The following is a 72,089-nucleotide window of genomic DNA, read 5'->3' as shown; positions in this document are numbered from 1 at the left end:
TCAATCTAATTATTGCAAACTATAGAACAGACTGTTTTCACTTAAACTAATCTTTGAAAGTTTCTCCTTAATAGACATGACATATTAGTTGAAAACACAATGTTTTGCCCTGAAACAGTGTTTAAAGCGAATGCAATGCCTTCAAACGCTGTTAAACAGCGAATTAAAGGAAAGCGAAGAGTTGCAATGTACATATAGCAAATGATAGAACAGATTGTTTTCACTTAAACTAATCTTTGAAAGTTTCTCCTTAATAGACATGACATATTAGTTGAAAACACAATGTCTTGCACTGAAACACTGTTTAAGGCAATTACAATGCTTTGAAACGCTTTTTCAATGTTTGTAAAACAAAGAACACAGTTTCAATCTACTTATTGCAAACTATAGAACAGACTGTTTTCACTTAAACTAATCTTTGAAAGTTTCTCCTTAATAGACATGACATATTAGTTGAAAACACAATGTCTTGCACTGAAACACTGTTTAAGGCAATTACAATGCTTTGAAACGCTTTTTCAATGTTTGTAAAACATAAAGAACACAGTTTCAATCTAATTATTGCAAACTATAGAACAGACTGTTTTCACTTAAACTAATCTTTGAAAGTTTCTCCTTAATAGACATGACATATTAGTTGAAAACACAATGTCTTGCACTGAAACACTGTTTAAGGCAATTACAATGCTTTGAAACACTTTTTCAATGTTTGTAAAACATAAAGAACACAGTTTCAATCTACTTATTGCAAACTATAGAACAGACTGTTTTCACTTAAACTAATCTTTGAAAGTTTCTCCTTAATAGACATGACATATTAGTTGAAAACACAATGTCTTGCACTGAAACACTGTTTAAGGCAATTACAATGCTTTGAAACGCTTTTTCAATGTTTGTAAAACAAAGAACACAGTTTCAATCTACTTATTGCAAACTATAGAACAGACTGTTTTCACTTAAACTAATCTTTGAAAGTTTCTCCTTAATAGATATGACATATTAGTTTTAGACACAATGCCTTGCCCTGAAACACTGTTTAAGGCACTTACAATGCTTTGAAACGCTGTTTCAATATATGTAAAACATAAAGAACACAGTTTCAATCTACTTATTGCAAAGTATAGAACAGTCTGTTTTCACATAAACTAATCTTTGAAAGTTTCTCCTTAATAGACATGACATATTAGTTGAAAACACAATGTCTTGCCCTGAAACAGTGTTTAAAGCGAATGCAATGCCTTCAAACGCTGTTAAACAGCGAATTAAAGGAAAGCGAAGAGTTGCAATGTACATATAGCAAATGATAGAACAGATTGTTTTCACTTAAACTAATCTTTGAAAGTTTCTCCTTAATAGACATGACATATTAGTTGAAAACACAATGTCTTGCACTGAAACACTGTTTAAGGCAATTACAATGCTTTGAAACGCTTTTTCAATGTTTGTAAAACATAAAGAACACAGTTTCAATCTACTTATTGCAAACTATAGAACAGACTGTTTTCACTTAAACTAATCTTTGAAAGTTTCTACTTAATAGACATGACATATTATTTTTAAACACAATGCCTTGCCCTGAAATACTGTTTAAGGCAATTACAATGCTTTGAAACGCTGTTTCAATGTATGTAGAACATAAAGAACACAGTTTCAATCTAATTATTGCAAACTATAGAACAGACTGTTTTCACTTAAACTAATCTTTGAAAGTTTCTCCTTAATAGACATGACATATTAGTTGAAAACACAATGTCTTGCCCTGAAACAGTGTTTAAAGCGAATGCAATGCCTTCAAACGCTGTTAAACAGCGAATTAAAGGAAAGCGAAGAGTTGCAATGTACATATAGCAAATGATAGAACAGATTGTTTTCACTTAAACTAATCTTTGAAAGTTTCTCCTTAATAGACATGACATATTAGTTGAAAACACAATGTCTTGCACTGAAACACTGTTTAAGGCAATTACAATGCTTTGAAACGCTTTTTCAATGTTTGTAAAACATAAAGAACACAGTTTCAATCTACTTATTGCAAAGTATAGAACAGACTGTTTTCACTTAAACTAATCTTTGAAAGTTTCTCCTTAATAGACATGACATATTAGTTGAAAACACAATGTCTTGCCCTGAAACACTGTTTAAGGCAATTACAATGCTTTGAAACGCTTTTTCAATGTTTGTAAAACATAAAGAACACAGTTTCAATCTACTTATTGCAAACTATAGAACAGACTGTTTTCACTTAAACTAATCTTTGAAAGTTTCTCCTTAATAGACATGACATATTAGTTGAAAACACAATGTCTTGCACTGAAACACTGTTTAAGGCAATTACAATGCTTTGAAACACTTTTTCAATGTTTGTAAAACATAAAGAACACAGTTTCAATCTACTTATTGCAAACTATAGAACAGACTGTTTTCACTTAAACTAATCTTTGAAAGTTTCTCCTTAATAGACATGACATATTAGTTGAAAACACAATGTCTTGCACTGAAACACTGTTTAAGGCAATTACAATGCTTTGAAACGCTTTTTCAATGTTTGTAAAACAAAGAACACAGTTTCAATCTACTTATTGCAAACTATAGAACAGACTGTTTTCACTTAAACTAATCTTTGAAAGTTTCTCCTTAATAGACATGACATATTAGTTTTAGACACAATACTTTGTCCTGAAACACTGTTTAAGGCAATTACAATGCTTTGAAACGCTCTTTCAATGTATGTAGAACATAAAGAACACAGTTTCAATCTAATTATTGCAAACTATAGAACAGACTGTTTTCACGTAAACTAATCTTTGAAAGTTTCTCCTTAATAGACATGAAATATTAGTTTTAAACACAATGACTTGCCCTGAAACACTGTTTAAGGCAATTACAATGCTTTGAAACGCTGTTTCAATGTATGTAGAACATAAAGAAAACAGTTTCAATCTAATTATTGCAAACTATAGAACAGACTGTTTTCACTTAAACTAATCTTTGAAAGTTTCTCCTTAATAGACATGACATATTAGTTTTAGACACAATGCCTTGCCCTGAAACACTGTTTAAGGCAATTACAATGCTTTGAAACGCTGTTTCAATGTATGTAGAACATAAAGAACACAGTTTCAATCTAATTATTGCAAACTATAGAACAGACTGTTTTCACTTAAACTAATCTTTGAAAGTTTCTCCTTAATAGACATGACATATTAGTTGAAAACACAATGTCTTGCACTGAAACACTGTTTAAGGCAATTACAATGCTTTGAAACGCTTTTTCAATGTTTGTAAAACATAAAGAACACAGTTTCAATCTACTTATTGCAAACTATAGAACAGACTGTTTTCACTTAAACTAATCTTTGAAAGTTTCTACTTAATAGACATGACATATTATTTTTAAACACAATGCCTTGCCCTGAAACACTGTTTAAGGCAATTACAATGCTTTGAAACGCTGTTTCAATGTATGTAGAACATAAAGAACACAGTTTCAATCTAATTATTGCAAACTATAGAACAGACTGTTTTCACTTAAACTAATCTTTGAAAGTTTCTCCTTAATAGACATGACATATTAGTTGAAAACACAATGTCTTGCCCTGAAACACTGTTTAAGGCACTTACAATGCTTTGAAACGCTGTTTCAATATATGTAAAACATAAAGAACACAGTTTCAATCTACTTATTGCAAAGTATAGAACAGTCTGTTTTCACATAAACTAATCTTTGAAAGTTTCTCCTTAATAGACATGACATATTAGTTGAAAACACAATGTCTTGCCCTGAAACAGTGTTTAAAGCGAATGCAATGCCTTCAAACGCTGTTAAACAGCGAATTAAAGGAAAGCGAAGAGTTGCAATGTACATATAGCAAATGATAGAACAGATTTTTTTCACTTAAACTAATCTTTGAAAGTTTCTCCTTAATAGACATGACATATTAGTTGAAAACACAATGTCTTGCACTGAAACACTGTTTAAGGCAATTACAATGCTTTGAAACGCTTTTTCAATGTTTGTAAAACATAAAGAACACAGTTTCAATCTACTTATTGCAAACTATAGAACAGACTGTTTTCACTTAAACTAATCTTTGAAAGTTTCTCCTTAATAGACATGACATATTAGTTGAAAACACAATGTCTTGCACTGAAACACTGTTTAAGGCAATTACAATGCTTTGAAACGCTTTTTCAATGTTTGTAAAACAAAGAACACAGTTTCAATCTACTTATTGCAAACTATAGAACAGACTGTTTTCACTTAAACTAATCTTTGAAAGTTTCTCCTTAATAGACATGACATATTATTTTTAAACACAATACCTTGCCCTGAAACACTGTTTAAGGCAATTACAATGCTTTGAAACGCTGTTTCAATGTATGTAGAACATAAAGAACACAGTTTCAATCTAATTATTGCAAACTATAGAACAGACTGTTGTCACTTAAACTAATCTTTGAAAGTTTCTCCTTAATAGATATGACATATTAGTTTTAGACACAATGCCTTGCCCTGAAACACTGTTTAAGGCAATTACAATGCTTTGAAACGCTGTTTCAATGTATGTAGAACATAAAGAAAACAGTTTCAATCTACTTATTGCAAACTATAGAACAGACTCTTTTCACTTAAACTAATCTTTGAAAGTTTCTCCTTAATAGACATGACATATTAGTTTTATACACAATGCCTTGCCCTGAAACACTGTTTAAGGCAATTACAATGCTTTGAAACGCTGTTTCAATGTATGTAGAACATAAAGAACACAGTTTCAATCTAATTATTGCAAACTATAGAACAGACTGTTTTCACTTAAACTAATCTTTGAAAGTTTCTCCTTAATAGACATGGCATATTAGTTGAAAACACAATGTCTTGCACTGAAACACTGTTTAAGGCAATTACAATGCTTTGAAACGCTTTTTCAATGTTTGTAAAACATAAAGAACACAGTTTCAATCTACTTATTGCAAACTATAGAACAGACTGTTTTCACTTAAACTAATCTTTGAAAGTTTCTACTTAATAGACATGACATATTAGTTGAAAACACAATGTCTTGCACTGAAACACTGTTTAAGGCAATTACAATGCTTTGAAACGCTTTTTCAATGTTTGTAAAACATAAAGAACACAGTTTCAATCTACTTATTGCAAACTATAGAACAGACTGTTTTCACTTAAACTAATCTTTGAAAGTTTCTCCTTAATAGACATGACATATTAGTTGAAAACACAATGTCTTGCACTGAAACACTGTTTAAGGCAATTACAATGCTTTGAAACGCTTTTTCAATGTTTGTAAAACATAAAGAACACAGTTTCAATCTACTTATTGCAAACTATAGAACAGTCTGTTTTCACTTAAACTAATCTTTGAAAGTTTCTCCTTAATAGACATGACATATTAGTTTTATACACAATGCCTTGCCCTGAAACACTGTTTAAGGCAATTACAATGCTTTGAAACGCTGTTTCAATGTATGTAGAACATAAAGAACACAGTTTCAATCTAATTATTGCAAACTATAGAACAGACTGTTTTCACTTAAACTAATCTTTGAAAGTTTCTCCTTAATAGACATGACATATTAGTTGAAAACACAATGTCTTGCCCTGAAACAGTGTTTAAAGTGAATGCAATGCCTTCAAACGCTGTTAAACAGCGAATTAAAGGAAAGCGAAGAGTTGCAATGTACATATAGCAAATGATAGAACAGACTGTTTTCACTTAAACTAATCTTTGAAAGTTTCTCCTTAATAGACATGACATATTAGTTGAAAACACAATGTCTTGCACTGAAACACTGTTTAAGGCAATTACAATGCTTTGAAACGCTTTTTCAATGTTTGTAAAACAAAGAACACAGTTTCAATCTACTTATTGCAAACTATAGAACAGACTGTTTTCACTTAAAATAATCTTTGAAAGTTTCTACTTAATAGACATGAAATATTAGTTTTAAACACAATGACTTGCCCTGAAACACTATTTAAGGCAATTACAATGCTTTGAAACGCTGTTTCAATGTATGTAGAACATAAAGAAAACAGTTTCAATCTAATTAGTGCAAACTATAGAACAGACTGTTTTCACTTAAACTAATCTTTGAAAGTTTCTCCTTAATAGACATGACATATTAGTTTTATACACAATGCCTTGCCCTGAAACACTGTTCAAGGCACTTACAATGCTTTGAAACGCTGTTTCAATATATGTAAAACATAAAGAACACAGTTTCAATCTACTTATTGCAAATATAGAACAGTCTGTTTTCACATAAACTAATCTTTGAAAGTTTCTCCTTAATAGACATGACATATTAGTTGAAAACACAATGTCTTGCCCTGAAACAGTGTTTAAAGCGAATGCAATGCCTTCAAACGCTGTTAAACAGCGAATTAAAGGAAAGCGAAGAGTTGCAATGTACATATAGCAAATGATAGAACAGATTGTTTTCACTTAAACTAATCTTTGAAAGTTTCTCCTTAATAGACATGACATATTAGTTGAAAACACAATGTCTTGCACTGAAACACTGTTTAAGGCAATTACAATGCTTTGAAACGCTTTTTCAATGTTTGTAAAACAAAGAACACAGTTTCAATCTACTTATTGCAAACTATAGAACAGACTGTTTTCACTTAAACTAATCTTTGAAAGTTTCTCCTTAATAGACATGACATATTAGTTGAAAACACAATGTCTTGCACTGAAACACTGTTTAAGGCAATTACAATGCTTTGAAACGCTTTTTCAATGTTTGTAAAACATAAAGAACACAGTTTCAATCTACTTATTGCAAACTATAGAACAGACTGTTTTCACTTAAACTAATCTTTGAAAGTTTCTACTTAATAGACATGACATATTAGTTGAAAACACAATGTCTTGCACTGAAACACTGTTTAAGGCAATTACAATGCTTTGAAACGCTTTTTCAATCTTTGTAAAACATAAAGAACACAGTTTCAATCTACTTATTGCAAACTATAGAACAGACTGTTTTCACTTAAACTAATCTTTGAAAGTTTCTCCTTAATAGACATGACATATTAGTTGAAAACACAATGTCTTGCCCTGAAACAGTGTTTAAAGCGAATGCAATGCCTTCAAACGCTGTTAAACAGCGAATTAAAGGAAAGCGAAGAGTTGCAATGTACATATAGCAAATGATAGAACAGATTGTTTTCACTTAAACTAATCTTTGAAAGTTTCTCCTTAATAGACATGACATATTAGTTGAAAACACAATGTCTTGCACTGAAACACTGTTTAAGGCAATTACAATGCTTTGAAACGCTTTTTCAATGTTTGTAAAACATAAAGAACACAGTTTCAATCTACTTATTGCAAACTATAGAACAGACTGTTTTCACTTAAACTAATCTTTGAAAGTTTCTCCTTAATAGACATGACATATTAGTTGAAAACACAATGTCTTGCACTGAAACACTGTTTAAGGCAATTACAATGCTTTGAAACGCTTTTTCAATGTTTGTAAAACATAAAGAACACAGTTTCAATCTACTTATTGGAAACTATAGAACAGACTGTTTTCACTTAAACTAATCTTTGAAAGTTTCTACTTAATAGACATGACATATTAGTTGAAAACACAATGTCTTGCACTGAAACACTGTTTAAGGCAATTACAATGCTTTGAAACGCTTTTTCAATGTTTGTAAAACATAAAGAACACAGTTTCAATCTACTTATTGCAAACTATAGAACAGACTGTTTTCACTTAAACTAATCTTTGAAAGTTTCTACTTAATAGACATGACATATTATTTTTAAACACAATACCTTGCCCTGAAACACTGTTTAAGGCAATTACAATGCTTTGAAACGCTGTTTCAATGTATGTAGAATATAAAGAACACAGTTTCAATCTAATTATTGCAAACTATAGAACAGACTGTTGTCACTTAAACTAATCTTTGAAAGTTTCTCCTTAATAGATATGACATATTAGTTTTAGACACAATGCCTTGCCCTGAAACACTGTTTAAGGCAATTACAATGCTTTGAAACGCTGTTTCAATGTATGTAGAACATAAAGAAAACAGTTTCAATCTACTTATTGCAAACTATAGAACAGACTGTTTTCACTTAAACTAATCTTTGAAAGTTTCTCCTTAATAGACATGACATATTAGTTTTATACACAATGCCTTGCCCTGAAACACTGTTTAAGGCAATTACAATGCTTTGAAACGCTGTTTCAATGTATGTAGAACATAAAGAACACAGTTTCAATCTAATTATTGCAAACTATAGAACAGACTGTTTTCACTTAAACTAATCTTTGAAAGTTTCTCCTTAATAGACATGACATATTAGTTGAAAACACAATGTCTTGCACTGAAACACTGTTTAAGGCAATTACAATGCTTTGAAACGCTTTTTCAATCTTTGTAAAACATAAAGAACACAGTTTCAATCTACTTATTGCAAACTATAGAACAGACTGTTTTCACTTAAACTAATCTTTGAAAGTTTCTCCTTAATAGACATGACATATTAGTTGAAAACACAATGTCTTGCCCTGAAACAGTGTTTAAGTCACTTACAATGCTTTGAAACACTGATTCAGTGTGGGTAAAATATAAAGAACACAGTTGCAATGAACTTATTGCAAACGATAGAACAGATTGTTTTCATTTAAACTAATCTTTCAATGTTTCTTCTTATCATGCATATTTTAGTCGAAAACAAAATGTCTTGCCCTGAAACAGTGTTTAAGGCACTTACAATGTTTCGAAACGCAGATTCAATTTGTATAAAAGCTAAAGAACACATTTTCAATGTACTTATTGTAAGCAATAGAACAGATTGTTTTCAATTAAAATACATTTTAGAAAGATTCTTCTTCACATGCATGACATTTTAGTCGAAATCAAAATGTGATGCAGCATAAGAAAACATATTTCAAGTGAAAACATTCAGGGGATGTAAAATAAATCTGTTTTAATACGTTTTGCAATGTTTACGTTCAAAATAATTGCAAGTCAGTTCATTTTACTTCTCCCGAAAATGAAACAGCGTTTCCAAGCATTGTAATCAACTAATATCCTGTTTCAGTGCAATACACACTGTTCTTAAACAAAAGGTAATGCAGAAGAAGAAAACGTATTGCAAGTGAAAACACTGCGGGCATGTCTGTTTTAAGACGTTTGCAAAATGCATATTCTAAGCATTTGCAAGTCAGTTCTTTTACTTCTGCCGTATAAGAAACAGCATTTCCAATCATTGTAATCAATTTATATCCTGAGTCAGTGCAATAAATACTGTTTTAAACAAAATGTAATGCAGCATAAGAAAAGGTATGCAAGTGAAAACAAGCTGTTCTAACCCGTATGCAATATGCACACTGTATTTGCAAGTCTGTTATTTTACTTCTGCCACCTATGAAACATTGATTCCAAGCATTGTCATCAACCACTACACTCCTTCAATTAAGACATGCTGTTTTTAATGAAAATCTAATCCATTACAAGAAAACACAATTTCAGTTGAAAATAGTTTATGCAAGTGAAGACAAGCTGTTTTAACCCATATGCAATATGCACATTGTAAGTATTTGCAAGTCAGTTCTTTTACTTCTGCCTATTAAGAAACAGCATTTCCAAGCATTGTAATCGACTAATAGCCTGTTTCAGTGGAATACCCACTGTTTTTAATCAAAATGTAATGCAGGATAAGAAAATGTACATCAGGTGAAAACATTTAGGGCATGTAAAATGTATCTGTTTTAAGACCTTTGCAATATTCACATTCAAAGTAATTCCAAGTCAGTTCTTTTACTTTTGCCAATTAAGAAACAGCATTTCCAAGCATTGTAATTGATTTATACACTGTTTCAGAGCAAGACTTACTGTATTTGATCAAAATGTAATGCAGGATAAGAAAACGTAGTTGAAGTGAAAACCTTTAGGCCATGTGAAATATATCTGTTTTAAGACCTTTGCCATGTTCACATTCAAAGTAATTGCAAGTCAGTTCTTTTACTTCTGCCCTTTAAGAAACAGCGTTTCCAAGCATCGTAATCGACTAATATCCTGTTTTAGTGCAAAGCATACTGTTTTAACAACAATGTAATGCAGGATAAATAAATAAATAAATAAATAAAACATATGTCAACTGAAAATAGTTTATGCAAGTGAAAACAAACTGTTTTAATCCATTTGCAATATGAACATTGTAATTGCCGGTCTGTTCTTTTACTTCTGCCCATTAAGAAACAGCGTTTCCAAGCATTGTAATTGAATTATACCCTGTTTCAGATCAAGACATACTTATTTTAACCAAAATGTTGTAACAACGATGTAATGCAGAATAAGGAAACACTGAAAAACGTATGTCAACTGAAAATAGTTTATGCAAGTGAAAACAAGCTGTTTTAACCAGTTTGCAGTATGCACATTGCAAGTAATTACAGCTTTGTTCTTTCTCTTTATATAGCATTTCCAAGCATTGTAATCCATTTTTATACCCAGTTTCAGAGCAAGACAAGTTTTTAATGAAAATGTAATGCGTTATAAGAAATCACTTTGTAACAAATTAAATTGAAAATGTTTAAGTATGTGAAAACAAGTTGTTATAACACATTTGCAAAATGCACATTGCAAGTAGTTTTCTTTCACATCTGCCAGCAACAAAACCTCATTTCCAAGTAATATAATTAACTAATACACTCAGTGTAAGACACTGCTTTCAATGAAAATGTAATGAATGATAAGAAAACAGTTTGACATTTTTCAAGTGAAAATAGTTTTTGCAAGTGAAATCTGTTTTAAAACATTTGCATTGTGAACATTGCACATAATTACAACTCTGTTCTTTCACATCTGCCCACTATGAAACAACAATAACTATTTTTATCAATTTTTATACGGTTTCATTGCAAGACATAGTGTTTTTAACCAAACTGTAATGCATTATACCAAAACACTTTATAATTTATTTCAAGTGAAAACATTTAGGGCACGTGAAATCTATCTGTTTTAAGGCATTTGCATTGTTCACATTCTAATTAAATGCAGGTCAGCTCTTTCACTTCTGGCTACTACAAAACTGGAATTCCAAGCATTGTAATTGACTTATAAACTGTGTCAGAAGAAACATACTGTTGTTATCCTAAATGTAATGCATTATAAGAAAACACACTGTATCACAATTTCATGTGAAAATGTTTATGTATATGAAAACAAGCTGTTTTAGCATGTATGCCATATGCACATTGCAAGTAATTGCAAGTCTGCTGTTTCACTTCTGCCTACTACAATACAGCGGTTCCAAGTATTGTAATCCACTTATACCCAGTTTCAGAACAAGACGTACTATTTTTAATGAAACTGTAATTCGTTTACAAAGAAAACACTTTGTAAATGAAAATATTAAAGTATCTGAAAACAAGTTGTTATAACACGTTTGCAAAATGCACATTGCAAGTAATTGCAACTCTGTTCTTTCACATCTGTCAGTTACAAAACCTCATTTCCAAGCAATATAATTGACTAATACAGTCTTTTAGTGCAAGACACTGCTTTCAACGAAAATGTAATGCATGATAAGAAAACATTCCCAATTGCAGAAATACACTCGGTCAGAATGTTCAAATTTTGCCCCCTTTTTTTTTTTTCTACCCTACCAACCAGACCTGTATAAGAGGTTTCTTTAATTGAGAAATATTATCATAATTAAAGAAAATTTAAGTTTTCAGTCTCATACTACACCAGTTTTTCTCCACTTTCTCTGTCTGTTCAGTATCCTCTCTGAAACATACTCTGAAGTCAGGGGTCATTGACACGAAAAAGGCTTACTTGTATTTAGCTATTTATTTAGCTAATGGTTTAAATACTTTATCATAAGTTGTATGATTTAACTCATTGGGGCCTAATGTAGTTATTAAATGCATGTCTAGATAAAATCTACAAGGCCTGTGCTTGTCAGGATCTGAAAATTATTAATCGTATTAGAAAATGAATACGTTGGTCAGTCCATAGCTAAACTAGGGGGAAAATAGTAATGTTCTTTCACCAAGGTATTTTATGAATTAGTTGATGGGATACCTCTACTGGTTGCGTAAATTTATTTTATTTTATCGAACAATCATTACATATTTTGTACAAGCTCTCATAACTATTATTTTTGCGAGCTAGCTAGGAAAAGGATATTGTCTTTATTCTGCTGATTTTTGATCATTATGTAGTATGACCATTGTGTTTTAGAGTACATGAAGCATTTTGATCGACTGAAACTCTTTTGATCGACGGCTATTCTTTTTCTCATAGCTAGCTATATATAAAAGCTTTAACTTCGAAGTAGGTAATTCTATTTACTTAAATTAAGCATTAAATGACATAACATCTAGTTGTTTTGCTATAAAGGATACCATCATACTGTCATCCATTATTCATTGAGCCCTCCTGCAGAGCTCACAATTTTTTCAGGGGACCTCATACAATCGGCAACATCTATAGAAACGTATGCAGAGGTCGCCGTGGCTTATAACATACGTCTAAATAATTCTAGGCCTATTTAAGCTGTTCAACCACTAACCTGTAGGCCACTATCATCGTGTAAGTATAATTTTAAAGCATGATTATTAATCACATTTATACTAGAATAATTGAATCAATTTTTTTCTAAGACAGTGTGGAGGAAAAATCAATAGGACTCGAGCCAGATGTGCAGATGAGTGTGACGATTGGCCAACCTCTTAGCGTGTTTTATTATTTCTCTCTGTCTTATCTTTGTTCTTCATTTACTTCCTTGTTCCGCTCCTTGGTTTCATTTTCTCTGCCCCTCGTCTGTTCCTCCAGTCCAGTCCGTGTCTTAGTTCTCCCTGTTATGTTCACCTGCATCTGATTCTTGTTGATTGTCTTGGTTATTTTAGCTGTGTTTTGTCTTCTAGTTTGTTGATTATTGTGGTAAGTTATGTCTTCCTGTCAGGTTTGTCTTATGCTCGTTTTACTGTTGTCGTCATTGCTTTTCTGTTTACTCCAGTCACGTTATTTTACCTTCAGTGTTACCCCTTTGCTTCTGTTTGTTTTACCATTCCTGTTTCTTCATTTAATAAATCGCCTCCTGCATTGTGTTCTACCTCTTGCCTGTTTCTGGTGGGATTGTGACAATGAGCGAGCTTTATTGGTTCTGTCCCTTATGCATCGAGGGAGAGGAGCCTCAAACTTCTCTCACATGAGTTCATATACCCCCACCATTCCCCGTTGTTCTCTTATGCGCTAATCTCGTGACTCCAGGTGCCAGGCATCTCAACTGTCCTTGAACATTCTTTCCTGCTAAAAACAAGTTGTTACTCCCTGCTGCTGCACCCCTGCCCAGCAACAGCTAAGCAATAACGGTCATACAACATCACTTCTCTAGTTGCTTTTCTTGCAGACTAGTCAAGACAAGGGCAAAGGTCACTTAAAGGTCACATATTTCTTATTTCCTCCTTTAAGCAAGCATTAAGCATTTTCCCTCACATTCCCCCCTTGATAATATTACACATTATCACTAACTAACATGATTTCGCAAATAAGCTTATTCAACTCATTTGAAGCTAATCCTCAAACGGGTAACATGCATAATCATAAAGTTCATGAATACATTTCTAAACATCGGGATCCATCATCCAGTCGGGAAGAGGGTTTAAGTCTGGTTCCTCGTCAAGGTCGCAGTCATCCTACAGCTCCAGGGCATCTACCTTCCCGTTATTGTAGGGAAATGACAACAGTTGTGGAGTGACACACAAAAGCAGTAGCATCACACAGATAATGGGGATGAAAATTTGATGTAACAGCTGGCCCCATGGGCGCCACTGCTGCTAAAGTTGAGAGTCTACTTCTAGAGGGGGAGGTATACCTTCCCTCAAGTTGTGGTGAGCATCTGGAATGTAAAAACAACAGTCAGTGCCCAACACCTTGCACACTCCCCCTTCCTTTGCTAAAATCATGTTGAGAACAAACCTGTGTTGAAGGACAGCAGTGCGAATGGTGGACAACCCCCTGTCTATTGTTCCTAAAGCCACTTCAGTTTTGTTTGCTAAAAGTTGTGTCTGCCATGCCATGTCCATTTAATTTTGGCAAGGTAGCAGCAGTGCTGCTGCCAGATAGTAGGGCCCAACCCATTGTTGCCCCCAGGGTCGTTCAGGGGTTCCACAGATGAGATCCACTAGTCTGTGGTCCCATCAGGGCCAATAACAGAAGGATCAGCATCCTGTCGAGGTACGTGAGGGTTGACCAGTCTTGATACCTTAGGGACAAGAGGGTGGCCTTTTCCTCCCTACTCCCACCTTAAGTCAGTCACCTTATCACCTATCTGTATCAGGAGCTCTCTTACAATGTGATGCATGCATCCAAGTTTTCCTTCCTTGGACCTTAACAGCGGTGTGAGTGGTCAGGAGAACCTGTGCTGGTCCCAGGTCCTTAATCACTATCCAGTTCCCAGGCTTCAGGTCATGGAGTCGTCTGTCTGCTTCTGTCGGAAGATTTGCCTTTACATAGAGCCGGACCTGAGAAAGAGATTCATGCAGTCTAGCACAATAACAAAGCATGATGTCAGATATGGCTCCTTCCAGCTGGTTAATTGCTCCCATTCCTCCGAATTCTGCATTTGGTGGGTGTCCGAACAGAATCTTATACAGGCTAAGACCGTGTTTTTCCTTTAGCACCATCCTCATGCTCATGAGCACCAGTGGGAGAGCCTTAGTCCACACCAGGCCCATCTCCTGACATATTTTTGCCAATTTGAATTTGAGTGTGCCATTTTCCCTTTCCACTGTTCTGCCACTAGTGGGGTGGTAGGCACAATGCTGGTGCATGTCTATGCCATAGTATTTGCTTAGCATGTCTAATGCCTGATTCAGGAATGGGGTACCATTATCGCTGGAGATTCTATTCCCCACCTGGGAATAATTACGGTTAACAAAGCTTTTGCCACCACCTCAGAGTCCTGCTTTCCTGTAGGAAACACTTCCACCCATTTAAAAAACATACACACAATAACAAGGCAGTATTTTTTTCCTTCACTCAGTGTTAATTCTATGAAGCCCATTTGTAGGTATTGGAATGGTTCTCGTGGTGTAGGGTGTGCCGCCTGAGGCACTGACTGTCCTCGTCGTACATTGTTCTGTGCACATATAATACAGCGACTACAAAATTTTTTTAGAGTAAGCTGTAAACACCTTCGTATACCAATGTTTCATTATTTGTTGTGTCATCCCCCCTGTGCTCATGGGCGTTCGCCCGTGAGCAATGGTAGCCATATAAGGAAACATGTAGCGTGGTAGGCAAGGTTTGCTGTCGGGTCCACACCATATGTTATCACTGAGAGTGCATCCAGCCCTTTTCCAGGTGGCCTTTTATTTTGCTAAGGCACTTTGCTGCATTTGGGATATTTCGAGAGTGGGAGTAATGGGAACTGACACGGCTTGCAGTGCCACTGGAAGCCTGGTGGCTCTTTTTGCTGCCAAGTCAGTGTGGTGATTCCCTTTTGACACTTTGTCTGTGGCTTTAGTATGAGCTGTGCACTTACACACAGCTATAGCAGTTGGTAAGGTGATCACATCTAGCAGGGCCGCAACAAGGTGATGGTGCTGGATATGTTGCCCTGAACTAGTGAGGAATTTTTGCTGTTTCCAAATCATGCCAAAATCATGCACTACACCAAAGGTGTAGAGACTGTCTGTATAAATGGTGTTGGTTTTATCTTTAGCAATTTTACACGCCTCTGTTAGTGCAATCAGTTCAGCTGCCTGGGCTGAATAATGTAAGGGGAGTGGTTCTCTCTTAACAGTACTATGTGCATGACTACTGCATCCCTGACCTGCAACTTCCCTGTCTCTGGGTCTCTGGATGCACTCCCATCTACCCACAGCACTAAATCTGGATTCTCGAGGGGCTCGTCCTGAAGGTCAACCCTAGGGGAACAGAGATGATTTGTTAGTGTCAGACAATCATGCGGCTCCCCATCCTCCGGCATAGGCAGGAGGGATGCTGGGTTCAGCGTTGTACATTGCTGAATGGTTACATTAGGCATTTCTAGCAATGCAGTTTGATATTTTAGCCATCGCTGCGCAGTGAGGTGTGATGTCTTGTGGTTGTTAAGAAGTGTATGCACCGCGTGTGGAACCAGCAGGGTTAGTGGGGTGTACCCCACTATGTCTCGTGATGTGGCCAAGGCCTTTTCAGTCACCACTACTGCCCTTAGGCACAGTGGCAGACCCGTGGCCACCGGGTCTAGTTTGCAGGAATAGTAAGCAACTGGCCTATTTCTGTCTCCATGCTTCTGCAGGAGAACTGACATCATACACCCATTTAGTTTGTCAACTGTCTGGGTGAATGGTTTGTCTGGATTTGGTATACCTAAGGTGGGTGTGGTTTGGAGGGACTGTTTAACCCCACTAACACTTCCTCTGCCTCTGGGGTCCATTCCACCTTGGTTTGAGATCCCCCTGTTGGGACAATGGCTCTCAATGGGGCTTCCAATTGTGTGTAATTAGAAACGAAGATGCGGGAGTATGAGCACGTTCCTAGGAATGAAAGCAGCTGGCGTTTGGTGGTGGGCCTTAGAATTCGAGCGATGGCTGATGAACGGTCAGTGATTGGCCACTGACCGTTCATCAGCCATCACCTTCTCTCCTCCAGAAACCATGTGCCCCAAGAATTTTACTACTGGCTATACTAATTGTAACTTCAACCTACAGGCTCAGTGGCCAGTCTCGGCCAAGTGCATGAGTTAGCGCAAGGAATCTGTTTCACACTGTTCTTGAGTGGGTGTGGCCAGAAGTAAATCGTCAACATACTGCAATAGCACACTGCCTTCTGATAACTGGAGTGGTGAAAAAAAAAAAGGTGGCAAAATTATAACTTTCTGGCCTAGTTCTGACCCTGGGAGGAATATGGTTTTAGGGGGAAGGACACCTTATATCAATTTTGTCAGAAGGTTTTTTCCTGCATGGGAAAACTTGGGAGGAGGTGTGACTTAGAGAATCAGCCAATGGGAGGGGAGTGGGATGGATGAGTGAGTGGGTGAGTGAAAGAGAGAGAGAGAGAGAGATAGACACAACTGAGACCCATACACATGTTTGAGTATCAGTACATGACCGGCAGCGGAGCAGAGCGGACATTAAAAACTGGGTGGTATGTATTCTTTTAAGACTCATAACTTTTATTTACTTTAATCACTTGATTATTTCTCAATTAAATATAAATATAAATGTATAAATTGTTTCAGAGCCAGACAGACTGTTTTTAATGAAAATGTAATGCAGGCTAAGAAAACACTTTGTAAAACGTATTTCAAGTGAACATAGTTTATGCACATGAAAACAAGCTCTTTTAAAATGTTTGCAATAAGCACATTAAAAGTCATTGCAACTCGGTTCTTTCATGACTGCCATCTACAAAACATCATTACCAAGCACTGTAATCCACTTATAAATGTTTTCAGTGCAAAACATACTTTATAATGTATGTCAACTGAAAACATTTAGGGCATTTGAAATCTATCTGTTTTAACATTTGCAATGTTCACATTTTAATTGCAAGTCAGTTCTTTCACTTGTGCCCACTACAAAACAGCATTTCCAAACATTGAGTTATACACTTTTCCAGTGAAAGACATCCTATTTCTAAAGAAAATATAATGTGTTATAAGTAGACACTTTGTAACATAATTTCATTTAAAAATTATTCATACAAATGAAAACAAGCTGTTATGCAATGTGCACATTACAAGTAATTGTAAGTCTGTTCTTTCACTTCTACTCAATAAGAAACAGCAGTTCCAAATATTGTAATTGATAAATACACAGTTTCATTACAAGTAATTGCAAGTCAGTTCTTTCACTTCTGCCCACTACAATATAACGTTTCCAAGCACTGTAATCCACTTATACACTGTTTCAGTTCAATACATACTGTTTTTAACCAAAATGTAATGCAGGATAAGAAAACACTTTGTAAAACATATTTCAAGTGAAAATAGTTTATGTGAAGTTTATGTGAAAACAAGCTGTTTTAAAACATTTGCAGTGTGCTCATTGCAAGTCTGTTCTTTCACTTCTGCCCATTAAGAAACATGGTTTCCAAGCATTGTAATCAACTTATAAACTGTTTCAGAGCAAGACATACTGTTTTTAACCAAATGTAATGTATTATAAGAAAACACTGTTACCCAATTTCATGTGAAAATTTTATGTATGTATAGCGTATGTATAGCGCTTTTTACAACAGATGTTGTGACAAATTCCAAGCCCCCAGTGAGCAAGCCAAGGGGGACAGTGGTAAAAAAATACTCCCTAGACCATGAGGAAGAAACCTTGAGAGGAACCAAGATTCAAAGCGGGGCATCCTCCTTTGGCTGACATTGGTCACAATAGTAGAAATTTTAGCAGAAAATGAATAAATAAGCAATTAATGTTTAGCCTGGTTTTCTAGAGGTCCTAGTCTTGTCCTGATGGTGTGCATGTGTCTGAAACCCATCCCGTAAGAGAACAGAGAAGTAGTTGTCTGTGGTGGTCTGGTACAAAGGCCCTAGATCCTTGTGCGACACTATAGCTAACATTGTTTTATGCTGAGAAATCTCCATTTATGTTTAAATCTGGTAGCGACCGGCTAGATAAGATTTAAACCAGGAAAGGGCTATTCCCCTAATCCCAACAACATTTCTGAGTCTATATAGTAAAATGATGTGATCTATAGTGTCAAACGCTGCACTCACTTATGTATCTGATTCTGATTCAAGTTTAGCTGCTGAGCTATAGCTTTTTCTAGGATCTTGGAAATCAATGGTTTGAGATCTGCCTGTAGTTTGACAGCTCACATGGGTTGAGGTTAGATTTTTTGATAAGTGGTAGAATTACTGATAATTTGTATGATTTAGGAATGTAGCCAGTGTTCAAGAAGGAGTTTATTAAATTTAGTAAAGGTTCAACTACTTCAGGTAGGAATTCCTTAAGAAAGTGTGCAGGCAGAGAATCTAGTAAGGAAGTGGTGGATTTTGAGTGTGAGATTAGAAAAGTAAGTTCTGACTCTTGGATATGTGTAAAGGAATTGTTTTTGGCATGGTTGTTCTGATCTCTAGTTAGCTGTTCGTTCTCATGTTAATACTCTTAATGCTATCTCTGATGTGCTTAATTTTCTTCTTGAAACTCATTACTACTGTGTAATGTTCTGAACATTGGTGTCAGTTTTATTAGTTAGATGTGCAATTGTACTCAAAAGAAATCTAGGATTATTGTTGTTATTTTCTAATAGGGACAAGAGAGAAGGTGTTCGAGCAGTAATAAGTGCTTTCCTATACTTGATAAGGCTCTCCTTCCATGCAAGCTGGAAAACTACAAACTTAGTGTGGCATTATATTTGAGTGTTTTGTTTTAAATTGGGAATGTGATTATTATACCAGAGTACTAATTTTTTGGCCCTAATTTCTTTTACTCTTAAGTGGAGCAACAGCAAAACTGACCTAAGATCAGTGGAACAAGGATGCTGGTTATTTGGCATGTTGTTTATTAATTTGTCCATTAGAGGGGGTGTAATACTGTAGATGTTTTAAAGGGCCAGAGTACAAAACAGTGATATATAAAAATCAGAAACTACCTGTGTATATTAACAGCTAATATTTAAAAGGGTTAAACATAAGGTTTTTTTTTTTTTGTCTGAAGCCAACATTTTAAAGTTTAGTAGGAGGGGTTTGGTGTGTGAAATAAAGCAGTAATGAAGACAATAAAGTCCATGTGTTATGTTCCTGTGAATATTAACGAGTTTGTAGATCACTTATGAGCATTTGTAGATTGTGCTGGATTTTAGGCAGGGTTTGGCTTGTCTGTATTTTATCATCCCAGATTAATAATATGTGGCATCATATTAATTTCATATTGTCACACTATCGCCCCCAATTCATAATTACAACTCCCGGCTTCCCTGGCACAACCTCACCAGATCCTCTTCGCCTTATTAATGAGATTATTAATGTCACCTGTTTCTAACCATGGCAATCCTATTTATTCTCTCCTGTTTTAAACTTACTCTAATTTATTTCACAACTGTTATTAAAATCCATGGTTTGGTCTGTCTCTATTTTATTACCAAGTCCATTATCACAGATTAATATCATGTTATTACATTAATTTAATATGAGAAAGATATTTTTGCTTCAAGATACATTGCTGAATATGTTTATCAAATATCTAATTTTTGTAAAGAAATTCCTCTTTATGATTTACACTTATTGTGATTAATATCACAGAGAAAAGCATACACCTTGTGTCAAAATGATATGTTTTTGATTGATTGACATTTGTCAATCATCCCCCCACCCACTTTCCCTCAGGAATCACTTTAATTTAATTTCCAGCTAACATGTTCACATGAGAAGTGCAGTGATTAATTTAAAAAAACTCTGTTAGGTTGGTCAGTGAGCTCATTTGCTATGAATAGGAAATCTGACGACGTTTAAAGGTTTATGGCCGCACCAACTTGTGTGGCTAGTCTTCTCTTCTCTTAGAAACTAAGCAGGTTAGGGCATGTTTAATAGGTGGATGGAAGACTGCCTGAGAATACCATCTGCTGTAAGCCTTTCATGTGTCACTTTAATTTAATTTCCTGCTCACATGTGAAGTGCAGTAATTAATTTAAAAATCTTGATACTTTGGTCAGTGATCTCATTTGCTATGTATAGGCAATCTGACTATACATCAAATGCTTAAGGCCGCACCAGCCTGAGAATGCCAGCTCTCCTTGGACCTCAGATGCCAAGCAGCTTTGGGCCTTGTTAGTACCTGGAAAGGAGATTGCCTGTGAATACCATGTGCTGTAAGCTTTTCATGCTTCACTTTAATTTAATTTCCAGCTAACATGTTCACATGTGAAGTGCAGTGATTAATAAAAAAACAAAAACAACTATCTGTTAGTTTGGACAGTGATCTCATTTGTTAGGCATAGGAAACCTGACTATAATTTTAAGGGTTGCAGCCACACCAGTCTAAGCAGGCCTGATCTCACCTCCCCTTGGAAGCTAAGCAGGTTAATGACTTTAACCTACATCTTTCCCTCATCAATCAACTCCACTGTCTGTGTTGTGTACCTTGTGAATTTCTGAGTATTGTGTGTATATATATATATATATATAGTTACATCTATTGGGATTACTTAAGTCTTTAAGAATCTTGCAACACCTTCCGTCAAAATATTTTATTGCTTGTTTTTGATTGATTGACAAATGTCAATCATTCCCCCTCCCACTTACACATTCCCCTCAGGCATCACTTTAATTTAATTTAAAATATATGGTATTATTACATCTATTGGGATTACTTAAGTCTTTAAGAGTCTGATAGAACCAATATTTAGTGATCAAAGCTGATCAAAACCATCATTAGCTTCCCTTACTTTGTCGTACCTAATGAGGCTCTGGGTATATGAATCACTGAAAGTGTATGAACACAGAATAAGAAAAAAAGAAAGAAAAGAAAAGCAATCCCACACCTACTAAATATGTTGCCTGGATTTGTTTGGTCAAGTGGGAGGATCTTGTTTGTAACCACACCTGCACATACCTGTATTGTGTTGGTCATTGTGTGCAGTGTTGTTGGTCATTGTTGAGGTAGTGTGTTAGTGTTAAAGTTAAATGTTCTTGTCACTGTTAAATGTATGTGTTTATCGTGTTTGTTTAATGTTAACTGTGTTGTGTTCATCCTCATTGTTTGTAATGCATGTGAGTGCCGTTGTCTTTATGTATTAATAAATGTCTGTCCACATCGCTGGAGCCTGTGCGTCCTTCCCCTCGCCCTTCAGCACTTGGGCCACACGCATTACAGACATGTAATGTTAGTTCATGAACATGAACTAACATGGTACCTCAACAATGACTGACAACACTGCACACAATGACAAGAGTTTAAATACACAAAGACTAACACAATACAGGTGTGTGCAGGTGTGGTTACGAAGAAGATCCTCCCACTGCATGTGGCGGGCCAAACTACGTGACTTGCTGAGGCGAGTGATAGAACCCCCTCCCAAGGGGCGCGGCTCCCATCGCGACCTTCCATAGAACGCGAACCTCTGGGCAACAAACAAAGCATGGCCATGCCCGGTGCCCAGCCAGTACCAGGCGGGCCAGGTGCCACCAGCAAGGCAGACCTCGCAGAAAGAGGGAGAAAGGCAACTTCCCTTCCTCTCTCAAGGTAGTCCAGTACACTCCCAACGACGTTGCGCCTGTAGACATAAAGGCATTAACATAAACAATAGCATCCATACACAAACCTAAGGCGCTGTGATGTGGCGCCCGCTGTCCGCGCAGGTGCCTTGACACGTCCGTGGCCTCAACGGACACGCAGAGGTGCACGTCCACCCTGGTTCCAGACGTGCCACCCTCCCAAACAGTCCTCCTTTCGCCTGCCTTTCTAGGAGTGTCCCAGAGGCGGTTTGCCTCTGGGGCTTTGGGCAGACCCTCCCAGTCTCGCTGGCGAGTCCGCTGAAGGGAAGGGACTCAAGCTTCAGCTCTGCCCTCTGGAGATCCCAATGGCTTCACCCAACCTCCCTCTTTCTGGTCGCTGTGGTGCCCTTCAGCTCTCCTCGGCCCAGGCTTGATGGCCTTAGCTCCGCCCCCAAAGAAATTCCTGGGTGTGCTCCCCTCCATTTCTGGAGAGTGTAACGCTTGGAATTAGGGTTATTTTATTTACACTACAACCCAGATGAGCAGAGCTTTGGGACAGGTAGAGAGAAGCCTGTGAAGCATGCGGAGGAGACGCGAGCCACACTCAACTCAGTTTAGTAGTAATCTTGCTGGTTTATTCGCCACGTGACATAGGCTTGCTCCTGGAGTATTGTAGACAGCTCATACATGAGTTGTAAAAACATCCAAAGCTCATAACGCATTACTAAAGAACCAAATAATGATAAATGAAGAGCTGGGTCCAGCAATGTCTGTCATGTACAGGAAGTCCGTTTTTTTGGTGCAGGAGTTGGCGTCCTGTGGAGGTTGGTCATTCTGTAACGTGTGTGGCCCGAGTGCCGAGGGGCAGGATGTACAGGCTCCAGCAACGTGGACAAACATTTATTGATATATAAAAACAACGGTGCTCACATGCATCACAAATGATGAACATGAACACAATACAGTTAACATTAAACAAACACGATTACACAATACCGTTTAACACTAACACACTACCTCACTGCACACAACGAAAAGAGTTTAAATACACAAAGACCAACACAATATAGGTGTGTGCAGGTGTAGTTACGAACAAGATCCTCTCACTGCACGTGGTGGGCCAAACCACGTGACTCGCGGAGGTGAGTGTTCCGTGACACACTTGGAGGAGGCTACACGTCTGCATGCTGAACAATTCGTAGGCAAACTACACCTGAAAAAAACACATTTACCCACAGTAAAACATTTTTTTAGATTCCTCTAAGTTCTTCTATAATTAAACTTAACTTGCTAATTGAAATTAAAAAAAACAACAACTTGGGAAATGTAACATTTTAACTACTTTTCTAAACAGTTTTACAGGACTAACATGCCATGGTTAATTAAGGTTTTCTTGTACATACAGGTAAAAATACCTTAGACACTGTTGGCCTTTCCATACCAGCAATAAAGTCTGCAGTCACTGCTGATCTAAACTCTTTTTACATTTGGAGTAATTCAGTTTAAAGTTTGTACTCCATCATTCAATGAAATTGAAATTACTATCTGAAATAGAGGCTATATGCATGTGAAGGAATTGAATGGAGTCTTTGCTAAAGAACCTGAAATGGAATCATGCTATTAACTGAAAAATGATAATTTCATTTCATTTTTTCCACAGGAAACTATGAATTCCATTTGTGTTCATTCACTCATTCATAGTTACTGAACAGGTTAGAATTGTACTGCTCAAGATGAAGCTAATAGCCAAAACTAGATTTTGAAAGAGGAAATAATAATGGCAGTTTTAATACTTTCATAATTGATTTAAGGGATTGGTGGAAAAGCAAACTATTGGTGAATGTGGTCTGAATGTGAACATAAGAATTTTTTCAAATGTTCCCATATTTATTGAGAGATCTATGTTTATTTATTTTTTTTGCAGGGCTGTGAAGGAGGACCCCTCACTGAAAAGAACAATGCCTCTGCATCAAGAGGGCAATTAAGGAATCTTTCAAGGTCGACTGAACCAGGACATGATAGAAGAAGCAATGGAGCTCATTCATAAATGGAAAGTTGTTCTTTATGACAAACCAACAAGCAACCTATGCCACTCTACAATTTTCCATATTGACGAACAGTAGTCATCTGCTGATTACAGTAAACTGCAAATGCAGTTGAATTGCAGTTGAATTGTGAGCGCCACAGTGGCTGGAATATTGATACACAGCTCCTGTGCTTCAGGACAGAATGAGGCTTTTATCAGGCAGGCAAAGCGCGAGAGCTTGGAAGGGACAATATGGTCCAAGTTTAGTTCAGGGAATAGAGTTCATATGTAACCTTTACATGGCTTACGTTTGGATTACATCACTTCATCACTTTTATAATCACATCATAAAACTGATTTTTTAGAAAATCAAGTGTAATCACAGTTGTCTATTTCCTCAAAGCTTTTAATTAGCTTTTTATTAAATCCCTTAATTCCCTTTCTTTTAAAAATATAAAAATATATATATAAAAATATGAACATCTTATGAATACAAATGTAACAAATGTATGCAATATCATTGTGCATCTCTTCTTGGCATTTGGAATACATAATTTGATCAGTCTAGCATAATTATGTTAATGTAAATTAATGGTAATCAGTTTAATCAAGGTTGTTGATTATGCAACTTCAATCAAGAATAATTGTATCAGCGGCAGCAGAGAAGGTGCGAGACTGTAACGTGGTAGCTGATAGAACCAGACAAGTCAAAGTGATTGTATTAAATGAGGTAATAAGAGTATTTAGGAAAAGAGAGATTTAAACATTGATTATTAATAACATAAAACATAAAGGATCATTGAAATTCTATATACTTATAAAATGATCTATAGAGGCCTCTGTTGGCAAAGTACACTGGGTATGCCTGTGTAGACCTCTGTGTAAGGCCTCTGTTAAGGTTCATCATCTCCTTGTGTGATTGTCAGACATTCTCTAGAGGGTGCCTCAATAATGCTTTTTAACTTTGACCTACAATAAGGAACAGGATCAGTTATCGTTCTCAACTAATTCTCAAGTCTGCATTTTTATTTGTGAATGAGAAAGAAATGATTATGCCAGCATATAGAGGAATTTAGGAATTAAAAAAGCAACAAGCAGAAGCAGTACAGACTTAAGAACAAAAAGAAACACAAATCATATGAGAACAATAAAGGGAAAAGCCAACAACAAATAACTGCCAACACGAACACAACGAGCAGGGTAACCATACTTAAACTCACCAAGGTGACAACCAAGGGAATTTACAGAGACAGACAATAAGGCATACAAAACATAAAAGAACTAATGGCGACCAACTAGAAAAAAGAGAAAACAATAACAGGCAGGAATGAAACAAGGGTGCATAACATAAAACAAAACAAGGAAGCAGATGGAAGCAAGACCAGGAACAACGCAGAAAGCACTATTATTTGCAACACACTAGTATTTACTAGCTCCAGAAAAGGGGGAGACAGTGTTCATGAAATGAATATGGATTTATTACAAATGCATGTGACTCTTGAGGGATTTATCCCAGTACAATAAAAAAGATTAAAAAAAAGTAAAAGAAGCTCTAAAAATTCTAAAAGAAAAAAATCCTTAAAACCAATATAGGGCCCACAGCTACCTGGGTAGTGTTAACCAGTGTGTTTGTGCTTATCTGAGTCCCTTTCAGATTAACTGTCCTTGATAAAGAGTGGTAGTAAAAGTTCTGGATCTGGTACGATGTGTGTTTCAGTATCCAGTGGGACTGATTCGCCATCCAAGCTCAAATTGTACACAGAAAAAACACAGATGTATATCTGAGTCTGTATCATCTGCTCTTTCAAAGCCTGAGTGAAAACGTACCTTTTCCCACAATACTATCACATATATATATATATATATATATATATATATATATATATATATATATATATATATATATATATATATATATATATATATATAAACCCTAACCCTATATATGTGTGTGTGTGATTATCTCAACTATATGTAAACTATTTCCCTCATATTTCATAATAAATCATTCTCTCCTGGACATATATTGATTCTTATATTGCTGCTCTCTGCTGGTGCTAAATGGCTCCCTCTGCTGGAATAAGTTGAATTTCTTGACCTGCTCCACATGAATTATTAGCTGTGTTGGACTTGGTCAGTACCTCCTCTTTGCTTACTCTAGGCATGTCCAAAGCAGATCTACGTTCTCCCTGCTCTATTGGGCCGTGTCCATTGCTTCAGCTAAGTATGAAACTCTTCAGGTGTTCAATCAGTTTTGTTACAGCATTAAACATTACATTTAGATATACTGCAGAAGAATGTACCATAGCACCTTTACAAATATCTGAGCAACAGTCTATCAGTTACAAAACAGACAAAAATGCATCATGAAAACACATCACTATGTAGTCTCTAATGACAACACAGAACATGCTGATGGTGCAACATCAGAGCACTCACATTACAAACATTTCTTCAAAATGAAAATCAGAAGTGCAGTCTGGCCCCTTTGGGCCTACTGCTGCCCACCAGTGAACTGAATTGCACTGAATTGCAAGACACAAGTGGAAAGAAACACCAAACAATAATAGAATTTAATAATAAAAAAACAACAGAAAGTAACACTCAGAAGCTTGTGAGTTAAAAGAATCTTTCAAGTTTCTCAGGTGTGTGGCATGACAAACTCTAGCACTTATTGTTTATTGCACTTATCACTGTCTAACATGGACCTTATGTATTTTGTACTTCTAGGCATCAGCATTGATCCCTGTATTCTGCAGTATTCTAGTTCATTGGTATCTTGGACTCTAACCTACTCTGCTGGCTATGAGTAATTGACAAAGCACTTTCATAAGTCACTCTGGATAAGTGTGTCTGCTAAATGCTGTAAATGTAAATGTATAAAAATTTGGGTTCTTTGTGTGAGTATCAGACATTCTCCAGAGGATACCTCAATAATGCTTTTAAACGTTGACCTGCAATAAAGAATGGGACCAGCTATTCTCTTCAACTAATTTTCAAGACTGCATTTTTATTCTTGAATGAAGTAGAAATTCCAGTATACAGAAGAATTTTGGAATGACAAAACAAAGAAGTGTAAACTTAGTCTTAGTTTCAGGTGATTATACACTCATGAAAACATTATTCTAAATATGATACACCAATAGAACCCTTAGAGTCTACACTCTGGCCCTTTAAATTATTCCCAGAATGCCATTAAGGGCAACTTTACCAGACTGGTTATACCTTCCTAACATAGTAATAGGATAGCTGATATTAGAACTGCCATCCTAATGTTGCATTTGTGTGCAGACTAGATAAATTACTTGCTGTTCAATATTAAAAAAAACAGATATGAGAATGGCTTCACTGATTTTACATAGTCAACACATTAAATGTACACATTTTATATATATATATATATATATATATATATATATATATATATATATATATATATAAAAAGTTTCTTCTTAACATGCATGACATTAGTTGATATTAGTTGAAAACACAATGTCTTGCCCTGAAACAGTGTTTAAAGCCATTGCAATGCTTTGAAACACTGTTTCAATGTATGTAAAACATAAAGAACACAGTTGCAATGTACTTATTGCAAATGATAGAACAGATTGTTTTCACTTAAACAAATCTTTGAAAGTTTCTTCTTAACATGCATGACATATTAGTTGAAAACACAATGTCTGGCCCTGAAACAATGTTTAAGGCACTAACAATGCTTTGAACCGCTGTTTCAATGTATATAAAACATAAAGAACACAGTTGCAATCTACTTATTACAAACTATGGAACAGATTGTTTTCACTTAAACTAATCTTTGAAAGTTTCTTCTTAACATGCATGACATATTAGTTGAAAACACAATGTCTTGCCCTGAAACAGTGTTTAAAGCCATTGCAATGCCTTGAAACGCTGTTTCACAGCGTAATAAAGGAATGAAAAGAGTTGCAATGTACATATATCAAATGACAGAACAGACTGTTTTCACTTAAACTAATCTTTGAAAGTTTCTTCTTTACTTGCATGACATTGAAACGCTGTTTCAGTGTATATAAAACATAAAGAACACAGTTGCAATGCCTTGAAACGCTGTTTCACAGCGTAATAAAGGAACGAAAAGTAGCGATGTACTTATTGCAAATGTTAGAACAGACTGTTTTCACTTAGACTAACATTAAATATAAATATATTAAACTAACATTAAATATAAATATATTAAACACATTATATATATATAATATATAATATATATATATATATATATATATATATATATATATATAATTTCTATTTATCTTTTTATTTTTTCCCCCTAATAGCATAACTTTAGCTAGCTATAGGTAGTTACGTTACTAAATCATCCTATACCACTGAGATTGTGATTTAAACTAGTGTTAAGGTAAAGATGAACAGCTTTTGCGTACTGTACCAATATTGCTAAAATTTGTTCTGACATTCTTGCTTTTATAAATAAATGTATATATCCCAATCTAGTCTTTACTTTTAAGAATGCACCTTTTGGTTTTCTTGAACACAAGAAAGAGTATGGTCATTTATTAATAATACATCCTGTGTTTAAATACAATTCAAAACCACTCTTTCACGTATTCAAAATTGGACTCTGAGAAGTTTGTATGTATAGAATATGTTGTTTGTAAATGCACAGACCAAGCGTGTCCTTCTGAATCTCGTTTCGTGTACACGTCGGGTGTATGACTAAAATAGCGCATTTTGGGTATCGGCAAGTCCACAGAGGTCAAGTGACAGATCTATGCCTCACAACATCAACAAGTGGTATTGCATGAAAATGACGACGGAGTGAACAAAAACAACAAAAACGTCAATTCTTAAATTAATTCCTTAAATTAATTCTTACCTCTGTCTTTACATCTTTTCCCCCATCTGAGGGAAGCCCTAAGAAAGGATGCAGAGAAAGGAAACGAGGATTAAGTTTTGCGTTGAGATCCGCCCTATATGTTACTTTTACTGGATCCTGTACTGTGGCGCAGTATGCAGTATACAAGTATGGTTTTCCCAACGCAGCATTCGTGTTTCCTTATTCCTCTTCAGTAAGACTTGAATGCTGTGTGGGCTGAAAATTCGGTTCCCTCCCGTTTACCTTTTTTCTAAAGTGTAAACAAAACATTTTAATGGCAGTTGAAGCTTTTAAACTCCGTTTTCGTCCTCTTACAGACATTTTCTTTACAGTATATACCATTGACCGCGGTCACGCCATCTGCACGGTCGCGCTATTTACACTGACGGCTTAAGTGCGCGCCTACATTTTAATTTTTTTTTTCATTACGGTAGCCAGGTTGTGAAACGACATAATGGGAAAGCTTCTCGCACTTTTAGTGCAGACATTGAAATTCCAAAATAAATGTTTTCTTTATCTTAATTAAACATATTTTACTAAGATCTAATTCATCAAAAGAAAATGTTTTAAAACATATGTAGAAGAGAAAAGTCTTTCATTTGTTGTAAATTCAAACCTTCCCAGTTAACATCTATTTCTTGTCAGTTTAATTCACTATATTTATAAAAATCACTTTCTTAGCTACTCATAATAAGATTTCTGTTTTTACCGTGAGGAGGTTGAGAAATTACATAGCAATATTGCACAAATTGGTAATAAGTTCACTAGAGTATATTTTCAAATTCCATAAAAACACAAAAAACTCCTATATACGCTTGGAGAACACATTCCAACATATTCACAATATGATGGTGAAATGCATTTACTGTGGGAATATGGGATATTGGGATGGCAAAATCCTATGAAATGCCTATTCAGTTCCATAAATGCAAAATTTGAAGCTCTATAAAATAGACAAATTAAATTTTTAGCAGATCAGATTCTTGAAATATCCTTTGTCCTGTAACCATGGTCTGACGCTGATGTGTTTTTACTGTAGGACTTTGAAGTAATCGGATGGCAAAATCCTCTTTAATGTATATTTGGTATCCTGTATGAATGTGGCCTGTGTTTGTATAGTGTGTGTAAAGCATTGAGTATGATAAAGGTGCTATATAAATGTAACTAATAATAATGTCCACATTACATTCTTTCTCAGATGTGAGTGTGTGCCGATGGGCATGGAGCAAGATGCACAGACTACCTTGAAATGATGAAAGATTTATTTACATAAAACACAAACGACAACAGTGTAACTCCTACAAAACATTGACGAAGGACATAACTTAAACATTAAATTAGACACAGGCTACATCAACATTTAACAATGACCACACGTATGTTGTACATACATCAGCGAATAAACAAACAATGACCAACAATCGACAGAGAGCATGTTTCATTTTACAATATTTGAATGCTGGTTAACTAATTGTTTGTCTGTGAGTGTGGATAAAAGCCTTCTAATCAGCAGTTTCCTCATGCCCTTCATATGGCTTGTATCATTGCGCATGCTCTATACTAGCATTGCATTAGGCCCATGTTGTCCAACTTCATCCATCTATTATTTGTTCTAATAGCCTAATGAAATAGACATTTTGCAGGATTTTGCCATCACATTAATCCAGATATCTATAGTAAAAATGACTAAAAGATATATGCTGACTATAAGGGAAAGTGTTTTTCAGAAATATAGTAGTGTGATAACAATTTGATTTGTTTATTTTAAAGTTTCTAAAATTGCATTTATAGAACCAAACAGACAATTTACATAAGTTTGCCATCCCAAAACGTTAAATTTGGTCAGTAAAAGTACTCAAAAGTTACATTGTGCATACAGGGAATAGTGAAATCTAATGAACTGAATAGACATTTAACAGGATATTGCCATCCCATAACTCCTACAGCATTGCCATCCCATAACTTTCTACAGGAAAATTGACTAAAAGTCATACCACAGGAACTTAAGATAGTGTATTTAAAAATTTTTGTGGTCTAGTTTGATAACACTTTAGTTGGATTATTTTATAGAGCTTCAAATATTGCATATACGGAACCGAATTGGCATTTAAAAGGAATCTGCTACCCCATTACTCCAAATTCCTACAGTAAGAATGACTGAAAGTGATACTATGGTTATATGAGAAAATGTCTTTAAAGAATTTAGTAATCTAATAACAATCTGATTTGGCGTATTTACTGATCTTTAAAGTTGTAGCATATATGAAATCGAATAGACATTCCACAAGATTTAGCTACCCCATTATTACAAATTCCTACAGTAAAACTGACTGAAAGTCATACTGTGGGTACATGAGAAAGTTTATTTCAAGAATTTATTGGAGTGATCTAATAACAATTTAATACGTGTATTTTATAGAACTTCAAACAGACATTTACTAGGATTTTGCCATCCCAATACTCCAAATTCCCACAGTAAAAGCACTTCAACATCATACTGTGAAAATGGAAGTGTTCCTCTAAGAATATAGAGGAATTCATTGATAAGAAATTGATTTGTGTTTATGAAATTTTAAAATATACTCTAGTGAACTGATTAGCCATTCACACAATATTGCTATGTAATTTCTCATCCTTGTCACAGTAAAAACAAGGAAACCATATCATGAGTAGCTGAGAAAGTGGCCTTTATAAATATAGTGGATTTACTGAAAATAAATAGATTTGGGTACATGAGAAAGTTTATTTCAAGAATTTATTGGAGTGATCTAATAACAATTTGATATGTGTATTTTATAGAACTTCAAATGCTGCATATATGCACCAAATAGACAATTAACAGAAATTTGCCATCCCATTATTCCAAATTCCTACAGTAAAAATGACTGAAAATCATACCATGGGTACATGACAAAGTTTATTTCATGAACATACTAGAGTGATCTGATAAAAAATGGATTTGTGTATTTTATAGAGCTTCAAATGTTGCATATATGGAACTGAATAGACAATTAACAGAAATTTGCCATCCCATTATTGCAAATGCCTTGCATTTATGGAACCAAACAGACATTTACTAGGATATTGCCATCCCGATACTCCAAATTCCCACAGTAAAAGCACTTAAACAGCATACTGTGAAAATGAAAGTGTTCCTCTAAGAATATAGAGGAATGAATTGATAAGAAATTGATTTGTGTTTATGAAATTTTAAAATATACTCTAGTGAACTGATTAGCCATTCACACAATATTGCTATATAATTTCTCATCCTTGTCACAGTGAAAACAAGGAAACCATATCATGAGTAGCTGAGAAAGTGATCTTTATAAATATAGTGGATTTACTGAAAATAAATAGATTTTAACTGGGAAGGTTTGAGTTTCCTACAAATTTAAGACTTTTCTCTTCTACATATATTTTAACACATTTCCTTATTATCTTCTTCAGTAGACATCAGTAAGATATGTTTAATTAAGCTGAAGAACACATTTCTTTCAGATTTTCAATGCCTGCACCAAAAGTGCGAGAAACTTCCCCCAACGTCGTTTCGCAACCTGGCTACCGTAAAACAAAATGTAGGCGCGCACTTAAGCCGTCAGGGTAGAACGAGCCTTGATAAAGTGCAGTTCGTGGTGACCGCGGTTTACATCATACATGACTACTCAACTCTTTTGACGACCTAATAGTTTGATTTTGACGAAAACATTTATGGACAAAACGTCTTTAGGTGATTACATTTATTTTAGGACTATTTTGAAAATTGTTGAAAACGCTGAAAATGCTAAACTAAATATGCTTCTCTTCCTAATACATAAAGATTGGGTTGGGCTGGTAGTTCCGCTTTACCTCCGCCATAGCAGTACTGCAGACGTATCCCAGGCTCAGGAAGACAGACAGACAGCTAGCTAGCTAGCTAGCTATGCTAGCTAGTAGGTTAACATAATTTATAAGCACAAGATAAGATAACTGGACCAAAACGTTAACCAAAAAGATTGGAATTTAAAATCAAAGTCATCATACTTCTTGTTAAACAGCACCGATAAAGTCAGAAACGCACCGCTACCTTACTGAAGACTTTCGGTGGAGTTCAACGGAGTTTTGCTGGTAAGTTCAAAATGCTAGCTAGCTAGGTACGTTGACCCGATTTCTCTTAGTTTCTATATGATTAAACATTTTATTTAATGTATTTTGTAGACTTCGTACTGACATCGTGACACGTTTTCAGTCGAGGATAACGTTGGCTAATGTTAAATGGTTAGGGTAGCTAGAGGTCTTAATAACATTTTCAACTTACTTGCGTGCTAGCTAGGCAACCTAGGTTCGCTATCTTAGTTCAGGTTTGTGAATAGTTAAAAAGCTGAACGTAACGTTAACTGCGTAGCTCGCTCTCTCTAGATCTACGCAGTTAACGTTACGTTCATTTTTTTAACTAAAGAGAGAGCGAGAGAGAGATAGCTGTAAACAAAACAAAATCTATCTATAGATAAACAAAAAAAACCTACCAGCTAACCTACTTTTGTTTAACACTATATGATATTCTAGTTAGGTTTTTTTTTTTAGTTAGCTAGCTAGCTACATGCTCCGTGAAACGGGCCATCAAAGCTTGGTTAGCTAGGTTGCAGATTTTGGGGTATGTTTCTTTTGTAAGTATGGGATTAGCGCTCTCCATAAGACAAAAGTAGAAGATCAAAGTATATTGTAACTTCTAATTTCCAAGGAGCAAAGATGGATAATGTCATGTTGGGGAGCACAACCATTGTATTTACCTGTTCTAAGGCTTTAGGACCAGCTATGTCTTTTCTTGTCTGACCCAAAGTGAGGCCTCTTGTCTACACTCTCCAATAAAAAAGAAGTGGAGGACGGCTTTTCTCGCTCCAGGAAGCCTTGTTCAGAATTTCCTTTTATAGAAGCTGCAAATACAAAAGGCCCCTGGTCTCTTCCTGTAAACAGTTCCTGTACACAACTACACATCTGTGAAGGAGAGGAATGAACAGTTCTCTGTTTTGCTCCATTTGGTCAGATGAAGCATGTGACCTGTAGTGGTCGTGGCTCTCTCAGGAACTGGAAAGGCTTCTGTTATCCTCTCTCCAATCAGTGCAGGGGAAATGGAAGCAGTTTACTGCTTGTATTTTTTCCTCATAAAGGTTATTCACAGTTTAAATGAGATGTGTTTTGTTTTTGTTTTTTGTTTTTTAAATCAGAATGCATTACAAAGTTAAAGTAGTTATGGTGAGATTGCCAGACTCACCATATTAAAAGTACCCTCTAAAGCAATTTCACATTTTTAGCCATGAATTTTGTAACCTGTTTACAAAACATTAGGCAACAATTGAGAAATTGATCATTGAGAAGGCAGAATGGGTTAATATAGGTTGTTTATTAGGAAGCTTATTATATTTGGTTCTTTGATGCAGGGCTCTGCATTCCTGGGTCTTTGTTTCCTTTCCTCTGCAAGGCTGTAATTGAGAAAAACAGCATGGTTTTGAGCAGAGCAAGTCAAGGCTCAGCAAGAAGCAGAGAAAGTACCTAAAATATTTATTTTAAAATGGCTCTGCTCTCTCTTCAGTTTTATTTCAGAAATTGCTAATGAGCTCTTAGTTCTTTGTCATGTCAGAATAAATACATTTTTCTACAGTACTTTTTAATTATGTAAAATATGTAATTTGTGTGTTTGTTTTTTATTTGGTCTCAATATTGCACAGTGCTGCTTTTTGGTTAGGTAGAGGTCTTTTGCATATATGTTTTCTACTGGAATGGTGGTGAAATATTAGCCTGAAGGTGTAAAAAGTTAAAGCATTCTTTTTCAGTCCCATGCGACAGGACTTTCTAAAGATTTTGCAAGATTTTGTTACTGCATCATACATTATATCTACAAATAAATATTTATTGTAGAAGGGAGGTTTACAACATTTTACAACAGTTCCCTGACTTTGCCCCCATTTGAGTAGACTGTGGATCTGTCCGTTTCTTAGCCTGTAATGTTCCAGAGAGGCGAACCCTTCTCATTATGGGAAAGCACGTTATGACTTGATCGCAACCACTTCCTTGCAGGACTCCTCTTTGTAATATGCTGTGCCATTGTTTTTGGTGCTTCCACAGATTCTTCTTCTCCAAAAACGTGTTCCAATTCCAACACTACAGTGAGTGACAATGGGAACCTTTTTAAAATCTTTTCCCTCAATTTCAGAGCCTGAGTATATCTAGCTGTATATCCATCCCAGCATCATCAGAAGAAGGCTTTCTCAGAGGGCCTGGGGTGACATGTTATCATAGCAATATGCATAGCAGAAAGAGAACAAGACTGCACTCGCGTTGTTGGAGTCTGATCTGGAATGAGTGCTGCCTGCAACAACTTGCCCCTTTTTCAGTGGAAGCACAAGGGTGACCCACTCAGTGTTCCACACAAATGCCAAGCCTGGAGCAGGGTATGTCAGCTGGGCTTCTGTTGGCAGGGGTGAGTTGGTCCTTTTGGGCATGGGCATTTTTCAGCTTTATTATGTTTCGGGGAATCGGGGAGTTCATGACAGCTTTTCAGCATCAGGTTTATACTGACTCAGAAGACCAGCTGGGTGACCTGGGCTTCCTCCATTGACATGGTCTGTCTGGGTGTGGTCATATTCAATCTGAAATACTTGAGGGCTTATTTTGTGGATTTAAAATATAGACTTGGTATTTACATATAAGCCATGAGGTGCATGTGTGGTTGTGTGAGGTGGGAACACATGCTTTGACCGTGTCTCAGTCACCTGCTGAGCACAAATATGCATTTTCATGCTGCAACCTAACCACTGTTTATTTTCACTGTTTAGTTTTGTTTTCTTTTCTGTGACATTGACTCTAATTTTAGGAATAAAACTAATGTGCTTTAACTTAATTTTGGATTTTTCAGTGCTGCATGTTAACACACATTTCCTGGTGGAAACTATTTCAATTATTAGATGTATTAAAATTCTGTTGTTATATTAAAATCTTAACCCATGGACATTATTTTTGTTAACATCCTTACCATTGACTACTTTTCCACAGTAAGTTACTGCATTATTATTGCAAATAAATGCAAAATTCCAGTGTTCAATATAGTGCTTTTTAAAGAAATTGTCTCATGGTACCACTATTATTGGATGTTTTTAATTCCTTGATAGAGTTTATTAATTAATAGTTACATTTATATAGCACCTTTTTCAAACCCAATATGCTTTACAGATAGAAATCAGCATTTACATTCAATTCATTCACACTGATGAAAGAGCATAACATTTTCTACCTGAATTTTTGCTTGAGGCTTGTTTCCTGTATTTTGATTTTTCATTAGTGTGAATAAGAGCTCTTTGATGATAACCAGGCTGGCCACATTTTGGTCAACTTCTATGTTTAGGGAGGAACCAGAACTAAATCTTGCCTGGTAACCTGCTGCAGCTTGCAGCAGTTTTATAATAGCTGTACTGTAATCAGCCATTTATCAGCTTTGCAACTGCCATACTGTTTGGCAAAGTCACATAGCTTGTGTTGTTGTCTCTTTTTAGTCATGCCTATTAAGGCTGCATTAATGAGAACATATTACTGGGGTGTTAGGAGGAAATTGCATTAGTTTGGTTCCACATTCAGACTTGATGACTTTCTTAGTACAAACCCTAACTGTAAAAGTTCCATGAGGCACAAAAAGAAATTTTCATTCAGAAATGGTGGCTTTCAAGGTACTAGAAGAATGCTGGATTCTGTCACATTTAAGGCTCAATGTTATAATGTTTAATTGGCTCTCCATCCCATAGATCCAAAATATTTCAAATGAAATTCACTCTAGCCCATTCATTGTAATTGTATATAATAATAACTTTGCCCATGATCATTTTTATTTCCTTCAGATTTTTAGATGATTTCAGTAAATCAAGTCTGTGTAAATAAATAAATAAAGTAATATGGTGCATTGTTCAGACAGATTAGAGATCTGCTGTCAAACAGGAAGACATTGTGGTCAAGTGGAGGCCACACTGTGTTTGACTTATTTGTTGAATTGATCTCACTGAGGTGAGACAGGATTTTACCATATTTGGAAATGTTAATGGTTTCACCACACAACACACTTCTAACCAAACCCTGACATTATAGTGTAGAACAGATGTGGGGTGGATCTTATTTTTACTCAGTTAAGTGCACATTTGGACTTATTTTCATTATTGAGTAATACATTGAGGTTAATTGTTTATTATATTGAAATACACTGTCTAATGGCTGCCTCAATTACCACAGCCAGTCATGCTCTTCTGTGATCTGGAACTCCCACGTAAAAACTCCTTGCTATTCAGTACTCAAAAGCTATATTCTTCTGATCTCCTGTAGCCCCCCCTGCTTGTATTACTGAAACATGCTGGTATGTGTACTCAGTCACACATTGTGACATGTTGTTGTTGCTGCTGCAGGCCACAGTTCAGCTTAGTCTTGTCCTAGCTCTCCCTGCTTTGAATGACCAACTGCCTGGTTGCTATTATGGTAACTGCTAATAGTAAAGTTTCAGTGGCATGCAGTGCATAAAGTCAGTACCCCTTCTGCATACCCCGTCCAACCCCCTTTTCCAGAAACGGTACAACAAAGTATCCTTGGTATATTATGCAACCTGAGCACATGAACAAAACAGAAAATAGCTAGCCTAATCAGCAGCATTAACTGGTTACTGCACCTGCACCCAATCTGGCATACTCAAATAAATCACTTGATAGCATCAAATATTCGTACATCCATCGACATACAATTTCTTAGGACTAAAAGTACCTGCTTACTGATTTTTAGCTGTCTTTGTGCAACTGTTAGCCAGAAATCCCACACTGAATATGCTGTTTTTTTGGGGGGGTAAATTTCCACAACACTTGTGCCTGTACATTGAAAACATGCTTCCGGTATAAGAAATTCAGATTTTATAATAGAAATTCAATAACCATCAAAGCAACTGTGTGACATGTTTACTAACATTCTATATACTTTTTAAAGTTCTTTATTTGCTTGCTCACGTTGTCGTACAAAAACACACTTTCTTTTCCTTTGTAACCTAACACAAAATATGCAAGCCTTTAGTTACCACAAAATTCACATTACTCATGTAGAAGTGTTCCTGGAAAGACCCCTAACACCCTCCTCTTTTAGATTCTGTCAATGCTGTTGGGCCATAAAGTCCTATTTTCTTTGAGTGACAGTCCTTCACACTGACCAAGGACCAAGGTGTCAGGGGGGGTAGGGGAGGTGGGGGCTATCAAATTACTTCGTGTTTTCCAGGCACAGGTGGCGTGATTTAGCAGCTGTTTCAACAAATGGAGGACGCTTAGACGAAAGCCTATATGCCTAACTTGCCTTGTTCATCCACTTAGTCAGCTATAGACATGTGCACGGCAAAACATTACTTTTGCACTGTAATCAGATAAATTGTAGCGCATCCGTGATGCTGTTTGGCAAAACTGATACAGTAATGGATATTGTTTTTAGTCAATAATTTGATCACCAATACTTTTGGATATCATGGAAAGGAAGAGGCTTACTTTAGCTGAAGTTTATGTGGAGTTGTTTGGATGCAGTTGAGTTGGAAGCACTTTATTTATGAAATATTATTATTCCTTCACTGAAAGGTTAGAAGGCTTTGACTGCACACCACTGTTCAGTTTGTAGTATCACTATCTCCTTTCAGGAGGGAGGATGCTGGTTTAGCCAGGAGAACATTGGGAATGAGTGCGTTGAAGGCAGAGCTAATATCAACAAGCATCACATGGGCATAGGTGTTAGGAGCATCCAGCTATTGGCAGGATGCAGGGTAGAGACAAATTGATGAGGTCATCTACAGACCTGTCAGAGTGTGTAAGTCATGATTTTCAGGTGCTATATTATAATTATCATTAATCACTTCATGACTTCAGAGGTTAGGGCTACTGGTATCTTCATATCTAGACATTGTCAGGGGATTTTCTGTTTTTTAGGAACTTTTGTGATGACAGGCTTTGAAACGAATAGGTTCAAATAAAATGCTGGAAAAAACGTGGCGGCTCGGTGGCTAAGGTGCTTGGCTTGTGGTTGGGAGGTTGCTGGTTCAAGCCCTGTCACTGCAGAGTTGCTGCTGTTGAGCCCCTGAGCAAGGCCCTTAGCCCTCAGTTGCTCCTGTATAGGTTTGGGCTGCCTGGCAGTATCCTAGCCTGCACGTGTCGCTGGCGTTGATGGCATGGCAGTCGGTATTCTGTTGTTGTTGTTCTTTGTGTGTGTGTGTGTGTGTGAGATGCATGTACTGAATTCGTAATGGGGCATGCAGTCTTTAGCTGCAGGGCTTGGTATAGTTTATATTATTAAATTAACTGGCCTTGCCCGTTTTATTAGTGCGGTTCAGTGAGTCAAGGTACCAGGTGGTAATTAATTAAGTGCAGAATGTCAGTGTTCATTTTGAGATTTTTCTACCCTACAAAAATCCAGTTACTAAATATTGAAGTACAAAATTGCAAATTGTAGTGGTATAAACACAATTAATTGCACCACCCTTTCTTAGGGGAAAAATTACTTACTCCTAATTAAAAATGAACTGAATGTTGATTCAGTCTTAGCTTATAAAATCTGAAAATAATGAACAAAGGTTTAGAATTCACTAAAACAGACCTACAACAAAACAAAAATGAACCAAAACAAGATTTGTGGTGAAATGAGCATGATTGAAATAGGGGAGGAAACCATCAAAACAACTACCACAAATGAAAATGAATTAATGGATGAATTAATTACTCAGCGGAGCAGAAGAAATAATCACTTAGTATATTTTTGTTTGACTTGCTTGTGTAAGTCACCATTAAAAAAGATAACCAGTAAACCAGTATTATTAGAAGAGGTTTACTATTTTAGAGGTTAATTCATCTGGTTAACAACCTGAAGGTTCACAAAGGGGAAAGGTGGAGAATTGACAGAGGGCAAAAACTGTACATTTTTATTTTAATATTTCCCAATTAAATACATCTAATTCAACTGAGTGATTATTTTGCAACATTTTCAATGTGGTAATTATCAGACAATATACTGGCTTTTATACTGGCAATACTTGCTGTCAAAGTAAAAACAAATAACTTGTTACACCTATGTTCTCTCAAGTCAAAGCTTTGTAGGTTGTATGGAATGTACTTTTAATTATGATGATCAGTAGTTTTGTATCTTGTTGCTTGTGTACTTTTCCAAAATGCAGAAATCTTCCATTACACTTTTAAGAATTACAAAAAATGTATGAATATCTGATTTTGCACTAGTTGGGTTCATGGTTTGATTCTGGGTTTAGTTTTTAGTTTGGTGTATGTCCCATGATCATAGCGCTTTTCTCTACAAGTTGAGCTAAGCTACAGATGCCAAAGAAGCCCATCATTACCCCCTCACTCCCAGAAGTAAAGGTTACAAGACGGTTCATTTTGTTTCACTGAATTGCATTGGTTTGTTATTTTGTAAATATGTATGGTTTAGTGTGATTAACACTTGCTATATATTGAGTAAATCACATTATCACACTGCAGTATTTAGTATCAGTTTATTTATTAGTGCTCTCTGCTACCATCAGCAGGTTGGTCTCTAAAGCCCTCCGTGTGTGTGCGTGCATTTTCCTGTCATGTCTGATAACGGAGAGCTGGAGGACAAACCCCCTGCCCCCCCAGTCAGGATGAGCAGCACAGGCAGTAAAGATGGCGTGCCAACCAATCACAACTCCAAACCCCTCCCCTCTGTACCTGAAGAGAGAAAGTCCTCCCGGAACAAGATCATCTCCATCTTCTCTGCAGAGAAAGGTCAGATCGCAAGAGAGCTGATACCCAAACTTGCCTAAAATGGACTTTGGCTTCCTTTATGGTGATCAGTACTTTTGCATCTTGTCACTAATGTATTTTTCCAAAATGCAGAAATCTTCCATTGCACTTTTATGAATTATAACATGTGTATGAAAATGTCTGATTTTGTACTAGTTGGACTCATCAGCACCGGGAACATTCATTTGTCATCACAAATAAATGCTTAGCTTGCATTCTCAGTATACAGTTGTGAAAAAGCCTAAATACAGGCTGCAAAAGTTGCATAAAGCAAACATTAACCAAATACTTAGAGCTATAAATGTAACCCCAGTAAAAACAATATGCAGAAACTATATCTGTACAATCAAGCAGTAGTACTTTGTAAAAAGCATTGAGGGTATATTAACATTAGTGTTTGTTTAATTTTTTGCTCTACAAAAAAATTGTTTAATGCAGTAAAAAGCAGTAGTTGGATGTGTTTCATGTATCAGACATATTCTGACTAACTCTGAACATCAAGCTAGTTACGTGATTCAGTGGATACAGTTAGCCTAAGCAGAGTGGTGTAATCTTTCTTTGGAAGCTGCTTGCTTGCAGCTGTTTGTGCTTTTAATGAGCAAAAGTAAAAATTAAAATGACCAGAAATTGTCTGTAATGTATTATAAGTAATAAATAAGTTTTATAATTAAAAGATATAAATTATAAATAAATGATAAATCCCAGTTAACATGAATTAAATAAAAATATTTAAAATTACTAAATTAATATTGATTACTAATACTGCTTTCTGGAGTCTTCTTTGCATAGTTTGCCATTGGTGCACAGTATGCTCTGTGCCCATTGAAGCTGCAAGTTCTTCTATATTGTCTGTATTGGCCATTATTGGACGCTTTAAGGTAACTTCAAGTTCGCTTAGATGTCTTTAGTAATTGTAGCTCAAGAACACGATGATAAACATTTTCAGGTTGATACTTTAGTTAGACTGTTGTCACTGTGGGAATAGTTTTCATTGTGTCCCAATACACTTGGACTACCATGGTGATTCAGGTCTGGTTTGAAATCGCAATCATCACGTGTGTAAATATGGCATAAAATGAGCTTTATTTAAATCTGTTAATGAAACACCATTTACATACTGGCTTGCTCATGTCCTTTGCCTTTCTATCTGTATTTGCAAAAGTATGTCCACACAGCACTCTTGCTGATATTTTTCAGAAGAAAGCTCAAGCCGCAAAGTTTATTATGAATAGTGTCTGTGACATTGGTGGTAAGGCGGGAACAAGAGGCAAGTGAAAGTCCAGAGAATCTTTATTCAAGCTTGACTCAAGCAAATTTGAAAACAAAAGGCTGCCATTGCAGTGGTAATAGCTCAGTGCATAAACTAAACACAGAAACAAAGGGTGCTTGAGAACAGGTATAGGCAATGGCCCCAGGTGCAGGACAACTAGCAATGCGCAGCACCAACAGCAGGTATCTGTGGTCTTAAATATAATGGAAAATAAAAGAGGGCAAATGAGGAACAAGTTCTCATGTTTATCAATAATCAGGGGGTTGTGATCTGGACCTGTATGTGTGTGTAGGAGTGGGTGTGTCCATCTTGCTGGGTGCTCAATGTACTGTGACAGTGTTGCTACTTTGGGAAATGAGTATTGTAACATTTCAACATTTTTAGTATTTTTGTCAAAACTAGTCTCGTGTTTACACTGTCAACCCTGTAACTGTTTTCAAAGTAAACATTTGGCAGGGCCTTATAACTGAAATATTGAAACCACAACTATCCTGTTTCCTCTGCTTCTTACAGGGGGAAGAAAGAAGGACAAGGATAAAGAACGGCCAGAGATTTCTCCTCCCTCAGACTTTGAACATACAATTCATGTTGGCTTTGATGCTGTTACAGGGGAGTTTACTGTAAGTGAGCTTTGCTTTCTTTAGATTTTCTTTAGACAGAAGAGGAAATCTACTCACATTTTGTTTTTGTACATGTGTACATTTGATATTTGGTGGCAGTCAGATGGTCACAAATGTATTCATAGATCACTATTTTTTTTCCCTCTCTTTTTTGTTCAGGGTATGCCAGAGCAATGGGCTCGGCTGCTGCAGACCTCCAACATCACCAAGTCTGAGCAGAAGAAGAATCCTCAGGCAGTGCTGGACGTCCTCAAGTTCTATGACTCCACAGGCAATGGCAAGCAGAAATACCTCAGCTTCACAGGTGTGCTTTGCCCCAATCATTTTGTTTTTTGCACTCCAGACACTCCTTTTACACCTTTAAATGTCTTGCTCTCGTTCTGTCTGTGCTGTGGGGCTGGGTACAGCCTTAGTCCTCAAGGAAGCCAATGTGGGTTTATTACTAAAGAAGTTTATATGGTTGTTTTTTAAAGTGAGCTTGGAGAGTGGTGGAGGCTGGTTATCCTGTGTATAATTCTGTTCTTTCCTCTTAGATAAAGATGCCCCTCCAGTGAAGAAAGGTTCACAACCATCACCACCCAGTGGTAAGGACTTAGAAGATTTTGATGATGACGATGCACCCCCCCCTGTAGTTGCACCACGACCTGAACACACCAAATCTGTAAGTGATCTGACTTTGGTGTCTCAAAATCGATATATATCCGGTTTTGGCTTGATGACTTACAGGCAGTTTGCTCACAACATATTCAAGGTGCAAGATTCAAATGGCTATAGGTATTGTGTTGCTCTAGTAGTATTGCCAGTGACACAGGAAAATAAATGCACAAAAGTAATTCATCCCCTGCTGATCCTTTGAAATTCTGTCAAGCAACATTCAGCACAACAAAACAGCAACATAGTCAATATATAAATTAGCCTTTAGAGCAGTGTAAACTGATTGAGCATTGACATTGTTATATTTCCTTTTTAACATGTTTAATATTGTTGACATTGAAATTAGATGTTGGTGATATGAAATTTCATTTGAAATGATGACCCAAAATTTTATGTGGAAACAACTCAAATACGGTTTCAAACCATATTTAAAATTACTACCAACTTACTTATGTTGTCCTGAGCTCAGTTTTCGTCTCTCCTCAAATTGCCTCTCCTCCTTTTGAGTCCTCAGTATGTAATTGTTGTTTACTCCATATCTTAAGATACTTACCCGGCCCTCCATGATTGACCCCATTCCGCCACCTGCTGCCAGCGGTGACACAGACTCCAAGGCTGCAGACAGACAGAAGAAGGCCAAGGGCAGGATGACTGATGAGGAGATCATGGAGAAGCTGAGTAAGAATCAAACTCCTGCAGAAGGAGTCGTCTTAATCTTTTTAGGACATCTCCTTAAAACTTCTTAAGAAATCTAAGAATCTTATGGTTTCTGAGGTGGTTTCTGATTGCATACTGAATTTAGTTTTATTTTCTTTTAGGAACAATAGTCAGTATCGGAGACCCCAAGAAGAAATACACACGATATGAAAAAATTGGACAGGGGTATGTGTGTGTGTGTGTGTGTGTGTGTGTGTGTGTGTGTGTGTGTGTGTGTGTGTGTGTGTGTGTGTGTGTGTGTGTGTCATTGTTTGATCATTTTTTCCACTGCTGTACTCTGACTATCATCAAAATGAATTTCTTTAAAAATTAAGAAAACTCAGGCCCAGATAAAATGTTCAAAAGACCATATCTATTCTTAATGAAACATTCATTTACATCATGTAGAACCTTTTCAAACATGACTGGTATAAAGTCAGAAACTAAAACATGATTAAGCCCACAGAAAAGCACTGTTATCATTTTTAATGCCTTTATAGTCAAAGTCTTTCATAGTTTATTATGGATTTCAAATCTTAAAAAATATATCCAAAAATGCCAGTATGAAAGCGGCCTGGTTAGTATTTTGCAAGAGATCACTCTAACATATCCCTACTAGGTTTTATTCTTTGCATACCATTATCAATGCTGTTACTGGGTAGATGGGAGTAAAAATGAAGTACATTTGACAGTGTCTCCTAAAATCTGCACACATGTCTAAGTAAAGATATTAATCATATACTAATATGCATATAAACATGTTATGCATTACATGAAAAGAATATAATCAAACAAAATTACCATTTACTACTTTTAAGCAAGCAAGCAAAACAAACAAATCAATAACAACAAAAATACTGATTTATAAGTAATCTAGTAATTTGTGTTGTTACTTTACACCCCTGGTTGTTACAAGTATTATTTTTCATATGATGTTGAAATACGAAAGTACTCTGATTAAAAACTGTGATAACGGTATACATTTTATAGTTTACTTTTATAAAAGATGTTTCATTAATAGATTACTGACCACTATACATTTTTAGAAAGCATAAATCTGTCATAACATGCATGCAGGGTGTGTGTTTGCTGAGAAAAGGTATAAGTGCATACTAATTTGTGGTTTCCGTTAGCATTTTAGGACAGAGCGGTCTTTTACCCATGTTGCTGAGCATACCCAGCCGTAGTCAGAGCCATAGAAATTCTATTACCGTTAAGAGTAATAGTAGTTATTTCTTCTTGATTCTGACTTTTTCTGCAGTGCATCTGGAACAGTATTTACTGCCATTGATGTTGCTACAGGGCAAGAGGTAAGCTAGCGTCCTGTTGCATTTAATAATTTGTTTTCCTTAAGTTAATGTCTAATGTGGTCATTTTGTTTTTGGTTGTCAGTGGAAAATAATGTCCATTATTGTAATATATTTAATTGTGAATCTTGTATATTAAAGATGGTATCAGATCAAACCAGAAGTATAGTCTAATGTTACATTTACGCTTAGGATTGTGACAAAATGCAAATACATTGTTAGTTAGTTCGCTGCCAAGTCACAGCATTTGAGCCTTCATCTCTCTGTAGGTAGCCATCAAGCAGATTAATTTACAGAAACAGCCAAAGAAGGAGCTGATCATCAATGAGATCCTGGTGATGAAGGAGCTTAAGAACCCCAACATCGTTAACTTCTTAGACAGGTAACTAAATCTGTCTGTGTGCGTGAGCGAGAGAGATGATTCCAAGGAGTAACTGCAGTGTATTGTAATAAAAAAGAGTAGATCTTGTAAAAATTTCAGTGTACTCCACAAGGTTATGCAAATAAATGGGACATTTTAGAAAGGTCTTTTAATCAGCTGTGCAAGCAAAGTGCTTCTGATCTTCCTTGGTTTGTTATACTTGAGATGAAGAGGTAATCATTCAGTAATAACAAGTATGAAGGTAAATGCAAATACTATAATGATAGGGTTAAGACATAGGTATAATAGTTTCATGAATAACTGAAAGAACAAGACATAAGAAAAAGTTAACAGATTTATAGAGAGGGAGCCTCATAACAGTTTAGCAGTAATGGGCTAGTTAGATTTTACTCAGAATTAAATAAACTTGGAATGGTATCTCCAGTGGTGAGCCGTACATGGTTAATCAGTCCAGGCTGATGAACCTGTTACAGTCACTAAGGGGTGCTGTTGATTCATAGGCTATGCAATCAAATGTTTTGTATGATTCAATAGACTTAATATAGAACATATTCCTTATCTTGTTGTGGTGCTCTTGAGAGGGCTCTTCATATGGGAAAAGTTCAAATGCAGTAGTCCTTCAGGAATATGGACTTTTAACAAGTCTTGCCGATCTAAGTATATCCTTAAGTTCCAAGTGAGGGGGTTTTATGGTCTTTGAGTTACCTAGGCCGGGTCTGGGGTCGTAAAGTTGGGCCTTGTGTCTTTGTTGTTAGGACTTATCTTAGGGGTGAGAATTTGGTCAAGCGGTTGGGAAAGGGTTGGTTCTTCACTACATCTTGATAACTGCGGTCTCCCAAGAGTGTTGTGAGTTATCTCAGGGTTGAGTGCAGTTAAGCAAGGGGAAGCTGCATTCTCCAATGCACAGGTTATGAACTGCTGTTTTATTGCGATATTCATTAGCAATAACACTTATGGTCCAAAGGTGTTCACTGAAATTATTAGCAAACTGTTTTCTTTTTTTTTCAGTATACAGTCAATTACATCTCTTGCAAGGGATGTAATAGGCAACTTCTGTAGTAATGTAGGAAGAATAGGTGATAACAATTGATACTTTTGGGTTCTTTATTTTAGTAGCAGTGTTAATACATTTACGTGAAGCATATCTAGTGCAGTTGCAGGCTACAGTACCTCAATTATTATTTATGATCTTTTTATGACAATTTCTCAGTCTTGGCAAACATTTCTTAGATGTTTTTGTCTCATCTGTAAGATATTATTAGAAGGTCCTCAAAAAAGAAATGGTCTCTATCTTTCTGGAGTATTCTGAAGTGTTTAATTATAATATTATACACTGTTTTCATTTGTTAGATGACAAGTGAGCACTAAATGAATTCTTGTTCTCTTATTAGAAGATCACAATTATGTATTTGAATTTTTGCAGGCATTGGGAATGAAGAATGAGATGGATAGTAGAGTGCTATATAGAATAAAGAGGATGTGCTATATAGAGTACAGAGGAATTAAACAAGCGATTGTCTCCTTAAATTGAAGGCAGTTAGACTTGACAGTGATCCATCAAAATTACCAAAGAACCAGTGGTTCATGGACATTAACATTTGGCCAGGAATCAGGTTTCCTGTCATTTATCTGGGAACACCAGTGCTGGAGAAATATAAAAAGCAAAGCCTGAATGAACACAAAAGCCTTGCTGCTTGGTCATATTTCAAGGTGGGATTCGTTGATGAAATTTAAGTGACAAGGACACTTGTATGTGAACAGCTTTGTACAAGCATTGGTATTTCATTACAGCTTATTTTGAAAAAAGGTTTGCTAGCTTTGTCTACATTGTTCATGGCTAACACTGAGTGCATTTACATGCTGTCCAGGCATGGCCCCTCCTCCTAGGCTCTCCTCTGTGTGTCTGTGTGTGTGTCTGTCTGTGTGTGTGTGTGTGTCTGTGTGTGTGTGTGTGTGTGTGTGTGTGTGTGTGTGTCTAGAGCCATGCACCTACTGTGTTCATAGGTCCTGTCGCACCTGTCTATACTTATGTTCATTGTTTGGACACACATTTAAAACCATGTTTTATTGTTGGTTGTTGGTGTTCACTGTGTTTTGCTGTGTGAAATCACCACAAGCTTTCTTGTTGCTGTTTGTTTTGAACATGGTGTCCTTTTCCTTTTGAGTTAGTTCATCATTGTGTTAATTAGCATCTTTGTTGTCTAAACACGGCTCGTCTTTGCATCCTGCCTCACCTCCGACGTCACACATAATTGGTAGAGTTTGTTTGTGGTTTTTGGTTTTTTTTTGGTTTTCTTTTCTTTTCACTGGTTATGTATAAGTGGTCATGACAGTGATGTGGCAGTCAAAACAGGGGATGCTTGGTAATTTACTAATTTAATTGGCATGCAACACTATATGATTTTCATACAAGGTATTGACAACCGAGTCATGTTGTGGACTGAAATAATACAGGGAACGTTGGAGTTCAAGATACTGATGAACTAGAATACTGCTGATACCTAGAAGTGCAAAATAACCATAAGCTCTTTATCAGACAATGATAAGTGCAATAACAAATAATAGACTTTTAGTTACTCAATATAGGTTCAGGATCAATGATCATTTAATATTTCACAAATAGATAAGTCTTCAACCTGTGCAAGTGACTCTGCTGGCCAGACAGCCAGTGGAAGTTTATTCCACCATTTGGGAGCCAGGACAGAGAATAGTCTCAAAGTACTGGGGTTTGACTGATCATGATTGTCATCATGTATTGAGGGGCTGTTCCATTTTTCACCGTGTAGGTGAGCATCAGGGTTACAAATCTGATGCAGGCAGCAATACGAAGTAAAGGAAATGCAATAGTGGAGTGCCATCCGAGAACTTTGGGAGATTAAAGACTATTTGTGCTGCTGCATTCTGTATCGACTATAGAGATGATGATGGCCCATAGAGGAAGACCAGCAAATAGCACGTTGTAGTGGTCTAGCTTTGAGATGATAAGTGACTGCACAAGCACCTGGGTAGCTTCCTGTAAGAGAAAGGGCCGAATCCTTCAAATGTTACAAAGGAGGAATCTGCAAGTGGCGGTGCTTTAAGTGGTGGGCTGTCATCCATGCAGCAATGTTAGTGAAGCAAGCTGATATGCGGCTGGAAACGTGTCAGGGTGGGAAGGAAATAATTATTTGGGTGTCGTCAGCATAGGATAAGCCATCAGAAGATATTACATCACCAAGAGAACGAGTATACAGAGAGAAGTGAAGAGGGCTTAATACTGAGCCCTGGAGGACACTGGTGGAGTATCCACATGGATTGGATGTGGTTCCTCTTCATGTTACCTTATAGGACTGGAAACATTTCCATGCAGAGCCAGTCACACCAAGGATGGAGAGAACAGCAGGGAGAATGTGGTTTACTGTTTCAGAGGCTGCCGAAAGGTCCAAATGAATCAAGATGGATGACAGTTTGGCAGCTTTGGCAGCATGAAGTTTCTCTCTCACTGCTATGAGGGCTGAATATGCAGTTTTGTAGCCAGTGATTGTGGGAACTGGTTCTGGGCGAGGAAAAAAAGATAACTGATTGTAAACTGTTCGTTCAAGAACTTTTGAGAGGAAAGAGAAAAGTGACACTGGTCTGTAATTGCTTATGTTCCAGCTGTTGAGTGTGGCCTTCTTTAGGATTGGTCCTAACCTGGTGGTCTTGAACGTAGTAGTTACATGTCCAGAGGATAAGAAGTTGTTGATGATGGCAGAGTTGGTTGGAAGAAGATCTCTGAATATTTTCTGGAACAGAGTGGAAGGAATGGGTCAGCAAACATGTAGTTAGATTGCTGGAGGTAAGGAGTTGAAGGTTCTTGTCTGAGGAGAGGAGAAAAAGAAGCCAGAGAGTTGAATGTAGGGGTATGAACACTGGTGGGAAGAACAGCGGAAAAGGACTGCAACCTTGTTGCAACCTTCTGCTCAAAGAATGAAATCCTCAGGAGTAAGAGATAAGGAAAGAGGGGGATGGTTAAAAAGAAGAAAAATACTGAGGTTCTTGCGTGGATCAGATGCTCATTATTCAAATTTTCCTCTGTAGTAGGATGACTTTGCAGATTTTACTTCTAGTAAAAAATTGTAAAGGAGAGACTGGTATGAACTGCTGTCTGAATCTAGGTATATTTTCCTCCACCTCCTCTCTGCAGTTCTTAGTTTTTACTTGTGGCAGTCCAATACTTCCATTAGCCAGGGGGAAGGCAGGCCAGATTTTGCAGGTTTTGAGGACGGAGGGCACAGAAGATTCATTGATGGGGGAGTGTAGAAGGGGGAAAAAAGTAACTATATAGGGAGAGAGAAGTAAGTGTAACAAGGTAAGGTAGGGTAGCCAATGTAGTAGAAGCAAGGGAGGAAGGGGTAATGGAGGGCAGATTGTGACTGAAGGAGGAAAAGCACATGGGGGAGGTGTGGATAGAAATTGATGGTCTGAGACTTTGAGGGAGTGAATGAAATGTCCGTTGCTGTGGTGGTACGGGTGAAAAATCAGGTCCAGAATTTAGCGGGCCGTGAGTCTGAGGAGACTGGTTGAGAGTGAGGTCAAATGACGACAACTACGGAAGGATGCAGGATGAAAGTATCTTGTCTGATGGTAGGTTGAAGTTACTAAGCAGAATGAATGAGTTTCCTTCAATGGGGAATTAAATCAAAAGGGTGTCAAGCTCATTAATGAAGTTATCTAGGGAATGATGCAAACCAAGAATCAAATGGAGGATGATTGGTACCACCAACAGTTTTCTTAGATGTGGCTGCTCAGCTGCAGTAACTGAAGATAAATGGGTGGTAACCAAGAATCTAATGTTCATTATGAATGAGATTCTGCATTTATTTGATGAGATGGAGTAACAATTGAGAAAAACAGCCATGAGTGCTGAACTCCACCAGGCCTTTATGATTGAGTGACCAGACAGAACTAATTCCTCATTGAAAGATACACTATAGCCTGCTTGGAGGTTGCCAAAAGCAAGATTTGCAGAGCCGATGAAACGAAACGAAATTTGAACCATTAGGTCACAATTCCCTGCTGTGAGTATGGAGGAAACCTGGTACTGAGAATCATCTCATTAATACCATCCCTATAGTCAAAGTGTTAATCTCTAAGATGCATGAAAATGGCTGTCCACCAACACAACCCATCCATCCGGGCTGATCTTCAATTATTCTATCAAAAAGATTGAGAGAAACGTCCAACAGAAATGTGTTCCACGCTTGTGGACTCATTCCCAAAAAGATTTTCAGTCTGTAATTTTTATCTGTGGTGCTTTAACCAAGTCATAAGTGAAAGGTGTCAGTAGTTACATAGATCATATTTCAGTTTTACTATTTGTAACAAATATACAAATCTTTCCAACATCTCATTAAGCCTTTGTTTTGTGTGTAGATTGATGAGGGAAAATTAGTTGAATGCATGAAACTTTGAAAGAATGGAAAATTTTCATATGTTCTGTACATTCATAACATTTTTGGTACAGCTACATGCATATTTAAAGAGCTACAAAAGTTTCCTACTTCCTTGAATTCTACCAAGCTCTGGGACATGCATGTGAAGCACATCGTGGAATGATGACCTTTTAGACATTTCAATTTAATCTTAAAATTCTGGTTTAATTACTGCTATTTTTAATAACTTTTTTATGATGCAAATCTTCACATCCAAAAGCCTGCATTATCTCCACCATTTATTACCTGCTACTAAGGCTTAAAGGCATTTCCAGTCAGAATGAAGACTTCCTCCAGAGAAGTATGGAAATGTGTTAATATTTTCATGAGTCTGAATTTCCTAAGGAAGGTATAGATGCTTGTGTTGAGAAGGTGGATGCTCTGACCTATAAACAATATTGATAAGACAATAGGAATTTGTTTAGTGTTCACATGTTATTCTACAAATAAAAGAGAGTATATTATATCTAAACACTTCATAATGCTCCAGGATGATGTAGGTATACCATTCTAAAATTACCAGTCTGAAAGATCAATTGTTAACACCCATTCCTCTTCATTATTTACTGCAGGAGTGTATTGTATCTCTTGCAAGAGCTATATAATCAGCTGTTCATTGGGGGGGAAAAAACATCTAAAGGACCATTCTTGAACTCCTTTGGACCAAGACATTTTAATGTTAATGAAAATTTGTTTTAATGATATGTTTGCATTGCCAGTTGTTGCTATAACAAACCGAGGGAATTTTGAGGAGAGAGAATCTACACTCAGAATCCCATGAATGTTAGGTGTTAATCGGTGAACTGCTCACTTAAACAGCCCCCATAGAACTTCTGCAAGGTTAGACAAAGGCTTTTCTGAACCAAGTCAACAACCTCTCACTAAACTGCTACAGAAGCCCGACCCAGGCTACCTTAGTCGGTTTACTATAATTTTAATGTCGTCTTTTGTTTATTTATTGACTACTTTCTTATCGCTAGCAAGTGTTTGTCGGAATTTGCTTACCCTGGTTTATATCGAGTACAGTAGAACTCCAGTTTTAATCAACCCATCTAGGTGAGTGACATCAGACAAAGGATGCTATTTTCACTGCCATTCAGGCAATTGGACGAAAGACTGACCTTAACTTCTAGCATTCTAACCTGGCACCCCAAAGTTAAACGGATGCTCGCTTGTTCTCTCGCCACTGTCCGGATGATCATATGGAACACACGCATGCTTCTCCAGACGGTCTGACAGAGTCAAACGCCAGCAAGTTGTAAGAACTGACATTTCCCAGTTTGGTATCAATAGTAAGCTTAGTGTTTATTAATCAAATTACATGAGTTAAATCTTAGCCCTCATATGTGATGCAGTACCACTCCTAATTGGCTCCCAATTTCACTGTTCACAACAGCTATCTTTCTCTCCTGATCCTCTTATCAGACTGTAGGCATACATTCATTGCAAATTTGTTGATTTGATTAAGTTTCCTTTGTTGGTCCTGTTGACTGATAAGTAGATTATCTGGTTGGTTACACCCATAGGTTGCTTAAAATAACCTATTTGCTTTTTGTTTCTCTACTCTTTTATTAGCTTAGCTAGCTACCTGTGTTCATCACAAATTTTGTTAAATTTAGGTTGTTTACATTGTTAGGCTTATTATTCTAGTGAACTAAACACTCCTGGTCATTAGTAAAATCTTAGTCGGTGACTATTAGTGTTTTTATTATCTTCTTATTCAGTAAACCTTGGTTATTACATCTGTGAGCCAATAGTGATATATTCACGTATCGAATTGGTGAGTTGAGACTGAATTATTAGTCATTATTAAATTAATTAAAATTGATACATTTTCCCTTGTAATCATGGTGGTGCCCCAATTAAATTTACCAACTGTAACTGACAAACCCTGGGAACATTCCCTGGAAACCATGTACTTTACTACAATTTTGAATGTCTATCTATGTATATGTCTATCAAACCCCCCCCCCGCCCATCCCTCCGGGTTGTCTTTTTTCCTTTCCACTAATCATTTTCCTTTAATATCTCCTTGGAACTTCCAGCCTGTATTCAGCACAGATGTTTCTTGGTTGTGGCATTCCATGTATGCCTAGTCTGCATCTGGGGTAGATCCCAACCTCTATTTGGTAGGATTTATCCATATCAGCCACTTCCACTATCTGCCAGTGGTACATACCGTGCAGGCGGACAGCCAGAGCTGCTTGGCAGTCTCCAAGGCCTCAGGTGTGGACAGCTTGTTGTACTTCTCAGGTACCTTTTTAGGTGCTTTATGGTGCCTTTCTGCATTTCTGATGGCTGACTGACTTCTCTCCATCTGGCCTTTTATCTTGGCTTTCTCCTTGCTGGTGTTCATCCTGTAGTATCTTAACTATCGCTGTTATTGCCTTTTTCAGTGGTGGTCACAGTAGGGATTGTTTAGGTATTTCATTTTGTCTGCTATGGCTTGCTAGTCTTGTCATGAGATTTTGGAACACTGAGCTACTTGTTTTGGAGTTAGTCTAGATGTTGGGTTTCAAAGCATCCATAGTTCCCACATCCTCTGCATAGACACCCTCACACTGGGTTGTTTGCGTAATAGTATACTAACAGTCCTCCATTCTCCACTTTTGTCCATGAATGTCTTGCATTTGTTGCAGTAGCCCATTTTTCATCAGATTGCCCTGATCTCCCACAGAGAGACACCTTGTTGTGACACTTATTTAGAACTCTCATAGTTAATAAGGCATTAAGGGCCTTGTTCAGGGGCCCAACAGTGGCAATTTGGTGAGGGTGAGACTTGAACTGGCAACTGAATACAAGTCAAGTACATTAACCACAAAGCTACAACTGCATGCATGCGCGCATATATATATATATATATATATATATATATTATAAGAGTCAGAGAGACAGAGACAGATATAGATATATAGATATATAGATATATATATATAGATATAGATATAGATATATATATATATATATATATATATATATATATATATATATATATATAGATAGATAGATAGATAGATAGATAGATAGATAGATATAGATATATATAGATATAGATATAGATATATATAGATATAGATATATAGATATATAGATATATAGATATATAGATATATATATATATATATATATCTGGTCGTGCTGAATCGTGCTGAAGACGAAACGCCCTTGAAATGGGTGTTTCAACAAGACAGTGACCCCAAACGCACCAGTAAGCGTACAACATCTTGGTTCCAGACCAAGAAGATTCATTTTACAGAGTGGTCAGCCCAATCTCTGGACCTTAATGCAATAGAAAACTTGTGGGGTGACATCAAAAATGCTTGGCAAAACCAAGAAATGCAGAGGAATTGTGGAATGTAGTCCAGTCATCCTGGGCTGGAATACCTGCTCACAGGGGCCAGAAGTTGGTTGACTCCAGGCAACACAGATGTGAAGCAGTTCTCAGAAACAGTGGTTATACACAAAATATTAGTTTAGTGATTCACAGGAAAGCTCAATATTCAAGCATTTTTCAGTTTATACAGTAAATGTGTGAGTTTGTAAAGAAAAATGCAGACATGGCTATTTTTTGAACAGCTTAATATTCTCTTTTCTTCACTTTCTGTAAATAATAATACATTTGATGAATTTTAATTTGTATTTTGATTTGGAATAGAATGTGCAGTGTTCTCAATGCAATTGTGTGTATGAAAATAAAGGCTATTAAGATTTTTGAGCTTTACTCACTTTTTTAAACACTTGCTATTATTTTGAACACAACTGTGTGTGTGTGTAATAAATAAATAAATATATATATATGAGTTATATTTATGGGTATTTATTTTCATTTTATTTGTCCCCTTCAGCAACTTTTCATTACTTTAGCCCCTCAACCTGGCTGCCTTATGAAGTTGGTAAAGGGAGCACTAAAAACATACAAAGCTGTCATTAAAGTAAAGGGTAGCTAGTACATTTGTTTAAAACAGCATAATTGCGTATGTATTATTTCAGTGTTTTGATAACTGTGTGTACATGATAGAGGGAGAGGCAGATGTATCAAGAAATTTCAGTGTAGTACACAAGGTTTCAAAGAAACAGGATCGATTTGAACAGGTCCTTTATCAGCTGTGCGTGCTGATTGTCCCGCTACTACGCATTTACTACAGTACCCTGCAGTAATAAGTTTTTATTGATTGTATTTAAATGTGAGTTTGGTTATATTAAAAAGTGGCCATTTTTATGTATGTGAAGTAATGAAATGTGGAGTGTGCTGTTTTATTTTATGTAATTCTAATGCCTTATCTGTGTGCAGTTTCTTGGTTGGAGAGGAGCTGTTTGTCGTGATGGAGTATTTGGCTGGAGGCTCCCTGACTGATGTGGTAACAGAGACATGCATGGATGAGGCACAGATTGCTGCAGTCTGCAGAGAAGTACTACACTTCACTCCTGTAGATCACAAGCTTCCCTCATGTTGCCTTGGTTACTTATACATGTGCTCCACCACAGTGTCTACAGGCTCTGGAGTTCCTCCATGCTAACCAGGTCATTCATCGAGATATCAAGAGTGACAATGTGTTGTTGGGGATGGATGGCTCTGTCAAATTGAGTGAGTTATTTTCCTGCTGCCAGCCAATCCTCTATCTCAAAATGATTTACCTGCTGGTCAGTGTACGATACACATGTGTTTTGCGCAAAACTAATTACCTGGGGTAATATAAAAACTCTCAGAAGTGCCAATTACTTTTAACCCTTAACATACCTTAAGTAGAGTATTTGTTGATCCTAACTTGTGTTGTTGCATAGGCAGGATGTGCTGCTTTTGGATGTCCCAGTACAGATATAGTGGGCTCAAGGCTTTGTTGCTAACATGGAGCTTTATCTTTCATGCTCTCTAGCGGACTTCGGCTTCTGTGCTCAAATTACCCCAGAGCAGAGCAAACGGAGCACTATGGTGGGAACCCCATATTGGATGGCACCAGAGGTGGTCACGCGCAAAGCCTATGGACCCAAAGTGGACATCTGGTCTTTGGGTATCATGGCCATTGAGATGGTGGAGGGAGAACCTCCTTACCTAAATGAGAATCCTTTAAGGGTGAGCTTGTGCAGACCTGCTCCTGCTTTAATCAAATAGACCTTTTATTTATCAGGACATGATGTGTAGGCTGTCAATTTGAATATTGAAATACAGTTTATGTGGAAAATTTTAAAGCTATGTCACAAATTAAGACAGCAGATGGTAACCCTATAGCTGTAATCCTCCAGATTTCCTCTATAGTTGTAATCCTTTATGGTGGTCATTCCCCAGGCACTGTATCTTATTGCTACTAATGGCACCCCTGAGCTCCAAAATCCCGAGAAGCTGTCCCCCATTTTTCGAGACTTTCTGAACCGTTGCCTGGAGATGGATGTGGAGAAGAGAGGTAGTGGCAAAGAGCTCCTACAGGTGAGACCTAGGTGTTAGAGGCCATAACATAATAGATGCACCGATCTTACTGACACCCTATAGCAACATAGCGCATATATATGATATAATAATGCACCTTGAAACATATTTATAGGTTGTAATTCATGCAGTTCTCAAACCTTGTGGAGTGTTGTGATGCATATATGAAGTACATGAGCCTTAATACCATCACAGATTATGGTGCTAACGACATAGTTGCATTACGGTTTGAAGATCCACAAAGTTGTCTGCTTTCACTATGTTCTGGCAGTAATGGTAGTTACCTTTTGTAGTGCTATTTTCAATCTCAGCACCTGCAATGACTATACTGTATATAACAATCATTGCAGTCAGAAGGTTTTCAGACTCCTTTTTGCACACTTTTTACTGTGGATTTGATTGTCTGTGCTTTGGCTGGGCCCCACTCGAGGACATTCAGCTCCAAAGCCATCCCAATGTTGTTTTCTGTGTATGCTTTGGGCCATAGTCACAGTCATTCGGATAGCCTGCTCTAGGAAGGTTTGTGTTTCTGCCAGGCTTCTTTCATTTCAAAACTATTGAGACTAATTATTGGTTCTGGGAACACTCAAAGCCTTAGATGTTGTTTTATATCCTTACCCTGATCTATGCCTTGTGTCCCCTAGTTCTCAGACTACTACTGGTTGCCTTCACCTTACAGCTTCCTGCTCTTCTCTCAGCCCTTGGTATTTCTAGAGCTTTTCGTGTTCCTTGTTCTTGATGTTGCCATCACTTGGGCTTGCAACATCTATCACTATGGTCTGCCTCTTCTGTTTATACTCATTATTAGTGCATCCATGCTGTCTTTCAATCCAGCCATTGGTAGAATTTCTCCATATCAGCCACTTCCACTATTTGCCAGTGCTACATACCATGCAGAGGATTATCCTCCCATGATGGTTCCTGCTGCTCCTCATTCTCATCCTCCTCTGGTTTCTGTTGTCTGAGGTATGCACTAAGCATTTCATCACTTTGGGCCATCATTCTGGTGTACTCCTGGATCTTGGTTGTTTCATCCTGGATAGTGGCTCAGGCACTCACTAGTCCTCAGCCCCCCTCCTTCAGCTTAGTGTAGAATCTCAGAGTGCTGGATTTGGGGTGAAGCCCTTCATGTTTCTTTGTCTTGATGTCAGTGTCTATGTCCTCCTTAGGCCATGTTATTATGCCATTGGGGTGTATCTGATGACTGGTAGAGCTTTGGTGTTGATAGCCTAGATCTTGTTCTTCTCAAGACTTTTCAGGACTTGCCTCACTCTTTGTAGGTATTTGGCTGTGGCTGCTTTCTTTGTGGCCTCTTCATGATTCCCATTTGCCTGTGGCATTTCAAGGTACTTGTAGCTACCCTTATCATCTGTTATGATAAGTTCTGGTAGTATGAAGCACTCTGTTCTTGCTAGCTTTCCTCTCCTTGTAACCATCCGACCACACTTACAGAAGAGGTGACTGATGGTTACTCCGTTCTGTAGCCGGTATCCGTAGCCACTCATGGTGGAGATCTCGCTGAGAGTGAGGCAGAGCAGCATCAGGGACAGGGCATCTCCTTGGTAAATACTACACTTGATGGTGACTTGTGCTGTTGAATTGAAGTTGGCCTCTAGGGTCGTCTTCTGCAACCACATTTGAGTTCTTTATGAAAGCTCAATCCAGGTGGCTTCTCGTGTGTGTGTGTGTGTGTGTGTGTGTGTGTGAGATCTCAATGAGGTTAATATCATTTTGAACATGCTAGCAGGTAGCATGCCAACACCACTGGGCTCTTATACACTAGAGATTATTATCCACTATAGATGACACCATGCATCTAGTAGAGATTTTTGAGCTCATTAGCACCAGTGATGACATTTATTAGTTTAGTATTGTCTAAATGCCACCATACCAGATAGTCTTCTAGTTTCTTTTGTAGAATAGAGTAGAATGAATGTGCGCTAACATCATTGCTTCTTTGTAGCATCCATTTTTGAAGCTGGCCAAGCCGCTCTCCAGCCTCACACCACTTATACTTGCTGCCAAGGAAGCCATGAAAAGCAGTCGCTAGCACCAGCAACTCCTTTCCAGCGATTGCCAATCTTGCATCCCTCTCGCTGCCAGTTACTTCTTAGAGCTGCTGACCTTCATAATCAGGATGTACCACTCCATGTCTCCTCCTCATGCCAAGCTCTCTTTCAGTGTTCCTCCATGTTTCAGTGTTCATTTTTATGCCTCCATAAGTACCAGAGCCACAGTTGTAAAGATTTGTTTAGATTTTTCTTGAGCTTTGTTTGGTTTGGATTTGTTTTTCAAGTGGTTGTCACCATTGCCTTGATTTTATCCCGCTCTACCTTATCACTTGATTGGTCATTAATATTTCATTTATTTATTTTTATTACTTTTAATGATTTCCCCTTATCAGATCAGCATTGTGATACTTGAAATCTCATATCATAGCTATAGAAAGTCATGATGAACAGTCACAGCACCTACTGCCCATTTGCCTTATTTTGCCTCAAAATATTTAGAAGTATTGAAAATTTTTGCTGTATGGAATAAAATGTATGTCTTTGAAAAATATTTGTTGGTTTTTTTTTCTTTTCCGAAAGAACGTAAAATATTTCTGCAATTAAATTTTGGGCAGAAATCAGGTTTTTTTTTTTGTTGTGGTTGTTTTTTTTGTTTGTTTTTTTTTACTTATGTTAGTGTGTTTTTTATTTATGTACATGTATACTGTATTTTATATTTTAACTAATGATCTGATAAAAAAGAAAATTAATGTATTTTCAATTGTCTTAGAGGTTAATAATTTACTGTATATCTGTGTATGTGAAACAACTTGTTTTACAAGTGAAAGTACATTTCAATTACAAATTCTTTGTGATAAGACATTCCAAATAAGCAAGCATTATACTTTTGGTCTTTCTTTTCTCCACCAGAAATACAGTATTGCTCTTTTAAATAATGGGGGAAAAAACATATTCTTTGTAAATTATTATTAAAGTAGTCTTTAGTCAATTTTGATTGTAAGCTTTTGTTTCCTCTTTCATGTGTAATGCACTTTGTCTGCCCTTGCTTTCCCCACTTTTGAGGCATTTTTAAGCACCCTGTAATCTGCCATGCAAGTTTCTAAATGACTTTTTCGTGAGTTTGATCTTCCAAAATGGAAATGCACTTGTGTGTATTTGTGTGTGTGTATACAAAATGGGAAGTTAATGCAGTGGATGACTTTTTTATAACGTAACATTTAACCTGGGGCTGTGTATGTTCCAACTGTTTTTCTATTTTTACATCTAAAACAATGGGAAAAAAACATTTGATTTATTGATTGCATTACATTAATTGTCACTGAAGTCCAGCTTCAGATTACATATCACAGATCATAGGACATCAGTTCCTCTGTTACTATGGGCGAAGAATTGCAGAACAGGTACACAGAAGATGAATGGGAACTGACATTACCTAGAGGAATAATTAAGTACAGGAGAGAATGAATGATGGAGAGGAAAAAAAAAATTGGACAGAGAGCAAAGATTAGTTGACCACGTGTAGTAGATAAGATGGCATAGGAGAGTGTTGGCAGGGACTTGGATATAGTGGCTGGGTTGAAGGGAACTGCAGAGTAAAATAAACATCTTAGGTAAGGCTATATATGAGTAAGGAATGGTGAGATGTGGGATTTTGCAGGGGTAAAAAGACAAGTCATAACAAAATCAAGATGCCAGGCAGAAATAAATTTATTCAGGAGGTAAGATCATTTGCAAAGCACTGGAGGCAAGTAGGTGAAAGGAAAGGGTATATTGCCAAGAGAGTTTGAAGAGTAGGTTGGACAGTGGGTAGGTGAACGTTCTGATTATAAATTATTTGTGGAGACTGGGATGTTAAAGCATATTTTGTTGGCATGTGAGGTTACGTTGGCACAGCAATGTTACCCATGGAGGCATTATTAGTTGCTTAGTTCCTTAGCATGTTTATTTGATAATAAGCACATAGAGGGTAACTCTGCTCCCATTGCCAGTTGTATAGAAATTAGGTTTGTGTGAGAGGTAGTAGAGTGGACAGCAAGTACTGGCTACTGGCTATGTTAGTATATGGGGAGCATGATAAGAGTAAGATTATTAACACTAACACTGGAATATCTCTTTCCAACCATGGAGAACTTAACTTTCATAGGTGATTACTTTTGCACCTTGTGCATAATGGCAACTAAACCCAACAAAAAGCTACCAAGATGAGACTGGTCCAAAGAGGATAAAAAGACTAAAGGTCAGTGTACTCCAATCTACAACCATCCTATGAGCAGATGACGCAGCACTTCTAGGTCTCTGGATAAGTGATTCTGCTAAATGCCAAAAAAGTAATGTGAAAAATGTAAAGGCATGTGAAAAGAGAAGCAAAGAAAAATTAAAGATATTCTGTCAAAGCTGTCGGTCAGCATTTTAACATTAGTTGTATAATTCTAGCAGTTGTGTAGGCTAGCGTTATCGAGAAAGTGATATATTACAAAGTACATTATATGCATATAACGGTTACCTAACGCAAAAATCCCATCGTGGTGTCACTTGCTCTGTCTTCAAAATGAAGACACTTCTTCCAAAAAAAAAAAAAAAGGACAATCACAAAGTCAGACAGACCCAGATTCAGGTGGGGGAAGAGCCAAGGTGACTATACAGAATGAGCAGGAAGAGTGGGATGAATGGTCAGTTGGAAAAACTGGAGGCCAGTGAGGGAAAAGTTGAAGCTGAGTGTATCCACAAGCACAGCACCATCGGGTTTATGTTCATTAGATTTATTAGTCAGTGTGACATCTGTAAATATATGTAGATTTGTGACATCCATTGAATATTTTGATGTATATAAAACTGATGTGATGTTTGCTGTAGAATTACTTTGCTATAGAAAATGTGTGGGCTTTTTAATTTTTTTTTTAATTAATTTTTTTTTTTTTTACTTCATGCAGAATTTGGAAAATGTGTCTAAGAACTCTGATGGCAGATAGAAGGAGGGGTGTCAAGGCAGCCTGATACAATAGCCACCCCTGGTTCCAATATTTAAAAAATTCTGACTGTGTATTGCTTTGCATGTAGACATTGTAATCCTCACAAAAGCTCAGAGACATTATTTGACTCAGCAGCTGGATTCAGCAATTAAAAGAAGGTGCCTTACAAAGAGAGGGAATTTACAATTCATGCAAGGTCTGGAGTGGCACAAACAAGAAATGACTGCATGGAAAGAAAACTGTAAAATAAAGAAATAAATAAATCATTCAACACTCTTATATGCCCTAAAGAACGGTTTAAATAAAATCAGGACTATATTAAAAAATAGTTAAAGTTCCACTATTTACAGCCAAGCAGAACATTGTATAAAGGGGACACAATGAGTCTACACATTAATTATTTCAATTCTAAATAATAGCTAAGCATGACAAACTGAAAAAAAAATTCCATTCATAGTGCAAAATAAACAAGCAAAGTATTTTTATAATAAGGTTCTGAGTTGTTTGGTAAACATGACTCCAACAAAAATTGTAGAAGAAATGAAAGACAATGAGGTCTTTTAGCATCATGGCCAATGAGACCAAAGATGTTATAAAAATATATAAATATATCTTTAGTACTCAGGTCCTCTTTCAACTGAGCTATCCATAAGAGTATGCTCCAGTTTGAATTTGCTTCCAGCAGGGCTTTCTCACAAAATTATACACATTTTAGAAAGTCATGGTCTTGAATACAAAGATGACCTAGTAGGCTAAGCAAACAAAGGGAGCTTCTGTTATGAGTGGCAAGTACTTGGGTGTCCAGACACCCATTAAAGAGCAAGCAACTTTTACATCCACTGTAGTGCATACTGTCTTAATTTAGTTTCAGTGGGCACTGTTCCTGAGGTAGAGAAATTCTCCTTTCTAGAAGGATTGTGTTCACATCTGAATCATATTTGCATCAAAAATGGCTCAGTATCAAAAAGGAGATGTATGAAGGTGCACTCAGAGAGCTCCAAAGATTAACTGATATTCTCTGGGCATTTCAGTATATTGCTCTACATAACTATTTATTAAGTGAATCCTTCATAAGATTGCCCAAGAACACAATGATGACAGATCTGCTAACTATGCAATAGGTCTTCTTGCACAGTTAAGTTTATAATTCATTGTTTATCTGCTTGGAGAAAAACATCTGTCAGATATGCTCTTAACCTCTTAAAGGCTGTTTAAAGGCTGAACTTGCTGGCCACTGTGTGCTCACTACTATGGGTCAAAACAGATCAGATTTAAAAGTAGACAGTGTTTTCATACAGCCTATTTCAACTGTTTTAGATCGGATGCTCACTGTGCTTATCCGACTGTTATCCAGCAGAAATTGAGACATAATGAAAAGTATCCAACTCTAAATCCCCAAAGTGATTAACTTCTCAAAGAGGATGCTCTATATAAAATTGAGATCTTAGGACATTAACTACATCAGTTCAGAAGAATTTTACAAAGGAAAATACAGACGTGCATGCAAAGACCCTCTAATTTTGTAAAGCTGGCATCATTCATTGTCATAATAAAGACATTTTTTGGAGCTCTTTAAACTGTGCAGATTAGCTGTTTCAGTGCCAGTTAGTGCAGATTCTTCTGAGAAGTTTATCTGCATTAAACCTGGTAAAAACTATTGGGTAAAAATTTGGGTCTACTGAATACTGAATGAAGGAGGGCAAAGGCCTTGAGCCTGCAAAGCACAGTACTGTATCCTTATTCACAGGCTTCTTCCTATTATTTTTTGCCCTTGTTCTCCTTCTTCTTATTATTCCAGTGTCAATAACTCAAGAACTGCTTAACAAAGAACCTTTGTTGCACATGTGTTGTAAATGGCACAACAGCTATAATTTTCTTTGTGCTTTTTACAACATTAAACAAAAACAAATCTTTTTTTAATCCTAGATTTATAGTGAGCCATTATGAATCATAATCAGGTTGAAACTGGCTTGAACCAGTTCTTTACTGTCACATGCACGTCAGCAGCTTAGTGGCTACACAGTGTCCTGGTTAGTTAACTATTAAAAGAATAAGCGTTACTAAGTTAAGCCAAAAACTAGGTGTGTTATGTCCTATGCAGGTGTGTTGTTGTAGTGAATGCTCTGTGTATTTCAGGTCCATTCCAGTTTCTCCACTTATTCCAGACCATTCCATTCTCCCTGCTCACTCCACTACAGAGTCTGTGCCGCCTCTTGAGTATAATGAGCCGTGCTATAAAAGGACCTCCCCAAAAGAAGACAAGGAGACATCTTCTTGTGCTCCCTTGCTGATGTACTTGTGATACTTTGTTGCATTCCCTGCGTTTGCTTGTTGTAGTTTGGTTAGAGAACCGTCTGGCTGAATTACCTGAGTTGACCCTTTTTCTAAATCACTGCTTTGTGCTGTTGACTTGTCCTTTTTGGCTCTCTGCTGTTGTAGATTTGTAAATAGTCTATGTTGGTGTTTGGGGGTTTGGGGTTGTTTATCTGAATTTTGGTTAAAGAGTTAGTGTATTACTGTTTTCATTTTCTGGTAGATTAGTTAGTGTTTTCCTTTCATAGTGCCATTTTGTTTTTATTGACCTTGCTCACTCCTGAAGGTATACCAGTTATATATGTAAATGTGTATAATACAATGAGCAATTATCTCATTTTGTGGTCTCTTCTTGCTTCCTCATTTACTATATGCACCAAAAGGCTGGCACAGAGTATGTATGATACGTGTTAATGTTTGTAATGTATGCCTAAGTTAAATATATCATAATAGTTGCAACATTTAAGATCAAGTTTGCCCTTTCATTTCAATCTATATTTCAAAATGTAAAGTCACTTAATGGTTGCATTATATGCAGAAAAGATCCCTGCCATACTTCTGTTTAAAAAAAAAAAAAAAAAAAAAAAAAAAATTTAGCTGGACCACCAGCAGCAGCCACTAAATTTCTAGGGAACGTTTAGTCTCATCAGCACAAGCTGTATATTTACAGTTGTTTCCTAACAAAGTACATTTGTTGCTACTCTTTGCACATATTTATAATTGGGGTGTGCTTGTCAGGCTACTTGACTCTCTGATTAGGGGTGAAAGGTTGAGATTTATTTCATAAATCAGTGAATTTACCAATTCTTTTACTCAAAGCAGTCCTTGACTGCTGATAGCACTAGGCAGTAGGCACAAAGATCCCTCATTTTTAATTTTGTGCTGCTCACCATTGTTTACGAGGGAGTGGTAATGCACACAGCAGCGAGCCTCTGAAGCCTTATTCCTGAGCAGTTTTGATTGGTATGTATCACAACATTCTTCCAGTCTTGGACTGAGGTGTCCTGTAGTAACCAAGATGATGTTAGGTAGCTTATTTGTATTCATAAATTTTATTCAGGGTTTTTATTTAGTTACTGAAGTATTTATGGGTTTTTTTGTTTGTTTGTTTGTTTGTTGGCTTTTGCTTTACCTAAAAATCAGACACCATAAGCAGAAACTTTGATGTCAGATTTTATGTGGAGGCTTGCAAAGGATATAGAGCCTGAGATACAATACATCAAAACCTGTTTTAGACTCACTAGATTTATTAAACTGCTTTAGTATATTTCCAAAGTGAAAGGATAAGTACATGTGATTCATTTGTTCTTGGGACAAAGCTGTAAATATTTAACAATACAATGAATTTCAATACAATGATTTCATTTAATTGCTAAGACTAGATTATGTCCCCATTAAGGCCATGTGTATGAACAATATTGTAATTCATAGTGTAATCACCACGTCCAAATGTTCAAGGCTAAGAAATAATCAAAAGATACCCAAAACAGAACAGTCCCACCTGCCTCTAAATTTTACAGGCAGATTGGAGAAGTTTCAAAGCTTCCTGTTTTTGCACGTGACCTCAGTTCAGAAAACAGGAAGTCTGTTCTGAAGCTGTTATATCCTGACATTCAATCATGCTCTTCTACTTTTTATACTTCATTTGTGTTTTCTACTTGTTTTCTACTTGAACACTTGAGAGAAGACATTTTTTTCTGCCAGTCACCGCTTCAGAATGAACCATGGGGGAATCTCTGGAGAAGAGCTCAGACAGGCTTCATTGTGTAGAGAGGGAAACATCTGGATGGGCCCTGGGTATGCTGGAGGCATTGAGTCAGAGGGAGCTGGAAGATGGCAGTGTGATAATTAATGACACGGGACTCTCTGAACAGCTTCAGAGTGGACTCCAGAGTCTTCGGCTGGAGGGCTGCCTCACAGATGTCACCCTCCATGTACAAGGCCAAAACTTCCCCTGCCACAGAGCTGTAATGGCTGCTGCCAGTTTGTATTTCAGGTGAGCCACAATGTTTCTCAGGAAAACTATGTGTTCTTTCAGTGTGTAGTTCTCATTCATTATTACTACATATTTTGTCAAATGTAATATTGAGATTTCTGTCATAATTACTATCTGCAGAAGTTGAGCTGTTTTACTTTATGATTTTTAGAGCAATGTTTTGTAATGATCTACGAGAGAAACATGAAGAGAGTGTAAATATTAAGGGAATCAGTGCAGAATATATGAAGATCCTTCTAGACTACACATACACTAGCAAAATGCACATCACCAAGGACAATGTCCAGAAAATACTTGAAGCTGCCAGCCTTTTCCAGGTCAGTACTATCACAAGTAGAAATAATTGTCAATTAAACTGTGACAGAAATGGGAACAGTCTACACCTCATTTTACAATTTCCACAGTAACAGAACCTTTATATATTCTGAAGGAGGAGGGAGTTTGGGAGGTCATATTCACACCAGTAAATATGGCTTTAAGAAAGATGAACAATGGTTTCCAGTAACAACTCCCTGGGCTAGTTGTGGGCAATTACATTATTAGTTATTTTTGACACACATTTAAACAGTCAAAAATGACTACAAAACATTGTAGTTACACGTCCACATAAGGTGCACACACATTTCAGCTCAGGCATTTCAGTAGCAGACAGGGAAGTGAAACAAACCTTGTTTGTTCAGAGAAAATATTTCCATTTCAGGGTGTTATAGAAAGTAGCTGAACAGGTGCAGGGTGGGGTCACAATACAACCAGGAAACTTCCAATTTATAGCTCCTTATAGACACAATTAGGTGTTTTGCATGTTGCATGTTTTTAACATATTACAGTTTGACTTTTTCCAAGAACAAATATTCTACATTTGCACATTGCAATAATATGTTTTGTTTTTTCTTTTACACAGAATACAGTCTACCAAACAGATTTTAAGACAGTTATTTTTATAGCTGCTTGCTGGTTCTTATATTTAGAATTTCAGACCTGGAACTCTGCTATTTTGAATTCCCTGATTGTGCAAATAGCTACAGTCTCAGAATCCATAAAACCATAGACTTTACATGGAAAAATTCATTTTTTAAAAACAGATAAGTTTTTTTTTTTTTCAGAGGAGAACTGGAGGGCATGTACTAACACATTTAATGCCCCATAATGCTCCATGTTTTCATTTTATCCCTACTGTGATGCATAATGTTTAATTCAGTAGAGGATCCAAATATAGCCAAAGGCAGTCAAGTATACTGTGGTACATGTATGCTACAGGAAGCAACATAATAACACATTCACTTATTCACTACAGTTCCAACGAGTGGTAAACGCTTGCGCCAGTTACCTTGCTGAGGCCCTCTGTCCAGATAATTGTGTGGGAATTCTACGCTTGGCTGATGCCCATTCATTAGTGGATTTAAAGGAGCATGTGCACAACTACATCCGCCAGAACTTTTCTCAGGTTGCAGTGCATGACGAGGTGCTGGAACTGCCAACAGATGTGCTGGTTAGCCTGATCCAGCAGGATGATCTGAGCGTGACGGAGGAGGAGCAGGTCTTTGAGGTGGTAATGCGCTGGGTAAGGGCAAATGAGATGGACAGGGTGCCTCTGCTGCCCTTTGTCCTCACTCATGTGCGGCTGCCACTGCTGGATCCCTGGTACTTTGTGGAGAAGGTGGAAGGAGACCCCTTGATCCGGGGCTGTGCAGATGTGTTCCCATTACTACAAGAGGCTCGTGTTTATCACCTGTCAGGAAGCGAGGTTAGTTTTTAATGGCAAATCCACTGTTAAATCTATAAATTGTCATTGGAGTTCAGTGACCACACTGATACAAAAATATCATTTACATAAACCACCTTTGAGATGCTTTCCTATGAAGAAATTTCAGGCAGAACTGAAATTGGTGACCTTTAAAGCATAGTAGCTAGTAGCTATGGGTTGAAGTTATTAAATGTGTCAGATTTGGTCATTTTTACCTTAAACACTAGAATTACGCCTATTGCTGTAAAGTGCTGAAAGCCTGTTCACATTTTCTCTGACCCAAATTTAGTAGTACAAATAGCTAACAATCATGGAAAGAATAGGAATATGGTATGTGCACATTCTGCTGTAAATATCATTAACTTTCCCAATGATTTGGTTAAAGGTGATTTCAGAGCGTACCAAACCCAGGGTGCAGGAATTTCAGTCCGAAGTGTTTATGATTATTGGAGGCTGCACAAAAGATGAGAGATTTGTGTCAGAGGTGACATGTCTAGACCCGCTGCGCAGAAGTCGACTAGAAGTGGCCAAGCTGCCAAACACAGAGATGGAGTCGGAGAGTGACAACAAGAAGTGGGTGGAATTTGCATGCGTCACTTTTCGAAATGAAGTGTACCTGTCAGGTAAGTGGACTTTAATTTTGCCTAATATGGTTAGACATAGCACTCTGATGTTTTCAAATATTCTAAGCATGATGAAACAAAGCACATAGTGTTACAAGATAGTATAAGATAAGCTAAAAATTAACTGCTGGGCAGACCATAATTTTCTTTTCCTGTGTAAAACTGAATAATTATGAAAATAGTTAATTACTAACCTCAAAATTTTAAATAAATTGAATTTATTTAAGCATTAATTGATTTGATATTTACTAAAATGTATGTATTATCAGTAGCCTTGTCTATAAGCTACAAGTATAAGTCTTTACCTATGTGGAGAGCCAACACTGACAGCTCTTATTCACAATCAATCTGGCAGGTGGTAAAGAAACTCAGCATGACGTGTGGAAGTACAACGCTTCCCTTAACAAATGGATTCAGATTGAGTATATGAATACTGGGCGCTGGAGACACAAAATGGCTGTTTTGGGAGGAAAGATTTATGCATTGGGAGGATTTGATGGCATTCAAAGGCTCAAATGCGTGGAAGCTTATGATCCCTTTCATAACTGTTGGACAAAGGTAGATTCCACTTTTATGACTCTTACTAAACGTAACTTAAGTATTTAAGAAAGCATTTCAGAACAAATGTGTAATGGAGTATTTATAAGATGTGGAAGCTCAATGAAATCTGTGTACCCACCTTCCAGGCTACATCACTTTTGCTGAGTGTAAGCTCCTTTTCTGCCACCAGTTATGGCAGATGCATCTATGTGATAGGAGGTGGGCCCAATGGAAAACTTGCTACAAACAGTTTGCAGTGCTTTGAACAGCCAGCCAACAAATGGACCCTCAAAAATCCAATGCCTATTGAAGCCAAGTGTACAAATGCTGTAACCTTCAGGGACTCCATCTTTGTAGCTGGTTGGTAATTTAAGATCATCTTTACTTTTACTGGGTAGACAAGAATTTTGGCTTAGAATGTTGTTTTTTTCAGCTATTAGATCACCTCAAGCAGACACAAGTGGGGGGATGTTATCAGCAGGATGTAATAGGATTTAAGATTCTCTATCTCTGTTTTAAAGGTGGGGCAATGAAGGCACTGTTTTCCTACAGCCCTGACCGAGATATCTGGACACTGGTCACCCCACTGGGCTGTGAGAGAGCCAGTTGTGGCATTGCCGCCTGCAATAACAAGCTGTTTATCACTGGTGGCAGGGATGACAAGAATGAAGTGATTGCCACTGTACTGTGCTGGGACCCACAAGCCAAGAGACTAACAGAGGAGTGTGTGTTGCCACGTGGGGTGTCCCACCATGGGAGTGTGACACTCAGGAAATCCTATACACACATGCGCAAGATGCCACCAGGAACAATACCTGAATGATAGTTTTGGTGTGATTATGCTGCTCTAGATAGAAAACTCCAGATACAAATGTTTGTGAAAATGTTTGACTGCCATCTGGACTGATTAATTTCATCACCAGGTCTGCTTCTCGATGAGGTGCCTTCCAGTTGTTGGCTTCCCCAGGATTCCAGTGGCAACAGCATGAGAATTGGTGACCCAATCACCCAACAGGGTACTCACCTGCTGGTCAGGATTCCACTGACTAACTCAGCATTATGTTACACTCCTTGGTGTGTTCATTTGGGGTCATTCAAGCCATCCAGAATTGAACTGGAGGTCTAGGACAGGGAGGCAATGTTGCAAGGTGATACAACACATTGACATGAATGTTAAGACAAGGGCTTTTAAAAAAAAATCTACGGTCACATGCACCTTCAGAAGGGCTTTTGGAATCATTTCTCCTTTTTTGTTGACTTGCCACATATATGATTTTTTTTTAGTTTTCACTTCCCTTGGAGAAGCAGATTTTTAAATTTCCTTTACATTGACAAGAATGAGAGAAAGTTAATATGTGGATGAATGTCCCAGTTAACATTTGAGCCATTGCAATGAAAAAACACATATCAGCCATTTCCCCTCTTTGTTTAATCAGTTATTTAAGTTTTTGATTTTGTACATCCTTTACATGAAGGATTACATATGCTTTATATAGACATACTTTATTCATGTGGACATATAAAAATAAAACTTCCAATAATGCTTTAGATTATTGCAGAAGAACAGTATATGAATACTTTTGGTTTTTGGTTGCAAGTTTAAACTCTCTCATAGGGATTCTGGAGAGAAGCCAACAATGCCAGTAAGGTCCCTGGTGTTCTTGCTCTTGGCCTCCTCCAAAGACACCTTTCATTTCTCAAACTCTTTCTTAAGATGCTCAAAATCTGGTTGAAACAGAAGGTAAACATCACTGTACAGAAACTAACAAAAAATAGTAAACTATCCCCAACACACACACACACAAACAGTAGGCAGAAACAAACTTTTAGAACATTATTAGGTTAAAATTCAATATATTTTTCATATCTACTGTACAGTTTGCAGAAAAAATTACCTTTTTATATTAAAACAAAAAAATATATATTAAAATTGATTAAAGCTTCAGTGTGTTGAATCAGATTTCTCTGATGTCTGACTTAGTTACTCTAAGCAAAAGGAACCAATGGGGTCATGAGGAGAGAGGACTCTGAAGTACAAATAGCCCTGCAGTTAGAATGAGGCTTACCAGAGATTGTGGTTCAATATAAAAAAAAATAAACAACAAAAAAAATAAAATAAAAAATAAAAAAAGCTAAAATCATGGAAAGTAGGTAGAAAAGATCAATAAAATGTTATGTTCCCAAGCCCTATTGGATATTTTATATATATATATAAAATGTACATTTTTTTCAGGCTATAAACTACCAGCAAAATAAACAATAAAAATCTAAAAATTGATTAATTCTGCCCAAAACAAGTTTAAAGCATACCCTCCTACAATTCTAGAAATGTTTAAACCTTAAATTTAATAAATGAAAATTAAGATGTCTTAAGACTTTTTATGGCTTCACAAGGACCCTTTAGCCGCTTATAAACCACTGAAGTGAAACCATGAGGAAACAAAATCATTGTTTTGTTGACCTAAATGTTTCAGTTTAGGTTTTTTTTTTATTATTATTTACTCACAGTAATATCATTTATCATGTATATGAACAAGTCTTAACTGGGCTACAGGCTTTTTACGGACATGCTGCTATATCACAAATCTTGTCCCCTTCACTATATAAGATCACTACATGGGGTGTAAATAGTGACGCTCTAGTGCACTACAAGCTTAGCAGAATCTAGAGCTTTGCTTAAGTGGGAGTGAAACACAAAGTAAACACCAATGGTAGCTGGAAAAAAGCATGTGCGTTTGTTTCAACCCCTTCCCCATTTAAGTATTTATTTGATTAAATCTTTCAGACACATTTTGATGGAGTATACCATAATTAATATCACTATTGCCTAAAATAATGTACAAGTATCCTAAAATATTTTAAGCCTCCATCACCTTTGCCTTAGACTAAAAATGTTTTTGCCCATTATCTATATAGGCAGTGAGGGCTGGCTTGCTCCAAATCATTATGGCACAAATACAACGTTCTGTTTTCTGATCACATGAGTTGCCTCACATATCTCATGTAACATTTTTAAATGTTTGTCCAGAAACACCTTTCTTCTGGAAAACAGAGATCAACTGGGGTACAAGATTATCTGACTGTGCCAGTGTGGTCTAAAGTAGCACCATTGTTATCTGTTGTAATTCACTGCCTATCTTCACTGTAAAATTTGATAAGTTGATAAGGAAATATAGGAACTGGTTGTTCTGAAAAAAGTGAGCAAATGTAACAGAA

General features: G+C 36.8%; 2 protein-coding genes and 1 long non-coding RNA gene across 8 annotated transcripts; 2 read left to right on the top strand and 1 right to left on the bottom strand.

Annotated features, from left to right (window-relative positions):
* Window positions 1-23,236: 23,236 nt before the first annotated feature.
* Window positions 23,237-38,073, bottom strand: LOC113579401. Its single transcript, XR_003410867.2, has 3 exons — window positions 33,841-38,073; window positions 29,072-29,109; window positions 23,237-23,385 (listed from the first exon to the last, which is right to left on the bottom strand). It is a non-coding gene; the product is annotated as an uncharacterized LOC113579401 (long non-coding RNA).
* pak2a (p21 protein (Cdc42/Rac)-activated kinase 2a) lies at window positions 32,673-59,682 on the top strand. Of its 6 annotated transcripts, none has more exons than XM_027013291.2 (14): window positions 32,673-32,801; window positions 40,635-40,854; window positions 42,656-42,762; window positions 42,922-43,066; window positions 43,296-43,423; window positions 43,962-44,094; window positions 44,235-44,298; window positions 45,374-45,422; window positions 45,689-45,801; window positions 55,546-55,663; window positions 55,740-55,839; window positions 56,129-56,325; window positions 56,539-56,676; window positions 58,640-59,682. In XM_027013291.2, exons 2-14 carry the CDS (start codon window positions 40,680-40,682, stop codon window positions 58,724-58,726), a joined length of 1,554 nt encoding a protein of 517 aa, XP_026869092.1. In that variant the 5' UTR covers window positions 32,673-32,801; window positions 40,635-40,679; the 3' UTR covers window positions 58,727-59,682. The 6 variants fall into 6 exon arrangements, with proteins under 6 accessions (XP_026869092.1, XP_026869085.1, XP_026869076.1 ...); XM_027013284.2 differs by having other exon boundaries at window positions 40,632-40,854; XM_027013275.2 differs by having other exon boundaries at window positions 32,673-33,178.
* A 5,887-nt stretch (window positions 59,683-65,569) lies between these two features.
* On the top strand, window positions 65,570-70,421 carry klhl6 (kelch-like family member 6). The gene is made up of 7 exons (XM_027014044.2): window positions 65,570-65,966; window positions 66,118-66,283; window positions 67,261-67,710; window positions 68,096-68,333; window positions 68,689-68,891; window positions 69,020-69,233; window positions 69,395-70,421. The coding sequence occupies exons 1-7, from the start codon at window positions 65,695-65,697 to the stop codon at window positions 69,694-69,696; spliced, it is 1,845 nt and encodes a 614-aa protein (XP_026869845.2). The 5' UTR covers window positions 65,570-65,694; the 3' UTR covers window positions 69,697-70,421.
* Window positions 70,422-72,089: the final 1,668 nt, after the last annotated feature.

Source organism: Electrophorus electricus, chromosome 19 (assembly GCF_013358815.1).
Source record: "Electrophorus electricus isolate fEleEle1 chromosome 19, fEleEle1.pri, whole genome shotgun sequence".
NCBI classification, from domain to species: domain Eukaryota; kingdom Metazoa; phylum Chordata; class Actinopteri; order Gymnotiformes; family Gymnotidae; genus Electrophorus; species Electrophorus electricus.
Note: the sequence above shows the minus strand (reverse complement) of the source record. Positions and strands in the feature narration are given on the sequence as shown.

Excerpts from the sequence above, each read along its gene's own strand:
- pak2a (XM_027013291.2), top strand. The coding sequence starts at position 40,680 with ATGTCTGATAACGGAGAGCTGGAGGACAAACCCCCTGCCCCCCCAGTC. Across the intron at positions 45,802-55,545 it reads ATCGTTAACTTCTTAGACAG|TTTCTTGGTTGGAGAGGAGC; the intron begins GTAACTAAATCT and ends ATCTGTGTGCAG. Across the intron at positions 55,840-56,128 it reads GGATGGCTCTGTCAAATTGA|CGGACTTCGGCTTCTGTGCT; the intron begins GTGAGTTATTTT and ends CATGCTCTCTAG.
- klhl6 (XM_027014044.2), top strand. The coding sequence starts at position 65,695 with ATGGGGGAATCTCTGGAGAAGAGCTCAGACAGGCTTCATTGTGTAGAG. Across the intron at positions 65,967-66,117 it reads GCTGCCAGTTTGTATTTCAG|AGCAATGTTTTGTAATGATC; the intron begins GTGAGCCACAAT and ends TATGATTTTTAG. Across the intron at positions 68,334-68,688 it reads AAATGAAGTGTACCTGTCAG|GTGGTAAAGAAACTCAGCAT; the intron begins GTAAGTGGACTT and ends TCAATCTGGCAG.